The sequence below is a fragment of the Photinus pyralis genome, unplaced genomic scaffold (genome assembly GCF_008802855.1).
Source record: "Photinus pyralis isolate 1611_PpyrPB1 unplaced genomic scaffold, Ppyr1.3 Ppyr1.4_LG1, whole genome shotgun sequence".
Lineage (NCBI taxonomy): Eukaryota > Metazoa > Arthropoda > Insecta > Coleoptera > Lampyridae > Photinus > Photinus pyralis.
The window spans coordinates 40,996,658-41,053,503 of NW_022170249.1; the positions used below are offsets into that span (position 1 = coordinate 40,996,658).

Here is a 56,846-nt window from a genome sequence, read left to right on the forward strand (position 1 = left end):
TTCTTATGATGTAGGTATCATTGGTTGTATTGATGGATGCCATGTGAAAATAATAGCTCCAAAAGACCATCCCAATTCATACGTCAATCGTAAAAAATTCCACTCCGTTTTACTACAAGGCGTTTGTAATGAAAAAAAATTATTCATCGACATATATGCAGGGGAGCCGGGGTCACTTCATGACTACAATCTATTTCTGAAGTCAGATTTGGCTGAACTTATCAGAACGCAATCAGTGACCTTTTACAATAATGGTCATTTAATAGGTGACCTTGCCTATAAATTATCAACCAATATGCTAATCGGTTTTAAAAATTTTGGTAATATAAACAGACGAGAAATAAATTTTAATAAGAAATTAAACAGTTGCAGAGTGGAAATCGAAAATGCATTTGCATTACTTAAAGGCCGCTTTAGAAGGTTGAAATTTATAGAAACCGTAAGGTTAGATTTTATTTCATTATTTATTGTCACTGCAGCAATTTTGCACAATGTATGTCTTTTAAGTAATGACCTACCTGACGATATAGTTGACCTTAATGAAGAAATTAGGGAAGTACAGAGGAATGATGTAAATGAAATGGTTGCTAATGAAGGTGTAGACAATAATGCGGAGCAAAAACGAAGAAACATTTTATTAAATTTGCCTTTAGATGAATAAAAATATTGTATGCTGTTGTACTGTTTATTCTTTTTTCACCAAATAAAATATGTTAAGTTATTTAAAAAAAAAAACTAAAATTAACCCTTACTATAAAAAAATGAAAAACGTACAATTCAAAACATTTGGTTACATTTTAATTTTCTTTATCACCAACACAATTGTTGCAGTGATTTGCGTCAGTACCCAATTTGTCCACAAGTTTTTCAAATATATTTAAAAATCGGTCCTGGCGTTCCAATTTTTCTTTGTGTCTTCTTTCATAAGCGTTTTCACTTACTTTCCTTTTCAACGGTTTATTCCTATTAGATACAGGAGTACTGCACCTAGATGTAGATGGAGAAGGTGTGTTGTTCCTCGTAGTTTCATGTTGTAAGTTGGTCTCTAAGAACTCTGGCGCAAATACAAAACTATGTATAAAGACATGAAGAGGTATGCACAGAATTACCTTTCAACCCTCTGGAACTACTGCAAGTGGCTACTGCATTTATTTCAGGCTTATTAAACAAAATTTCATCCATGCATGCATAAAACTTCCAATATTTTGTATCATTTCCTGATGTGTCATTGTGCTTTTTAATGCTTTTATATTGTTTTACCAACCCTTTCCACTTAGTATCGCATTGCACTCCTGTAATTGTCATTCCGACAACTTGTGATATATGACTTCCAATTTTATTCCACACAAATTTTTTTATTCCAGAATTAAATTCTTCATTGAACTTCTGGTACAGTTCAATTAAAATTCGTGTGCTATCATCTGTCCACATTCTTCGATCTTCCATAGGTAGGTCAGCCTCATTGTTCCCATTTTCTTCAAATTCTTTTACAATCTCGACAGTTTCTACTGGATATGTTACAAACTCTTGAGCAACATTTACTAACATAGATGGATCTGAAAAATGAAATTAGGCATTACGAATAACTGATAGATGAAAATTTGTTAAAGGTGGCGAAAATATTGATCAAAATATTCTTGTGTTGGTAACCTTTGTTTTGCTTATTTTAGGTTGGCTCTGCAACTTCCTGTTAATGCACTTCACTTCCATGCCAACTTTCGTGTTATGTACAAGTAGATATATTTTTCTCAGTTGTGTAATCTTTTTTATTAAACTTTTCTCTTAGTGTCATTGTTTTAATCAACAATAGGTTATGGGCCCAGTTCGTTTGTAATCGCGTAGCTAAGATATTGTGTTTTTTAAAAAAACGAGGTTAGGTTTCCGGCGTGTTACTGCACGTGTGTACAGAACAGACTCCTTTTTGCGTTTTTTTTTGTGTTCGGTGATCTGAAGAGTCGAAATGGATTTCAAGACACAGATCGAAAAACTGGAAGGCACAAGCAATTGGAGTCGGTGATGAAGACAAGTCGAGTTGTTACTTCGACATCAGGAGGTGTTGGAACTTGTGGTTGGAGATAGGATATTTCCGGAAGCACCTGCCGGAGAACAGTTATCGGAAGCAGCCAGGAAGTCGTATGAGATGGAGGTGAAGTCGTACAACAAGAGTGACGCTCTAGCTCAACTCATTTTGGTAAGCAGCATGAACGATGCCAATGTGGACTTGACGGCAACTTGTAATTCCGCAAGTGAAACCTGGAGCAAGCTTTTGTCGGTGTACGAACAGAGTTCAGGTCAGCGTGTCGATAGGCTGATGGAGAAGTTCTTCAGCTGTGAAAAGGATTCCACAGAGGATATCGCAACACATGTCGCACGTCTGCAGAGGAACTTCAGGGAAAACTGAACGATGAACTCAAGAAACTTGTGAAGACCGAACTGCCAGATTTGCTTTTGATGAGTAGAATAATGTCGACACTGCCATCCGATTATTTTGAGTTTAAAAGCGTTTGGGAATCGATACCTTTGTCTGAAAGGACGATTAACAAGTTAACGGAACGATTGCGGTTAATTGAAATGCGTCTTCCAGAAAAAAGAAGTGATTCAGCAGCTCTCATCGCAAAGGATCAAAAATCTACCGGTAAATTTGAAAAGAAAGCGGAACCGCGGAAAGTTTTCAAATGTTTCAAGTGTCACAAGGTAGGCCATCTAGCGAAAAATTGTACGAAGAAAACAGATGCCGCGGGAAAATCTAAACCGGCGGGAGAAGCATTTGTTTGTACAGATGCCGACACTGATGAGCAATGGTTGGCAGACACCGGTGCATCTGCGCACATGACTAATAACAAAGGTTACTTTCTAACCTATGAAGTTTTCGATGTTCCGCGCGATGTTCAAGTTGGGAACAATGAAGTAATTCGAGCGTACGGACAGGGCACAATTAACGTCGAAATGAAAGTGAAAAGGAGACTGGCATCGCAACCACCTGCAAGATGTTTGGTATGTACCAAAAATCGGAAGAAATTTGTTTTCTATTGGCCAAACGGTAAACAAAAGTTTTGAATTTACTGCTGATAAAAATGGGTGCACATTTAAGAAAGATGGTGTGGTACGTTTGGTAGGAAATAAGACGGTTAAAGGTCTTTATGTTTTAGCGATGCGTGTGTGCTTACCTGATAGTGTTGCAAAAGGGTTTGTCGCAACACAGACCGAGACTTTACAGCTGTGGCACGAACGTTTATGTCACCAAAATAAAAGACATGTTCAAAAGGTGTTAAAGCGAAGTGGAATTGATGTACAAGTTGCGGAGGAATTCTGTGATGGATGCGTTTTGGGCAAACATCAACGTAAAAGTTTCGGTGTGCGTGTAAATAGACCAATGACTCCCGGTGCATTAATTCATGCAGATGTTTGCGGGCCGATGCAAGAAGAATCGCTCGGAGGTGCTAAATACTTCATTTGCTTTAAAGACGATTATACGAAATTTCGTCGTGTGTTTTTTATTAAAACAAAAGCGGAAGTGGTGAACTGTTTAAAAGTAGTAATAAACGAAACGAAAACTATTGGACATACGATAAAAGAGTTTTTAAGTGATGGCGAAAAGGAATTTGATAACTCGAACGTGAAGGACGTCCTACAGTTGAACGGAATTAACTTTCGTGTAATAATGCCTTACACACATGAACAGAATGGGGTTTCGGAACGCGAAAATAGGACACTCGTGGAGTGCGCCCGGTCGATGATCTACGCAAAGAACCTGCCGATAAAACTGTGGGCGGAAGCTGTGAACACGGTGGCATACATTTTAAATCGAACCGCTCCCACACCCGTTGAGAACAAGACGCCGGCTGAATTATGGTTTGGTAAAGACGGTATCAATCTAAACCATTTCAAAATTTTTGGTACAGAATGTTTTGTACATGTACCGAAAGAAAAGCGGCAAAAGTGGGATAAAAAGAGCATCTCTGGGAAATTTGTAGGGTACTGCGGAGAAAAGGACGGGTACCGAATCTGGATAGAGGCAGAGAAGAAGGTTATTCGAAGCCGAGATGTCATCTTCAAGGAAGAACAACTTTTACAGAAGAAAGTAAAGCTGTCGTTAGAAAATATTCCAGATGAGTACGAAGAAATTCCGGTAGTTCCTGTAAAAGGTGAAAGTCAAACCGTAGACGCTATTGAAGTGAAAATCACTGGTCCGGAGGAAGTTGTGTCTACAACTACGGAGGAAGTCTTACCCACTACTTCGGAGGAAGCTGTCAGAAATCACGTTGCCCCTACGACATCACAAGAAAATATCAGAGGCATGGGACGACGTGAAATTAAAAGGCCAGCACATCTACGTGATTATGTGTACTTAGCCGAACATAACGTACCAAACTCCTACACCGCAGCAATGAAGACAAGTGAGTCGGAGCAATGGCTAGAGGCTATGAATGAAGAACTAGCTTCGCTGCGACAAAACGACACGTGGGATCTTGTAGATTTGCCACGACATCAATGGGTGTTTAAAATTAAATACCAACCCGATGGTTCCATTGATAGGTACAAGGCGAGACTGGTTGCGAGAGGGTTTACGCAGAAAGCCGGAGTCGATTATGGCGAAACGTTTAGTCCAGTGGTTCGTTTCGACACTGTACGAACGATGCTTAGTATTGCGTCGGCCGAAAAGATGCAGTTGAAGCAATTCGACGTTAAAACTGCATTCTTGTATGGAAATCTACAGGAGGAGATTTACATGAAGCAGCCTGATGGTTTTGACGATGGTAGTGGTCGTGTGTGTAGACTGAATCGCAGTCTATATGGACTAAAGCAATCCCCCAGGTGTTGGAATGCGCGCTTTGTAGATTTTTTGTGTAATTTGCAATTTGTGCAAAGTGTGGCGGACCCATGTTTGTTCATAAAAAGGACAACCCGGTCGAAACTATTTGTTGCCCTTTATGTGGACGATGGACTCATTGTCGGAACAAGTGACAAGGATATAAACTGTTTTATTTATGAACTTAAAAGACAATTTGAAATTACACTTTGTTCAGCAAATTATTTTGTAGGTGTACAGATCAAAAAACTTAACTGTGGTTCTTATTTTCTAGAGCAGAAGGTCTACACCAACAAAATTCTGCAGCGGTTCAATATGAATGAATCAAATGCTGTTACAACCCCATCCGAGGCAGCGATCATGGAGGATGACACACCAGGAGAAGCGGTTCCATATCGTGAGGCTGTAGGCAGCTTGATGTACCTTGCTGTAGCGACAAGACCGGACATAAGTTATGCGGTGAGCCTGGCATCGGAATCGTTAGAAAACCCGAAAGCTGCACATTGGAAAGCAGTGAAAAGGATTTTCCGTTATCTAAAAGGAACGATCGATTATGGGATCATGTACCGAGTCACTAGCGAAAATCACGGGTTTCAGGCTTATAGTGATGCCGATTATGCGGGAGACTGCAAGACGAGGCGATCTCGGACCGGAGTTGTTTGTACCAACCAGGATGGTGCAATTTCCTGGTGTAGCAGAAAGCAACCCTGTGTGGTATTGTCTACTAAGGAGGCGGAATACATTGCAGCGAGCGAGGCCGTCAAGGAAATAATATGGCTGAAAAGGCTGTTTTTGGAATTAGGTGGGGAAAATTTTATTCCAACCCTTTTCGTTGACGACCTTAGTGCTATTAAACTTGTAAAGAACCCGGAATTTCACAAAAGGTCAAAGCATATAGACATTAAATTTCATTTCATTCGTGAAAAGTTTAGTGCAGGTGAAATGAACATTGAACACATAAGTGGAGTTGACCAAGTAGCAGATTTGTTCACCAAGTCGTTGTCTCGAGTAAAATACGAAAAGCTGAGATGCCTACTTGGTGTGTGTTTTCAATAACAATACAATATTTTGGGAGGAAGTGTTGAAAATACAAAATATTCTTGTGTTGGTAACCTTTGTTTTGCTTATTTTAGGTTGGCTCTGCAACTTCCTGTTAATGCACTTCACTTCCATGCCAACTTTCGTGTTATGTACAAGTAGATATATTTTTCTCAGTTGTGTAATCTTTTTTATTAAACTTTTCTCTTAGTGTCATTGTTTTAATCAACAATGGTGGTTAATCAACATGGTCACTCCCTAATTGTCTAATTACCTTTGTAAATGCTCGTTAAAAATTCCTTATCCGGAAGTTGAAGCGTAATCTCTTCCCCATTATTAATTTTCAGTTTAATATCTCCCATTTTTAAATGAAGAGGTGTAATGAAAAAATAAACAAAAAGTAACCTAACCTTAAACTTTGATTACGTTTCCATACACCGCTAAATATGCAGAAAGCGTTCGTTTACTCGCAGACGAATCTGAAATATCTAAACGGATCCCGTTCCACTCCGCGAGCTCGAAACCGAACGCACCAACAGTATCGTATCACGAGCATTAACATAGATGGGCACGTAAATAAACGACAACAATTGTTTGAGTCGATGTATAATAAAGGCGAATTTGGCGACGAACGTGGTTTATCACTTTATAAACACGGTTAAAGCTGTGACGTCATCAACAACTGTCCTCGCCAAAATGAATTTTTCCATGTTTGATGTTTGTTGTTTGAACTTTGAAGTTTAAAATTTTGTGGTTATGTTTATTGTTTATGTTCTTATTTAAGACCCGTCTTACACGAGCAATAAATATGTCCCTATTTCTGAATTTAATTGTGTTGGAAAGAATATGGTGCGTGTAATACACCGATTATAACCATAAAAAAAATTTTGTCCATAAAAATAGAACGTGTTCTATTTTTGTGTGCATAATATGCGCAAACAGCATGCGCAATCTGTGATCCTAGGATATTGTTTGTCACTTATAATTGCACAAGAGGTTTGTATTTTACCGAGTAAATTTGGGTTGTTTAGGTAATGAAAATCTGTTGCCTAGCAATTAGACGAGAAAAACTGTCAACTAATAAAAATGCGACACCGCAGGTGGAGCATTTTTAGGTTGACAGTTTTTCGAGTCCAATTGCTAAAAGGAAACAGATTTGAATTGCCACAACCCAAATTTATGTAACAGTTTAGTTTATTCATATTCAAATTTCAAAATTACCGCTTGCTAGGTTAGGCAGGATATAGGTGAGATGGCGTCACTTGTACGCGGGCTTCTTTCCTCGCGCAGAATCGCGTTAATTTTTCACTTCATTTCCGTTTTAAAGCCAACGAGGTTGTACTTGTTGTAGAGCGTGGCATTGTGAATTCTTCTTAACCCAGTGGGTAATATTTGCCATCATTCATGTGAAATCTCTGGCAATTTTACCTTTTCATTGGCGTTGTCGAGTAGAGTAACTCAGAAGCCGTTTTCTCCGTTGTGAGGCTATATCTGGTGGAAGTTCATCGCCCTACCTACATGTAAGTGAAATGGCGTTGACTTTCTTTTACGTTATGTTATCTAAAATTCTTTCAGATTCACAATTTGAGGTTGGATAATTTCCCTATTTCATTGATTTAAGTATTTTTCATTACCCTCCTGACGATTTCAGGTATGTTATTAAAAATCTCGTTAGGGAGTGTTACATCTTCATTACTTTTAGGGGGTCCATGTAGTAGATGAATTCTTGTACCGGTCAATCCATGTAGTAGGTCAATCCTTGTACAGACGAATCCTTGTATGTAAATGAATTTGCATCTTGCGAATATTCCGGAGTACGAACACCTGTTGATTGCCGGCAGCTATCCGGTGTACCACCGAGTAGATCAGCGCTAACACCTAAACGATACCGGGAGCGACCAGCTGATTGTGGAATTTTCGGAAGATACGATCTTTTACACAACCTTTCTTTTTTTAATTGCTTCAATACCGTTAATCTAGTGTAACCTTCCGACGATTTATGATTGGAGCTTTGTATTTTGTTCGCATCTAGTGTTTGAGGTCGTGGCTCTCTTCAAGAGCAACGCACCTGTATTTAACGTATGGGTAAACGAGCCGGCTACGAGTAAGCTATTTTTGGCCCTTCCGGCTCATATAATCGTTCCGAGCGTTGTAGCTTGGGGTTTGTTTTTGTGTTACAGAACTGGAACTTCGAAGGAGAGCTCTTTTTCGGAGAAGACAGCGTATGTGTTATTCAAGGTAAGATTTTTAATTTACTTGTACCCAGTGTTGCCTATATGAGTTGTTATTCGGGTTAACTTAATTCAATCTTTGAATCCATTGAAGTCTTAACTACATTTTTGCTCGATCATTGTTGTAGGGGTCTGGTAACGTAATTATTAGGGAAGTGTTCATGAATTTATTTGGGGATTATTTTTGTCATTTAAAGTATTTGTTATTGTCGTATTGAAGATACATTTTATTTGCCGATCCTGCACCGTTTTTGCCAGGATTAATAAATCAGAATTGCTCGTAGTGAATTTATTATTTGGCTCTCTTGTGTTTTCCCAATTTCTATACAGGAGAGGTCAGAATTTGTGCAAAATTGGGTGGCGCTCAACTAATCATTTCTAGTGACTACCAAAGATCAAAAACTTATGTTATATGCCCAAACGAACAAACCGCTGTGGAAGATTCTCATCTCGAGCCCTTCTTTTAATTAAGAATCTGAGCTAGCTGGCCGTTTATGCGGCGGGGTTTGAGTTTTACAGCGCCGAACTAACCTCACGTTATATTTATTCGGTTTAAATACAAACCTCGAGTGTAATTCGGCAGGACAATTTAACGAACAAGAAATTCACCAAACTAATCAATTATTGACAGACGTCAAACTAGTCATATGGGTAAGGATAATGCGATTATTGGTTCGAAAATGAATAAGTGAAAAAACCACTAGTGCATTTGTCGCTGGAAAAGTTGCAGGTAACTTTTGCCGCTGTCAAAGTGACAATTACACTGCGGCTTATGTGATTTTTTATACATGAGTTGAATTGTCAAAGTAATTGAAAATTGAAATTCATTAAAAAGAAAATAGAGTATTTGTTTGTCTTCAGGTCTGTAGTCAATTAATCGAAGTATCTACCTAGTTGTAATTTGAATATAATTTTAAAGTATGGAATTTGACGAATACACATTGTATAGTATTGCATCAGTGGCAATTTATACAAATATGCTAGCCCTAAAGTTCAATACACGTCGCAGGCGAAGAGTTTGGTCAAAAAATGGCATGAAAGAAGGAATATGGGAATGGGGATATTACATATGTTAAATGACGAGCTACTACAAGAAGACTCTGCAGCATATAAAAACTTTTTACGGCTAACTAACCACCAATTTGAAAAACTGTTGCGATTGGTAGAACCACATATCAGTCGCCAAGATACTGTTATGAGGCAATGTGTTTCAGCGAGAAGCAGGTAAAGAAAATGCTGATTGAAAGTGGTATATATTTTAGACATGTTATTCAGGCTTGAACTTACGCTTCGCTTTCTTGCAACCGGAGAGTCTTACCGTTCGTTGATGTATTCTAGTAGGATACATGAATCAACCATTTCTCTATTCATTCCTGAAGTTTGTGAAGTCATATTTAATGTTTTAAAAGATGAGTTTTTAATGGTAAAGTTTTATTTTATCAATTCTCTATATATATCTCTTCTACATTACAGACTCCATCTACTCCCGAAAGTTGGCAATCAATTGCTGATCAGTTTATGGAACTATGGCAATTTCCTCAATGTGTAGGGGCGCTTGACGGACGTCATATTACATTTAGACCTCCAAAATCGGCTGGATCATTTTACCACAATTACAAAGGGGATCATTCACTAGTATTATTGGCATTGGCCGATGCGTGCTGCAAATTTACATACATTAACATTGGTGTTAATGGTAGAATAAGTGATGGTGGAGTGTTTCGTGATTGTACTCTGTCAAAAGCAATTCAAAATAATTCGTTAAATTTTCCACAATCTCGACCATTACCAGGATCCAGTAACAATGTTCCATATGTGATAGTTGCAGACGACGCATTTCCACTGTCCACAAGAATATTAAAACCTTATCCACAACGAGGTTTATCTCACGACAAGAAGATATTTAACTATCGGTTATCAAGGGCACGACGTATCATTGAACATGCATTTGGTATTCTTGCCAACAGATTTAGAGTATTGTTAAATCCGATATGTCTGTCACCAAATAAAGTAGAAAAAATTACTTTAGCTTGTGTGGCACTACATAACTATTTATGTACAAATAGTGGACAATTTTATACTGATTTTGACGAAGCATCAATTATCACATTGGATACATGGAAACCACAGGGAACAAATCGAACTTCCAGATCAGCATTATCTGTGAGGGATGAATACAAAAATTACTTTTGTTCTCCTACTGGCAGTGTAGAGTGGCAGGATGCAGCAGTTTTAAGACACAATTGTTAATCATACAATTTGAATAAGTGTATATATATGTATATAGGATCACTCAGATTTTATTTGAAATTCTTGGAAATTATATGTACAATATCGCTTTCTATTTTATCTAACAAATCGTCATTCTTGATGCGGCGTAATTTTGGTTCAATGTACTTAAGAAAGACATCAATCCTATCCGCCTTGATAGTGCTAACATCAGGCTTCTTGCGTGCAACTGCATTAGCAATTTCATTTATCGCTCTGCTGGCATCTGCTAAATAGTCGATTTCATTCCCCTTTTTTCTCTTTAGTTGAGATTGTGGTCGGCTGGTTTGTGGCGTCTGTTCAATTACATGCACATTTGAGGCGCCTCCATTGACAGGTTCCTAAAGTACATTTATTTACCGAAACATTATACTTATTGACAAATATAAGGAAATACCTCTTCAGTTTGTGAATCGTCTGGTTCGTCTTCATAAACAACCTCTAATTGTGAAATGTCCGTAAATTCCAACGATTCAATATTACTGTCTGATGAAAGAGAAGGTGAAAGAGGCTTGGGGATGCTATCATAAATGGCTGTCTTTGCAATTGAATGCTCCAAAACAAACAGCATTAAATCATAATACCAAATGGTAGGTATATACACCTTAAAACATACATTTTTAGAACTATACGATTTGTTGCAATGTAGATTTGCATTTACCTGGTCTGTACCGCTTCCACTTTTCATGGAGTTTTCGTGTTTACGATATTCCACTAAGAAATTTTGTCGAAGAGCTGCAAACTTATTTTTTACATCTGCAATCGTTACACCTGCTTTCACTGCCTCCAACTTTGAACAGATGTCTGTTAAGGCAGCATTTCTCGCATGCTTGTTTTTGTATTGTGGGGATTTAACCACATACAAGTAAGGGTGATTTTTGTACACTTCAATGAGCATGGTGACCTGCTCTCTTGACCACGACATTTATTAAAAGATTGTTATTTGCTACAATCACAAGAAATTGCTTATTGCACAAAACCGTTAATATAGTGACAGAGAATAGTGAAAACTGAATGTGATATATTATTTTTGGTTATGTAGTATGTACATTGCTGCCATTCAAAAAAATCCCTAGATTTCCAACAGCTGAATACAGAATTTCCCTATATTTTTTATCATAATTATATCCATAGTTTGACAAACGTGTAAAGGGCGGTATAGTTCTCGTAAACATAATTTTAAGAACACAAATATACTTCAAATTTTTATCACAATTGTGGCCATAATTATGACTCGTGTAAGACGGGTCTAATGCAATGAATCAGGAACAGAAATTACTTGTATTAGCAAGTCATTTACTTTTTGATGATGACAATAGCATCATTTTACAGTTATTGCATAACACAATTAATAATTATGGCATATGGGAAAATATTGTTATGTGTCAGTAGACTAAGGGAAACGCACATCCGACCAGATGGTTATTATGAAGATTGGCTACCTCATTATCTAGAAACAGATTTTTTTAGAATGTTTCGTATGTCACATACCACATTTGAGCAGCTGTTAAAGAAAGTATCTGTAAAAGTTCAAAAAAAGCATTTTCATGGAGGACATATACCAGTCCCACAAGGAAAGTGCTTATTAATCACGTTATGGTACCTAGGGAAAGCAGAAACATTTGTTTTTATTGCTGACAAATTTAATGTAAGCGAATCCACTGCGTTACATATTACTGAAACTTACATAACGGCTGTGGCAAGTTTAGCATCGGAATATATTACATGGCCTAATGCTGCAGAAGCTGTTGTTACAGAGCAACAATTTAGAGCAATGGCTGGATATCCTGGTAAGGTGATTTAGGTATATCTCTATAACTACTTACTTATCGACCTTTATGTTCAATTGATAGGAGTTATTGGAGCAATAGATGGATCCCATATCCCTTGTAAAGTGCCAGAAAAACATCAACTGAGCTATTTAAATAGGAAACATTCCCATTCCATAATACTTCAGGGAATCTGCAATGCAAATTGTATGTTTACCAATATTTTTGTTGGATTTCCTGGATCGGCTCATGATTCTAGAGTAAATAATTTTGCGTGGAAATTATACCTATAAAAACCTGATATTTTATAGGTATTTCAAAATAGCAGTTTCTACAAAAATTTAGAAGAGCTCGGGCCAAATACTTATTTTTATAACAAGAATCATTTACTTGGAGATTCTGCATATTTCTTGAGGGACTGGTTAATTACTCCTTACATGTATGTTACGGTAATTTTTGTAAGAACTGATTTATTAGTCCTAACGTTTCAGTGATAATGGTCGGCTAACCAGAGCAGAATCAAATCATAACACAATTCATAGTCGTACAAGAGTAGTAATTGAAAATACATTTGGGAGACTAAAAGGAAGGTGGAGGATCCTTCAATATGTCAACGTATATAGTGTTAAAAAAGTAGTTCTAATAACTACAGCATGCTGTGTGTTACATAATTTTACATACTTGTCTAAAGATCACATATGGCCTGAAACCCATGTTGAGGACGATACATTTTATGCTAACAGTAGACCTGAAAAAAGTTCATTACAAAGCAGTATGAAACGTAATTCCATAAAAGATTTATTAATGAGTAATGTCTAACACGAATACTTAACTAGCACCACCATTTTGTCTTTTCATGTAAAATTTTGACGTTTTGTGTTCTGCTGACCTAGCGCCAGCTAGCGCCACTTTGAGTTCAGCTAGCGCCATTATAGATTTTGCAGAAAAGCCCTTGACTTTCGGGGGGTGCTATGTTAACGCCAGCACCACCATTGCGTCCGATCATTTCCAAAAGCAAGCGCTGTGTTCGTCAGACCTAGCGCCAGCTAGCGTCACAAATTTTAGAGCTAGCGCCACCCCCCAATAGTGCAGGGGGCAATTTTTCCTAGCACCACCATTTTGTTTTTTCGGGTAAAATTTTGACGTTTTGTGTTTTGCTGACCTAGCGCCAGCTAGCGCCACAAATTTTAGAGCTGTCATCACCCTCCAATAGTGTGGGGGGAGGGGGCACCACCATTTTGTCTTTTTGGGTAAAAATTTGATGTTTTCTGTTCTGTAGACCTAGCGCTCAAGTTAACCTAGCGCAATTATAAATTTTGCAAAAAGCCTTTAACTTTTGGGGGTGGTTTATTAGCCTCTAACACCACCATTGTGTTCGATGACTACCAAAAGCAAGCGCTGCGCTGTGTTCTTTAAACGTAGCGCAGAGCTGGCGCCCAATCCCCAACATTGTGGGGGTCCTTTTTTTATAATACCACCGGTTTGTTTTTTCGTGTACAATTTTGCTATTTTATGTTTTGCTGACATCTCCCAGATAGAGTCAAAATCTTAAGAGTAGGCGCCACACCCAAGTAGTCTGGGACAGTTTTTCCTAGCTTTATGACTTGGCACCACTGAAATATTTTGGATTAATTTTCTAGTAAAACGAGTGGTGTGGTAGCTGAATCTGCGGCAAGTATTAAAATAAGGATATACAGTTCAATTATTATAGAACAGAACCATATTTTTATACCTTTCGCAGTAGAGACATTGGGACCTTGGTGTAGAGAAGCTCGAAAATTTTGTGGAATACCTGGGAAAACGCATTACCAATATTACTGGGGAACCCAGAGCTACCACTTACGACAAATTCAAGTATTGCCATACAACGTGCAGGTAACGCGGCCAGTCAGTGTAATGGGGACCACGATCCCCATGGAAGAAAATTATCGTTTATTAACGAGCTCCTAGCGAGTTTATAATTTTGGGGTGTCTATCCGTCTGTCCGTCCGTTAGCACGATATCTCGATAACGAATGGAGCGATTACGATAAAATTTTGTAGGTGGATTCTTTACGAGATTCTTTATCAAGTTTGTAGATCGGAGTTCGTGAACTGGCAATGTAACCCAAAAAAATAAGGAAGGCCCTTTTGACATCTCCGTGAGTTATGAACCGAATTGCATGAAATTCAATATACGTATAGCTTTAGCCATATAAAACGCAATTCCAAAAATTGAGCCTAATCGATCAACATTCACAATGGTCTTTTCGCATTTCGACCATTTATAAACCGAATTGCAAACTTTTTTATTTTTTATTTATGAAGGATTTAAATGAAATTTGATACATAACCACTTGGAATAAAAGCAAATATAACGCTAGTTTCAAAATTTGATTTTGCGCATGCGCAGTGCCAACTTTCTTATTTATGGAGGGATTTAAATGAAATTTGACACATAGCCACTTTGAATAAAAGTAAATGTTGGAAAATTAGTAGTTGTGATAAGTTTTTCTTAAATATTTAAAAAACTATACTATTTAGCGCGAAATAAAATAAATAATCTACAGTAAATTGCGAACAAAAATGGCCTCATATATAATCTTGCTAAATTGAACCATTCCAGAGTTACGGAGGGTGTAACAGTAGAAATTTTTCATCTTTTTTTTTAGATTCTTTTGGAAAAAATATGAGATTATCACTAAGGAAACTATTTTTTTTGTTAAAACCGGTTAAAACAAATTGCGCTTTAGTGACCGGTGGTATGTTACTGATAAGTCCTTGAAGGAACGATAACCTTACCACCTTCTCAAGGGGGGCCATTTTTTCAAGAGACTTCCACTATGAGGGACAGTAATTCCTGGGGAGTTGCAGGATGTGTCGTTATTGCTCTCAGGTGTTCGACAATCTTGCATTCCCACTTCATCGGGTTCTTCTTCTCATGCAGCCACTGCTGCACCTGATGGTAAGTTCTAAATGAATGTTCTACCTGGTAGCTGCTGAAGTGGGGAGAAGCGCAGCCAACTTGAACAGTGAATGTATAGGATGCTTTGAAATAGCTTGCAAGTAACACTGGTAACGAAAACAAGCCAGATCTGCAGTGTTCTTTACTTCAAACATGATTTCATTTTTACAGAAAATCGAAAAAATACGAAAAATGCCTACTGTTACACCCTCCGTAACTCTGGAATCGTTGACTTGACCAAGATTATACACAAGACCATTTTTATTCACAATTTAATGTAGATTATTTTGGATATGGTACTTTTCTCGCCAAGCCCCATAGTTTTCTAAATATTTAAGAAAAACACCAAAAACTACTAATTTACCAACTGGTGTAAGTTTTTACCAAACAATATGTGGACTGTATAGAACAATTTGCAGTTAATGGGAAACTTTTACTTTTGACGTTTAGGTTAAGCCGTTTTGTCGACTAATTGCACCGTACTATATTATGAATTTTTAATTTTAAAATTTCCATATTAGGTACTGTTTCTTGTGAAATTTTTCTGTTTTGTGCTCTACTCACTAAACAATTCTTTTTGTAAGTCACAGTATTAATTTCACTACCACAGTATTGCGAGCTAAATCGTTTAGAACACAGCGCAGTGGAAAATTTGAAAATTTCAACGAACGTACCTACCTACTCATAACCTATATAAAGTCGTTAAATCAATCAGCATATTTGTTAATTCTGCTAAAAAACAAAGAAGCAGTTTTTCAATACTTATGTGTAATTTCCGTAGCTAACTAATTTTTATGGTGCAAATGAGGCATATGTATTTTATATGATTAATACACTCCATTAATATACGACCAATCAGCTAGGTGATTGTTTCAAATTCTAACCAATCAGATGATTTTTTATCTGATTAAATGCTAGGTAGCTCTTTACAGCGATAAAAATGCGTGTAGGAATACGTAAAATTTGTAGTGGTTGTAAAATTTACTGTCTTTTATTAATCTCCCTAAAATACACTCGACCTTGATCAGGATAACTTTATTTTTAATTCACTCAAATTTGGTTGCCTCCTGGAAAAAACTCTCGATCAAAAGCATAATATTAATAAAATCGCTCCAGCAAAAACTGTCGCGATTTTATCACACTTTTGGTTTCGAGTTTTTTCCGTTGCAACAAAACTTTCGTGTAAAAATAAAATTATGCGATTAAAAATCAAGCTCTTGTGTATTTACTCTCGATAAATTATATACCTATGTACGTCACGTCGACTACTATCTAAAGGTGTTTTTTTAACAATGCAGATTTACCAACATTCACACAATTGACGCGCCTGTAAACCCTTGATGTGACAAATAATTTACTCTTGCGCATTCATAAAGGATTTAAGTAAGTTTGTACCTGCATACCTCACCGTCAGTTTACTTCGAAATGAAGGGTTACAATCTTGCTACTTTATATACAAATTTTAGTATTTTTATTGGAACTTTTTACTTTAAACAGAACGATCAATCCAAAAAGTAAAGGATTTCAAATTGAAATAATTTGATTATTATTTCCGACCCTAAGAGGGACAGATTTGCACATTCGGGTTTAAAAAAGGTAAAGAGTTTGACCATCCCAGATGCGGTGTCTGTCCGTTAGCACAATAGTTCGATAACGAATGGACCGATTACGATGAAATGTTGTAGTTGGATTCTTTATCAAATTTGTAGATCGAAGTTCGTGAATTGGTAATGTATCCCAAAAAATAAGTAAGGCCCTTTTGACATCTGCGTGAGTTTTGAACCGAATTGCATAAAATTCAATATTCGTATAGCTTAAGCTATATAACACGCAATTCCAAAAATTGAGCCTAATCTATCAACATTCACAGTGCCCTTTTCGCATCGACGTGTAAATAAATATAGAAAACGAGCTCCTGGGTATGGCTACAGCATGTACAAAACCAAATTTTGAACTTGGTGTTAGTTTTGCTTTTATTTAAAGTGTATATGTATGAAATTTCATTTAATTGCTTCCATAAATAAGAAAATTGGCACCACACATCATGCACAAAACCAAATTTTGAAACTGGCGTTAAATTTGCTTTTATTCCAAGTGGCTATGTATCAAATTTCTTTTAAATGCTTCCATAAATAAGAAAGTTTTCAATCCAGTTTGTAAATGGTCGAGATGCGAAAAGAGCACTGTGAATGTTGATCGATTAGGCTCAACTTTTGGAATTGCGTTTTATATGGCTAAAGCTATACACATATTGAATTTCATACAATTCGGTTCATAACTCACAGAGATGTCAAAAGTGCTTACTTTATTTTTTGGTCTACATTGCCAATTCACGAACTCCGATCTACAAATTTGATAAAGAATCCATCTACAGAATTTCATCGTAAACGGTCAATTCGTTATCGTTATCAAGATATCGTGCTAACGGACAGACGGACAGACACCACAAAATTATAAACTCGCTAGGATTTATAATTGCGCTAAGTTAACTTGAGCGCTAGGTCTACAGAACAGAAAACATCAAATTTTTACCCGAAAAGACAAAATGGTGGTGCTCCCTCCCCTCACACTATTGGAGGGTGATGGCAGCTCTATAATTTGTGGCGCTAGCTGGCGCTAGGTCAGCAGAACACAAAACGTCAAAATTTTACCCGAAAAAACAAAATGGTGGTGCTAGGAAAAAATGCCCCCCGCATTATTGGGGGGTGGCGCTAGCTCTAAAATTGTGGCGCTAGCTCTGACGAACACAGCGCTTGCTTTTGGAAATGATCGGACGCAATGGGGGTGCTAGCGTTAATATAGCACCCCCCGAAAGTCAAAGGCTTTTTTGTAAAATCTATAATGGCACGAGCTGAACTCAAAGTGGCGCTAGGTCAGCAGAACACAAAACGTCAAAATTTTACATGAAAAGACAAAATGGTGGTGCTAGGAAAAATTGCTCCCCTTACTATTGGGGGGTGGCGCTAGCTCTAAAATTTGTGGCGCTAGCTGGCGCTAGGTCTGACGAACACAGCGCTTGCTTTTGGAAATGATCGGACGCAATGGGGGTGCTAGCGTTAATATAGCACCCCCCGAAAATCAAGGGCTTTTCTGCAAAATCCATAATGGCGCTAGCTGACCTCAAAGTGGCGCTAGCTGGCGCTAGCCATAGAGATTCTAGCGCAATCTGTCTTTAGTCAAAAATTTGAAATGGTGGTGCTAAGTTAACGGAGCCCAGGGTTTTTGCTATAAGAATCTTGCATAATTTTTGCGTGAAGTAACAATGAATTCGCAAATTTGTCATCTAAAGAAAACAAAAATCATTTATACATAGGTATAAAGGTACCTAAAACAATTGTAACTTACCTTCACGTGCTCGCTGAGCATCTTCCTCGCTCAGAAATAAAGTATATGCTATTCCACTTTCGGGATCAAGAATTTGAAGTCTTTTGGTACTTCCCATACTTCCGGCTTGCCAAAAATATTTAAAAATTTACGTTCACACACAAATTGTATACCACGAGCTATGTTGACAGCTAACCTCAAATCTGAAAAATGTAAACAAAAGCGTCAAGCCGAAGCAGTATAGCTTCTCCTTGAGGGGGCAGGGGAAGGAAACATTGGACGAGCTCAAGGCGTAAACGCTAACTTGAAAGGAACGCTTGGTTGACAGTTACGCAGCGCCTGCGGGCAGCTAAGTGGGTGAAAGGAAAGCGCCTATTGTTGTTCCTTGTGCTTAAATTTCATTGAGGTTAGGTATGCAAAAGTAAACAAACAAAGACATGGATAAAGAAACTTTCTGTATGATTAATGAGATATTATTTGATGAAAATTATTTTGAAAACGGTATTTTTAATGTATTTGAACATAAAAACAATACCTACATCATGGAATTGTATTTATGCTTTGTTATTAGAGAAAAGCATATTAGGCCAGATGGTTATTTTGAAAACTGGTTGCCTCAGTATGTGGAAACCGATTTCTTTAGGATGTTTAGAATGACAAGACAGACATTTCATAAACTTTTAAATGTCATTCCACATACGCGTAAAATCTACCATGGGGGATATGCTCCTGTGTCGAAAGAGAAGTGCCTTTTGATAACATTATGGTATCTTGCCAAGGGGGAAACTTTAAGATCGATTGGTGATAGGTTTAACTTGAGTGATTCCACCGTTTTCAACGTTACAAATGACTATATTCAATCAATAGCAGATTTAGGTGATAAATATATTGTTTGGCCTACAGAAAATGAGAGTGTAGCTGTACAACAAGAATTTAAAAATTTATGCGGCTATCCAGGCAAGTGGATGTAATGTCTAAATAAATTTTCTTATAAGGAAATTAATTTTATAGGAGTAATTGGTGCGATTGATGGAAGTCATATTTGTTGCAAAGTACCAGAAGAACATCAGTCCAGTTATATAAATAGAAAACAACAACATTCTATTGTACTGCAAGGAATTTGCACGAGTAATTACATTTTCACAAATGTTTTTATTGGGTACCCTGGTTCGGTTCATGATTCAAGAGCAAGTAGATTCTGCCTCAGTGTTGATTGTGAATCATACGGTTTTAAATTATAGGTGTTACAAAATTCTGGTATTTATCATGATATGATGGAAAATGGGATAAATAAATATTTTTACAAGAAGTATCATTTGTTAGGAGACTCTGCTTATTTCTTGAGAGATTGGCTTATTACCCCTTATACGTATGTTTATACAAATACATAATGTGTAATTATAATACTTTTCTTGTAGTGATAATGGAAGGCTTACGTTAATACAGAAAAAGCACAATAAACGTCACAGCATGACGAGAGTTGTGATTGAAAATGCATTTGCACGATTAAAAGGGAGGTGGCGTATATTACACTATGTAAATGTATGCAGCATAAAAAAAAGTTGTCTTAATAGTAAAGGCCTGCTGTGTACTCCACAACTTTACGTATTTGCTAAATGATGTATGGCCAGAAGTTGAAAATCCTGCAAGTGATACTGATATGGCTACTGGAAGAGAAAGCAGAAATGCCGAATATGCAGCAGGTGTTACAAAGCGAAATCAAATTACAGAATCGTTATAAAAACATGTACATTCAGATTATATAATGTATCATAAATTTAATGATTATAAACTGCTACAAGGATATTAAGTACCTCTGATTGAAAATAAACTAAGTGCACTACTATAAAAGCAAACTAGACTTATTAATATGTATACACTAGTCAGAGTCTGAAGATTGTGAACGTTTCCTTTTTGAATTTGCCTTTTTAAATATTTGTAAAAAGTCCTTCTTATACTTATTTATTCTGTTCAATCAATAAGTTTTCAATTCTTTGAAAATGTTGATCATTTTGCTCCAACTGTTGCTTTTGAAATTCCTGTATCGATTTTAAGATTTTATCTGTGTTCGTACTTGGTGTTATTTTCTTTTTTGTCTTTAGCCGATTTATTGGTGTTGAAGCTCCCGATGTCGCTGTTTCAGAGCCTTCATTGAATTCTTCAGATATTACATCATCTACCTCAGAAGTAGTTCCAGGTGTGCCAATATCAACACTTCTTCCTAAGAATATACTATTTATTTCTATCATTACTTTTGGAAAGTTACTTACCCGGTATCGAGTCTTCTACACAAATTGGATTAATGTTGTGTTTATCTTGAAAAACTTTTTCTAATAATTCATAGCATACAGGTAAAACTTTTCCTTCGGTACCAGTACGTTTACTTGCCTGTTGTAACTAGGCATGGGAATTTTTTTCGATATATCGATAGGTATCGATAGGTATCGATAGTTATCGATATATCGAATAACAATAGGTAGAGCTAAAAAAATCGATATATCGATAGATCGATAACTATCGATACTTATCGATATATCGATACCTATCGATATGTCGATAACTATTGATATATCGATATGTCGATAACTATCGATATATCGATATGTCGATAACTATCGATATATCGATATGTCGATAACTATCGATATATTGATATGTCGATAACTATCGATATATCGATATGTCGATAACTATCGATATATCGATATGTCGATAACTATTGATATATCGATATGTCGATAACTACTGATATATCGATATGTCGATAACTGTACGATTAAATTATGTTATTGTTGAGATTTCAACGAGCGCTACTATTTTTATTAATAAAATCCATTTTCGGGTTTACTCTCGTGTAAATTTACTATTTTTAGTCGCTCGACGTTTCGGAAACTTAACTTTGCTCCCTTTCTCAAGAGAAGCGCTACGTCACATCATCATCCATGCCAAATAAACGCAGTAATAAAATCTTTAGAAAATAGACCTTTTCGTCTTACTGACGATTGCTCAAAAAAAAAAGCACTTCAAAAACCTGAACAAAATGTTGCATCAAAATGGCTACTCTTTAGGTAAAATAAAGAAGACAATCAAAGGGTGCAATCATGGTCTATGTATCGGTATCTGACTGATGGTTACAGAGGACCAGTCACAAAAAAACAGAGAAAGCTAAGAACACTTCAAATTTAGATATACAGTTTCAATTGATTGACATTTACGAAATCTAATAAAAAACTCTTGATAAAGGTAGCAAAGAAACGTCGAGTAACGAGTAACTATTACACGAGAATAAACCGGAAAATGGATTTTATTAATAAAACTCGATAAGATAACTATCCCTGTCGATAACTATCGATACGTCGAATATTTCTCTCAAATGAGACGTGCAATTATCGCTTAATTACAGCGGTAATTGCATTGTAGAAAGCTAAAGAGCCCTGCGATAATTGCACAGTTAATAATGGTAACTCCAATAAAGTTACAAGAACTGCATTCGGTTATTTTCATATTTTGTTAAAAGAGCCCTCTTGTCTTGTCGGGCTCTTTCGCCAAAATATAAAAGTAAACTCATGCAGTTTTTAGACACGCTTTCAAAAAAATTATTGGTAATATTATATCGATACCTATATATTAAAAACTATCGCCATAACGAGAACTATCGATATACCGATACTTATCGATATAGCGGTAGTTATCGATCTTTCGATAGTTATCGGTGTATCTATAACCATCGATATTTCGATAATTATCAGCATATCGATAAGTAAAATATATCGATACTTATATCGATAGGTGAAAACAGTTATCGCCCATCCCTAGCGATAACTATCGACATATCGATATATCGATACCTATCGATAGTAATCATATATCGATAACTATCGATATATCGATAACTATCGAAATATCGATAACTATCGATAACTATCGATAACTATCGATATATCGATAACTATCGATAACTATCGAAATATCGATAACTATCGAAATAGCGATAACTATCGATATATCGATAACTATCGATAACTATCGATATATCGATAACTATCGATATATCGATAACTATCGATAACTATCGATATTTCGATAATTATCGGCATATCGATAAGTAAAATATATCGATAGGTAAGTACCCGATACTTATCGATAGGTGAAAACAGTTATCGCCCATCCCTAGTTGTAACTGTATGTAGGTTTTTTGTAAATTATAATATTTTTGACGGCACCGCTCTGCACCATCTTTACCTTCTCCAACATCGAATCCTCTCTTCTTCAATTCTTCTGCCAAGAGTTGCCAAATTTTAAATTTTACGGTTTTTTTATCTGCAAACATTGATTCATATTTATCTAGGCTTCGAAGTTCTAGGAATGTCATCGTTGCTTCGATGTCCGTTTGTGTTGGATTTCTAGCTGATTTCCAAATAGTAGCTGTACTTGTTTGTGGCACTAGATTTTCAATACTTGAACAATCTGCTTCTGCTACAGGTTCTTCGGCAGGTAAATGGAGCCGTAAATATGTATCTTCTTCAACATGTAATAACTGGCCTTCCTTCAACTCATAATGGGCACCAGTATTGGGAGGAAGCTTGTATCTGTCACCATCTACAAACATAAAAGTATAATTACGAAAACTGTCAGTTTGCCACTGTTGTTTACTACCTGCAGTTTGTAAAACGTAGCATTCATCTTCAACATCCACAACACTAACGTCAATTATTGTTCTGAGCCGCTTTCGGATGCTGTGTTTAAAGCTCCAAGAGCGTTCCACCCCGAGTTACACGCAAATGTGTTACACACGAACGCTTGAGGTTAACGTTCGTGTGAATACAACCTTAGATTTTTTTAAAACTAATCAAACAATTCTTCTGTACGTTTTTTGTCAAACATGAATAAACTTTTTGATAAAGAAATAATGGTGAGTGGGATCTGGGATGCGTTTTTATTATATGCCAAATTCGATTTTGGTTATTGTAGGAATGGCTTTTATGGAGCCCTACTACTCTTTCCAGCGGTAGCAGTAGTAGTAGCAGTAGTGATGATGAACAAGAAGCTGAACCCAAAAAGAAAATTGCAAAATTGGACCAATTTGTTGAAAAAACTGTGGTAACCTACACCGATTATATGTTCAAACAACTTATTAGATTGAGGCGTTCCACAGCTTATCAATTAATTGGTGAGAGTTTGAACGTAACACTAATTCTAGATAGTTAATCCCTTATTATTTTTTTTTTACTTTAGGTCGATTCAGAGCAAGTAAATATGCTCCACGTTCAACGAATAATATGGGAACATCAGCGGAAAAATGTGTATTAATTTGTTTATGGTACATGGCAAACACTGAATCTTTTCGACAGATTTCGGACCGCTTTGATGTGGCTCTTAGTACGGCCCATATCATATTAGTCAATGTTATTCATTATTTAGTTAGTCTTCGAACTGAATTTATTAAATGGCCCAATAATGAAGAAAAAAGACTCATTAGTCAAGAATTTTGTAAAAAAACAAGGTTTTAAAAACGTAATGGGATGCATAGACGGAAGTCACATAAGGATACAAAGACCAGAAAGAGACGAAGACGCTTATGTTAATCGTAAAGGTTACCATAGTGTTTTAGTGCAGGGGATATGTGATCATAGAAAATTATTTTTGGATGTGTTTTGCGGAGAGCCGGGGTCTATGCATGATGCACGCCTATTACGTAAGTCATCAATATATAGGAAAATGGAAAATGCACAGTATTTTGGTAATTATTACTTGCTTGGAGATTCGGCTTATCCATCGTTACCATGGTTAGTTCCTCCATACCGTGACAATGGACACCTAACCGAAAATCAAAAAAATTTTAATTTCAAATTGTCGTCCACAAGGATGGTCATCGAGCATACCTTTGGATTATTAAAGGGCCGATTCAGAAGACTCGGGCACTTTGAAAATTTGAACATATCTTTAATTTCAAAATGTGTAATGGGTGCGTGTGTATTGCACAATATGTGCATTCTCGAAAGTGATTTAATGGATGTAGCTCATGAACAGATACAGCCAGATCATGACGAGGGGATAGATTCTGTAGAAGTACAACATGAAATAAATGATAAAAGAATGTATGTTTTTAGACAATTGCTTGAATAGGTACATCACATTTTAATAATTCCAATAAAACCCATACAAAATGATTCTGTACATTATTTTTCTAAATATGCCTTCAGCAAAGCTACTTTCTGTTCTTCTATTGCTAATTTTTGCCTCTCTATTTCCATCCTTTCCGCATGGTTTTTATTCTTGTCTGCCAGTTTTTGTTTTTTATATTCCAAATGCATATTCCTCTTTCTTTTCTTTGGAGGATCATTTTCTTTTGTTTCTTGTTCTTCATTTCCCAGCTGCGGATCATGTATATTCTCTGTTTCTTCCACTGCACTGTCATTTGCTTCAATGGAGTGTTCACATCTGTTCGTAGGCTTCGTACCGAATATCTCATCCATTTCTTCAAAAAACTGGAAACGAGTAGGTCCACGACCTGTTTTTGTTTTGTGATCTTTCGCAGAATGGTAACTGCGAACTAGTGACTTCCACTTGACTTGGCATTGTGTCGCAGTACAATGAAATCCATCACTGAGAAGATCGTTTGCACAATTTTCATACACATGCTTCTTTTTTTTTGGATGATTTAAATCATCGAGATGAGTTACCATCGATCTAATGAGAGCCTAGTGTTTCGTTGTACTGCCATACATGCGGTTCATTAGCTGTAGAAGTTGAAGCAGTTGCGGGTGTGTCATCCACATTTGAGGACTCTCCTAATACATTTCTACTTTCGTCCTGTGCTTCAAAATCCGCTTGTTGTTCTAAGGCGATTGCTTTGTCCAACAATGATGTTGCAAAATAAATATCTTAAATCAAACATTTTATTTAGGCAAAAAGAATTTATTTCCTAGGTACCGCTTTGGGCTCTCCTATACTCATCTTCAGTAACTATGATTTTATAAACTAAGTTCGTTTGAGGATCGACAATTTCCAGTTCCATTACAAAAAATATTAAAAAACCAACCGATGATTGCACAGTCAAAAATAATCATAAACGTTTAGGTTATGTTCAATTTTGACGCATTTGCGCAACGCGGAGTAACAAACCCCAGAAAAATGAATGGTGCTTGAGAGGCAGGGGACGAGGAAAGATTGGCAGCTAAAGAGCATCAAGCTCTGTAACATTCGAACACTTCGAGAGTTGCCGTGGAGCACTATGAGCAGCTCTGGTGCACTTACGCTGTTACACCCGAAAGCGGCTCATATTCTCCATGGCAAATTGAAAAACACAAAAGCTGTTTTTTAGCGAGCGATTGGTTTGAAACAGTAATTCGAACCGATTTCACTGTGACGTCATTGGTTTAAGTGATCGCTAAAATGGATGTTTTTAAACCATTTTAAATGTAAACATAACCTATATTTCCACACATAAGTGAAATGATCAAAATCAACTTTTACATTACATTACTGAATTCGAGACCGAATCAATGATGTTGCTATTAAGGGTAATACAACATTCAAACGATAATAATGACCATTCATTTATTTCTGCATTATTAATGCTACAAAATGAACAGCATTTGAGAATTAAAGGATTTTACGAGGGACTGGATGTGTATTTGGATTCGGATTTTTTTAATTTATTCCGTATGAGTAAAATCGCATTTAACAACCTTTTTGAAAAAGTAAATTGTATGGAGTTAAACAAGCCCTACACTGGAGGAGAACATCAAATTCCTGCTCGGAAACAGCTCTTGTTAACAATTTGGTGGTTAGGCAAGGGAGAGACCTTAATTTCTGTGGCAGACAGATTTGATGTCAGTTTGAGCACAGTATATCATTGCACAAATTTTTTACTTTCAAAGTTACTATCTTTACAATCAAGATATATTACATGGCCTGATCTTGCAGAAGTGTCGAGAGTTGAACTAGATTTTCGTGAGCGATGTGGATTTCCAGGTAAATTCCTTAGAAAATATGCTCTGTCATAATAAAATAATGTTACAGGAGTTGTTGGAGCGATAGATGTTTGCAATATATGTTTTAAACCGCCCGTGGAACACCAAGAAAGCTACATAGATCGCAAAATGCAGCACTCTATTAAACTTCAAGCGATTTTAACATCACAAAAAACATTTACAAACATCATGGTTGGTTTCCCTGGTTCTGCTCATGATAGCAGGGTGTTTATTTGTAGAATGTGAAGAACAGGGAAATCACCGCAAATATTTTTATAACAACTACCACCTGGTTGGAGACTCTGCTTATCCCTTGTATAGTTGGCTGATGACACCATACAGAGATCGTGGACATTTAAATCACATTCAAAGACGTTACAATAATTTACATAGCATCACAAGAATTGTAGTTGAGCACTCCTTTGGAATTTTAAAATCAAGGTGGAGAATATTGAAATATGTTAATGTCAACAGTGTTGAGAAGGCAATGAAAATTATTGGTGCTTGTTGTGTATTACACAACTTTTGCTATATTAATAGCGACTATTGGGATGTGTATGAACTGTCATAATATTATGTTATGACATGGCGCAGTCGGTGCTATTATAAAGCAAATAATTAGAACAAGTAGTAAAGTTGGACAGTTTAATAATTTTTTAGTAAAAGAAGATAGCGATGCAGTCGTTAAATCAGCCGAAGCCTATGAGTATGGAAGGCGATTTGTCAAAGAATTGGAAAAAGTTTGTAAGTGGATACAAACTTTTCATAACGGCAACCGGCAGTTTGAATAAAGAAAAAGGTGTACGAGCGGCAATTCTCCTGCATTGCGTCGGCGAGGAAGCTCGTGAAGTTTTTGAATCTTTTGATCTCACCGAGGAAGAAGTAAAAGACCCTGATGCGATTATCAAGAAGTTCGAGGGATATTTTGTTCCTGAAGTCAACCAAAGTATGGAACGGCATCGTTTTAACACCAGAAGTCAAGCAAAAAATGAGAACATCGAGGCGTATTTAGCAGATCTACGGAAAATCGCAAGTAACTGTAACTTTGGTAATCTCAAGAATGAGTTGATAAAAGATCGAATCGTGTGTGGCGTGCACGATAAGCGAGTTAAAGACAGGCTATTGCGGGAACAGGATCTAACGTTAGAAAAAGCAGTGGCGATTTGTAAAGCAGCCGAGGTGACGGAGTCGATGTTAAAGGGTCTATCTGAAGATAAGCTGGAAGTTAGTGCGGTAAAGAAGAAAGGGGCATCATCATCTGGACACTGGGGAAAAAACGTAAAATATAAATGTAATAATTTTGTTGTAGACAGAGATAAGCGGCAACATGAACAAAAGAGACAGACAGGTACCAAAAGCAGGCGCGCGTGTTACAAATGTGATAAAATCCACGAATATGGAAAATGTCCGGCATATGGGCAGCAATGTAGAAAATGTTATCGATTAAATCACTTCGCAAAGGTGTGTAATTTTAAGGCCAAGGTTAATTTTATATCAACAGAACCAGAACCAGGCTGTAGCTATGATATCAGTGTTGTACAAATAGCTGAAATAAAAAACAAAGGCCGGGATTGGTTTGTTGATATAAAATTATCTAATAACAACGCATTATTGCAATGCAAAGTAGATAGTGGGGCACAAGTCAATGTAATACCTTATCATCTTTATAAACAATTGCGTATATTTGATCACGCAAATTTAATTAAATCAAAGGTTAATTTATTCAGTTACGGGGGTGAACTTTTAAAAACACTGGGATACTGCACACTGCAAATTATTCACAGAGGAAATAAATTTGATTTAAAATTTTATGTTATAGATACTGATAACAAAGCAGTTCCATTATTAAGTAAAAATGCAATAGAACTTTTAGATTTGGTAAAATTAGATACGGAAGTGTATGCAGTAAGTGAAAAGATTCTGACTAGCAATTGTCAGGTTCAAATTGAGGATTACGTTGATGTGTTTGAAGGAATAGGTGAAATAAAAATGCCGCCCTGTGATTTCAAATTAAAAAGCAACTATGAAGCCAAAATAATACCCTGCAGGCGAATACCATTTCAATTGAGGGACACATTACAGTGTACGCTCCAAACAATGCTAAATGACAAAATCATAGAAACAGTTACTGAGCCGTCTGAATTTGTAAATCCCATAGTAATAGTCAAAAAACCAGATAACACTATAAGAATTTGTTTAGATCCCCAAAACTTAAATAAATCTTTGCTGCGTGAACACTTTGCGTTACCAACTGTAGATGAATTAACTAGTACCATGGCAAACTCAAAAATTTTTAGCACTTTAGATGCAAATAAAGGTTTTTGGCAGATAAAATTAACAGAAAGGGCCTCAAAATTAACGACGTTTGCAACACCGTTTGGGCGTTTTAAATTTTTAAGGTTACCATTTGGCGTATCGTGTGCTCCAGAAATTTTTCATAGAACGTTCACTGAAATTTTTGGGAACATAAATGGTGTAAAAATTTATATAGACGACATAATTATTCACGCAAAATCGATAGAAGAGCATGATCAAATTTTAAAATTAGTTTTTGAAAGAGCCAGAGCGTTAGGGGTGAAATTTAATAAAAACAAATGTAAGTTTAGAATTAAAGAAGTAAAATTCTTAGGTCATGTATTAACAGAAAATGGTGTGCAAATTGATAAGGGGAAAGTGGAAGCAATTAAACAAATTCCTAAACCGAACAATGCTAAAGACCTTAGTAGGTTTTTAGGCATGATCACATATGTGAGTAGATTTATTCCAAATTTATCATCACGTACTTCACAATTACGTCAATTGTTAAGGAAAGGGGTAGTTTGGGATTGGCAACCGGAGCATGATTTAGAATTTATAAATTTAAAAAATTCGTTAATGGAAAACCCGGTACTAAAATTTTTTGATTACAAAAAACCCGTAGTTTTGTCTGTAGACAGTAGTAAAGATGGATTAGGCGCAGTTATCCTGCAAGATCAAACGCCAGTAGCTTATGCTTCCAAGTCTTTAACTGAAACGCAACAATCGTACGCTCAAATTGAAAAGGAGGCATTGGCGATTGTGTACGGCTGTCAAAGATTTCACCAATATTTATACGGTAGAAAATTTATAGTCGAAAGTGATCATAAGCCTTTAGAAATGATTTTCAGTAAACCATTGGATAAGTGTCCATTAAGATTACAAAGATTGCGATTAACTTTACAAAGCTATGACTTCGAAGTTAAGTATAAACGAGGTTCACAATTGTATATAGCAGGCGCTTTATCACGTGCTAGTCACAAAGAGGATAATTTTAAAATTTTAGAATCGGAAGTCGAAGCTCATGTACATTTAATTGAATTTGCAGGAATGTCACCAGAAAAGTTTAATCAACTAGTAAATGAAACCATGAAAGACCCTGAACTAATCACTTTAAAAACTGTAATAAATGAGGGTTGGCCTAAAAGCAAGGATGAAGTGAAAGATTTGATTAAACCTTACTGGGATGTTAGGGAAAGTTTGGTTGTAATAAATAATGCTGTTTTTAAGGGAAATCAATATGTAGTACCAAAATCAATGAGGGCAGAAATCATAGCAAAATTACATTATTCTCATTTAGGGATTGAAAAAACTAGATTACGGGCGAGGGAATTAGTATACTGGCCAAATGTCAATAAGGAAATTAAAGATGTTATTCAAAATTGTCATGCATGTTTAGCGTATGGTAGATCTAATCCACAAGAAGAAATGATCACAAAAGAAATGGCTGTAAGACCATGGCAGATTGTAGCAGCTGATTTTTTTTATTTAAATGATAATCAGTACTTATTATTAGTAGATGAATATTCGAAATACCCTGAAGTAGTTCACATGCGTAATGATACCAGTAGCGTTAAAGTAGTGAAAGAATTCAAGGCAATTTTTTCGAGACATGGGATACCAAATCTTTTGTATACAGACGGAGGTCCACAATTCGTTAGTAATAACTTTCAACAATTTGTAAGAGAGTGGGGTATTATACATAAAACTAGCTCCCCAAGGTATCCTAAATCAAATGGATTCATAGAAAGACACGTGCAAACTATTAAGCAAATTCTTAAAAAGTGTTACTTAGATAAGAAAGACGCATATTTAGCACTGTTGGAATACAGAAATACTCCCATCAGCAATGAAATTCCTTCACCTGCAGAGTTGTTGTTGGGTAGAAAAATTAAGGGTTGTTTACCAGTTCCGGATTTTCAATTACATCCTCAATTTCAACCAAATCAAATACTTCAAACAAAAACGCTAAACAAACAGAATTATAAATATTATTATGATAGAAAATCACATCAATTGCCAAATCTAAAAATAGGACAAACAGTAATGGTTCAAAATTTTCTGAAAAAAAAATGGGAACCTGGAATTATAAAAAATTTTGATAAAAGACCTCGTAGTTACGTTGTAGAAATGTTTAAGCAAGGCAACCAGTTAATTAGAAACAGAAAATTTTTGAAACCCATTACTAATGAAAATTTATTTAATAATGACTATAAATTTCAAAATTTGTTCGAAAAAAATATTCAGGAGCAACTACCGAAGGAAAAAGTTAACGAAAATGTCAGAACATTCTCAAATCGTAATTTGCAGCATACAGATCCAAGTAGAGAGGCAGTGAGATATGACGGAAACAATACCTATGTAACGAAGTATGGTAGAAGTGTAAAGAAACCTAATTATTATAAACCTTAATTTAAGACAATATCTATGTACTAATGATGTGATAATTTTGTTTGAATTTTTTTCGAATTACTAGTCAAGTAAGGCATGGAATGTTATTGTTTAATTTGTTATGAGCTATATTGTCAGTATTTTTAGTTGGGGGTGGATAGTAATTAGATTAATGTGTGTTATAAATTGTTAAACGGGGAGATGTCATAATATTATGTTATTGGAATACCACTAGATGGCGTTAATGTAAATACGTTGGAATAAAGATCATTGTTGAGTTGATAGTCATGGTGACATGAACCACTAGTCAATCATGCTAATGAGGCAAACAACGGCAGACCTAATCTCAACGCTGGGCGGAAACGAGATGAAATAGCACTTACTTTATAACTAAACATTTATTTATGCCTTGATTTTGTGTAGATAAGAGAAAGTATTATGTATTCTGAAAAATAATAAGTATTATAAAATGAATAATGAACTAATCTGAGTCTGAACTGTGTACATGTTTTTTTTTCTTATTTTTTTGTGAGTTGATTAAAGCCAATATTTGCTCATGTCTCATTTCATTTTGCCTCTGAATCAGAGATATCATTTGTGTAAACTCCTCTTTTCTCTGTTCTAAATTTTCTTTGTGAATTTGTTTCAGTACTTCCACTACTGCAGAACCCTTATTCTGCCGGACACTACTTTTAATTTGTGTGGATTGGTTTGGAGTTGATGGTGTTGAATATCTTGTACATGTTTCAGCGGGAGAACTTCTCCCTGCTTCGGCTGGAGAACTCCCTACTTCGGCTGGAGAACTTCTCCCTACTTTGGCACAAGAACTTGTGCTTGCTTCAGCCGAAGAACTACTTGCTTCTGCTGTTGACGCAATCGAATCAATTATCATTACTGGGTTTGTTTTATGTTTATCCCCAAATATCTCAAACAGTTCATCATAATAAAGGGGATTTTTAATTTTCCCTTCACCCGTTCGCTTTCTTCTATCATTCGTTTTGACAAATGAAGCTTGTAAATTTGCAATTTTTTGTCTGCACTTTTCTGCACCTATTTCCCCATCTCCTACGTAAAACCCCATTTCAATCATGGTTTTTGCAATTTTGCCCCAAAGGATTTTTTTACTTTTTCTTTTGTCGGCAAATTCTGCATCGACTTCTTTACGCAGAGATAATAATGTCAATGTAGCCTCGTTATCAATCGTATTTTGGTTCTTTGAAGATTTCCACAACACACTTTTGTTTAAGTTGTCCGCTGTCGGCGGCGGAGATGAAGATGACAGTTGCTGTCTTACAGTTTCTAAGTATCGTTTTGCGTAATTTTCTAAACAAAATAAAAGGTTAAACACATACATTATACTAATTTACTTACCATTTTGTAACTCAATCGCAGTTTCTCGATCCACACACACAATCACATCGTCTAACTGTACTTGTACCAAAGTTTCATTAGTATCATCTACAGTACTCATTGTTTTCCTCTAACACAACCTTCACAAACCTCTTTCAGTAGTGAACATAACCTTTAAAAACACAACTTTCCGGTTTAAAACACCTCCACGGATAGTTTTAAACCAGAGCAAACTTTTTTAAACCAATTGCAATAATGACGTCATTGTTTCAACGCTAAAATGGATTGGTTTAAACCACCTATAATTTTTTCAAACCAATCGCTCGCTAAAAAACAGCTAAAATAAACAGTTTCATAACCTAACAAATTTTCACCAACTACAGCCGCACTGCTTGAACACAGCTTTAAGGCTGGGTCCCCATGTAGAGGAAAAGCGGAATCACGTATTCCGCCACTTTTTAGCAGAACGTCCTAATGGGAGAGCTTTTTAAGCGGAACATTTACTATTACATAACCTATAACTTAACCCTTTAAGGACTGACGAATTTCTTACGTGCTCAACCCCCAGACGGCGAAATATAGCGTGGCGTGTGGCCAGCTGACGGGTATATCCGACACTTATCTTTTTCATTCAGGATCAATTATTCTGCGTAAAAATTACAATAAATAAGCAATATAACACCACAATAATCATTTAGATTAATTTTTATTGCACAACCAATTCAAAACTTTGACATTGTATGATATGTAGCGAAACATGGCACCACACACAAACCAACATCGCAATCTTTGCACATGTATCTGGACTCCTTCCTTTTTTTCGGTGCAAGTTTCGTCTGCGAACATACTATACATCTCCTCAAGGGGTTTTTGCTTTTTGGTGTGTCTGGCACCAAAACTGGAAAATGCCTCCCTGTAAGCCTCGCCACATCCAATCCACGAACATGCTGTGGAGCGACAATGGGGGTCGCAGAATATCTGTAGCAAAAGTAAAACATAATCAATATTACTTGCTATTATAAAACAAGAAACTTACTTCTCGAGAATCTGTCGAATAAGGTTCAGTTGGAATTTAGCCAGAGGAACCTTTTCTGGATTTATAAGTGAATACATCGCATGGGAATTCAGCATACAAATGTCCATGACATGATAAAATAGCTTTTTGTACCACTTATTGCTTTTACGCATGCATTCTATGCTACTTATCATCATGTCAGACCGGTCAACAGCTCCCATTTTCCCATTATAGTCCACCACACATAATGGCTTCTTGACTGGTTCTCCAGTGACCTTGTCCACTTTGTCAAGATTGACCATTTTATTTTCGTGCATAGTGGTTATCATGGAGACATCTCTTCGATCTTTCCACTTCATCACCAGAATTTTGTCACTGCATCTCCAATCAATATCTCCTTTCTTCAGTTTTGAGTTGAGGACAGGCATGTGTTTCCTGTTTGCTCGAACAGTGCCACTTGAGTTAGTTTCATTTTCATGAAGATAAGTAGAGAGTATCGGACTACTATAATAATTGTCTGTGAAGAGCGAATGTCCTTTGTGTAAGTACGGATCCATCAAAGCGGCGACCACTGACCCAGAAGAACCAAGTCCCTTCACGTCTCTTACCTGAATGTTGGTTTGCTGTCCAATATAAACCACGAAGTCCTGAACTATCCCCGTTTCACAATCACACAGAACATAAAGTTTGATGCCAAAGCGATGTCGTTTGGTCTTTATATATTGTTTGAAACTAAGTCGTCCTTTGAATAGAACCATACTCTCGTCAATGACAAGGTCTTGGAACGGATGGAAGAGATCTGCAAGTCTCTTTTTGATCATTTGTAGCAGCGTCTCTATTTTGTATAGACGGTTGTTAGTTGGCGCATTTTCATTGTCTGCGAAATGCAGACATCTCTTGATTTGTAAATACCTATCCCTGGGCATTTGCTTACCAAATATTGGAGAATTTAGCAACGGATCTTTTGACCAATATTCCTTCATATCAAGTTTTTTATTCCGTGACATTAGCATTGTCAAAGCCAAAAAAATAGACAGCTCAGGCAAGTCTATATCCTTCCATTTTTTCTCATCTTGCTGTCGTGCATACCGGTTGGTTTCAGTAATTATCAGATCAGTTACATCCTCGGTAATAAGATTGAAAAAATAATCAATCTCTTTAGAAGCTTGATTGAGGACGTCTCCCTGTATTCCGCTGTAACTGCTGTTGAATGTATGTAATATAGGTTGGAAATTATTTTTTGTCCATGTAATGTTGATGTCACTGTGATCCGTTTCATTACCACCTGGATTACCTTCTTGGGAATCATCGTCATCTCTAATATCATTAGGTATTTCATTGGCTTCATCCACGATGTCTTCATCTATGATATTTTCCTCGTCAGCTGATTCTTCCGATTCACTTTCCAATTCATATTCACTACCACTGTCCGCAAACGGTTCTTCGAGTTCATTGTCACTGTTTTCATCAATCAGAAGCTGCAGAAGGTGAGCAGCTTCTTTAGGATCTAATCCACAATAATTATTCAACTGTACTTTGCTTCTTTTAGGCCTGGAAGGGCCGGCAATTCCGTCTTCTGCCATCATAACATAACCTATACGCCAGTACTACCCATGATATAGCTAGCAGACGAGTGTCGGATATATCCGACACGACGGGTTCAACCGACACTCGGCGGTACAACATCCATTTTTTGTGTCGGAATAACGCGTCAGTCGTCTGTGGAGCCCAACACTTTTTCTACAGTGTCGGATATAGACGGCACCAGTGCAGAGGCAATGTAGAACCTGGTGTCGGCTATATCCGACTACAGTCTGTCAGACAAATTTACTATTGCCGTATAAAGCCGTCGGCCGTCCTTAAAAGGTTAAGATATTTTTACGTTTTTAAGATTCCATAAACCTTAAAAATATGTCATACGTAAGTAATTTTGATAGCAATTCACTTTTAACGCTCATAGCAGCACTCGTAGTAAAACAAAAAAAAAGTTCAGTGAGGTACAGAAATGACACAGGTCGCAGAAAGTTATTGCATCTATACAGACTATATATTCAAATGCTCGAAAATGAAAAAGTGGTAAGAAGATTTTGGGTAAGGGACATCTTTGCGAGCCAACAACGACATTTGCAAGGAGCCAGCAATAATTTAGCCAAGGAATTGTACAGCCATGATTGTGAAGTTTTTCAATTTTTTTCGCATGTCGCAAGAAACTTTTGATGAACTGTTATGTTTAGTAGGGCCTAAAATACAAAAACAAGGCTATATTAGGGAATCTATAGATCCAACTACTCGATTACAGATTACGTTGCGATATTTATCTTCAGGAGACAGCATGGTCTCGTTACATTATATGTTTCGAGTAGGCAAAAATACAGTATCTCAGATTATAGCAGAGACGTGCCAGATTATATGGGATACCTACGTTGAAAGAAATTGTGTTTATAAAACCTACTGAAGAAAATTGGAGAAGAATTGCGAAAGAGTATGAAGAGAAATGGAATTTCAAAAACTGCATAGGGGCAATTGATGGCAAACACATAGGGCGTGTTTGTTAACTACTCCGTTCGCTCGAGCAAAATTTGCTCGAACAATTAATCATCAACCCAACCAGTAAGACAATTTAAAAACGATCATTCGAGTACTGTTTATAAAATTGTTGTTACCTAACCTAAAAAATAAAAATTTCGATAATGACAGACAATATGCAAATTGTGTCATTATTTGTAGCGCAAGGAGCAAAACTTTATAATTCAAAAAAGCAAGAAAGGATAATAAGCGTAATATTACAATATCTTGTGTTAACCCAGAAAAAAAAACTATACAAACGCGAAAGAGTTGTGGGGTATGTTGATTTAGTACAACGATATCTAGAGGATGATTTTAAGTCCCATTTTCGAATGTCCCGTACTACACTAGACTTATTACTGCACGCAATTGGCCAAGATTTGTTTAACTCCAAGAGCAGTACAGGAAGACCTCAAGAAAGTGTTACTGTACAATGTTTAGTTTGTATTTGGGTCTTAAGTAATCAAGAATCATACAGGTTGGTTACATTAGGTAAATAGTGATAAGCAATGTACCTATGGCTTTTTTTTAGATCAATTGCAGACAGATTCAACATTTCCAAAAGTAGTGTGTTTATGTATACACACAGAGTATGTGGCGCTTTAAATAGATTAGCTCGTACATTAGTTAAGTGGCCTGAAGGAAAAGAAGCACTTAATGTAATGGAAGGTTTTAAGGTAGGTAGGTAATGACGACGTTTAATTCAGTTTATTAATTTTCATACAATTAGAAAAAGAAATCGTTTCCGGGTGTACTTGGTGCCATAGATGGCTGCCACATTGATATAAAAGCCCCGAAGGAAAGTAGTGTTATGTACGTCAATCGAAAAGGAAGACCCTCCATAATACTACAAGCAGTCTGTGATCATAACTGTAGTTTTACGGATTGCTTCATAGGGTTCCCGGGTTCAGTTCATGACGCCAGGGTTTTCTCTAAGTCTGGCATGCAAGAACGTTGTAATAACGATCAGTTCTTTCCTAATGATTCACACATTCTTGGCGATTCAGCTTATCCTTTATCACAGCATGTTTTAGTACCATATAAGGACAACGGACATTTAACACGAAAACAAACCAAGTTTAATGTTATACATGCTTCCACAAGAGTTACCATTGAAAGGGCATTCGGATTACTCAAAGGACGGTGGCGAAGGTTGAACTACCTAGAACTGCATTGTTCAGCACATATTCCTAGCACAATTATGGCTGCGTGTGTTTTGCATAATTTTTGTATAAAAAATAAGGATGAGATATCTTTTGATGTACACCCAGGTGGTAATAATGCTCAAGATATCACTTCAGATGCGACAACAACAAAAGGAGGTGTGGTTAAACGTTGTCAAATTGCAGAAACTCTGTGGCATATTTAAATGTATAGATTTATTAAGTAGAACCGTAGCTATAAGAACATAAAACTTATCCAAAGTATTGTATTTTTTCACAAAAAATAAATTTTTACTCTAAAAACACAAAAAAGATTAAATGTGAAAACTATTTTCTCAGGTTTGTTACAAGCTGCTCAAGAAGATCATTAAATCTTCCCTTCTCTACTATTTCCTCCTCGTGTTGTTTTTGACTGTTCTCAATTGCCTTTAAAAGCAAATCTTTCACATCAGTGTGTTTTGTCTTTTTCACGGGTGGTCTTTCTGGAGTACTTGCACCACTATCGCTTTCAACACTTTCATTACCATCCTCGGAAGGTTTATTATCGGAGGTAGGTGAAATTGCACGTTTGTTTATATTCCCATTATGTATGGTTATTGGTGGCTCAATGGACGGGTCTTTTTTTAATAAATGATCCATTGCTTCAAAGTACGTCCAATTACTTCGGTCTCGACCACTTCGATTATTATTGTCCTTCACACTTTTATAGGTTCGGACCAAACTTTTCCATTTATTCTGAAGTTGGTCCCAGGAAAAATTATGTCCAAATGCATTCATTGCCATAGCAATTCTAAAAACATGTACGTATGAGTTTAATAATACATTAAAGTTTACTTATTACTTTTGCCATATATGTTTTTTCATGGAGTTTTTCTTGCCCAGCACCTCTTTATATTCTTCATACTGCTGTATGAGTAGTAGTACAGCGGCCTGCGTCCATGCACCACTTTGGGGCTCATCTGGTATACCACTTTGGGAGTCGCTGAGGATATCTTGTGTCACATCTTCAGTGTTTTGTGAATCATGTGCTAAGTGTAATGATTAAAGTATAGATACATCATCATATTAAAATATACTTTACCTCCTTCAAGGTACAGGACATTCGAGTCATCTATTGATACATTTACACTATTTTGAAAGCATTGATGATTTAACATTTTAAACCAGCTAGCTTCTTCTAAGTTGTCTGTTGTTAATTTACAATGGAAGCATGTGTAACCACCGCTCATCTTCACTTTTTCACCAAAATAACTTTTAATACTTTGTATTTTACGAGGGGTTGATCACTCCAAAAACATAGGTTCCACCTGTGCAATATTGCACACATTGCACGATTATTGCACACATTGCACCACTATTGCGCGTATTACACAATTATAATTGACTGCTTAAGCGTAACTATGTATTGTGGTGCTATTACAATATTGCAGACATTTCACGTAATCCGGGTACCTACATTACGTGTTTTATCTTCCTTTAAGTTGCATGTCTTAGGACCATTTTCATAATTACGCTAAAGTCTCCTTTAGCTAAAGTCGACTTTAAGGCAAATTAATGTTCTTTCTGAAGATAAACATATTCATAACTATATTCAACTACTCCCTAACTAATGTCCCTGTGGACCTTAAAAATTAAAATATGGTTAAAGTTCTCGTTAAAAGCTATCAAGCAATGTTTTAAAGCACCATGGCATGGCCGCAAAAACGAAATTTAAACAAGAAAACCACCTTTTCGTAATATTTACGAATATACATATATACATTTATTTTGTCGATTTTAGCAAACACTATATTTTGACAAATCCTCAGAAAACGTGTGCCGCATTCGAGTGTCAATACACGGTTCACTTAATTTTAAAACAATGTCTTGGTTTGAAACATCCGCCACATCGTCAGTTGCAGGGAACGTAAAAAAATTTCCGTGTCTTCTAAAAAATTTCACTTCATATACTTCCTCATTACGATTATCGGAATCATTTAGTCGTTTACTTAACACTAAGCCAATGTAATGTTTGTGGCTTTTCTTTGTTGCAAACTGAACTAAAACATAGTTTCCAATTGAAAGTGTAGGCTCGATTGTATCCGTCTCAGGCGATGTTATAAAAATCAAATTTTTCTAGACCTAATGCTTATATAAAATTTTGGAGGGAGTTGTAATGCCCCCCCCCCCTCTCATGAGTGCGTCCCTGATTTTTTTAAACATCTGATGTAATTATTTTCATTGTTTTGTTGCCTCGAATAGATTTTGTTTTGTTTTTTTTAATTCATCACAGCCTACTTAATTAAAATATAAAAATCGTTGATATAACTGGTATCTTATTTTCAATCTTATGTTATGATGGCTCGTTGAAAAGAGAATTAAAAAATCTATCAAGTAATCTAAAAATCCCATATGGCGCCTATTTAACTTTAGGAAGTTGTTAAATGTTCCTCAAAAGTAGCCATCTTGAATTTTTTTTTACCTCAATTCTAAATTAAACGTATCAAAGACAGTAACTTTTATATAAAACTTTTTTTATATCTCTTATACTTTCGATGATATAAGACATTCAAGGAAATGACCAATTTTAGTTTTTTTGAATTTACGTCGAACCTATGCGACATTTTGAATTTCCAAAAGGAAATTTTAAATAAGCATCTAAAACTGCAAAACATCGCCCATTTAACCAATTCTCTATCCTTGTTAATAACAAAGTTACCCATGCAATCCCACCCGATCTGGGACACACTGTATACCGCGATCTATAACACTTCTCACTCAACACCGCACAGCGCAGTTATAAATATTACTCACTCGAAAGACAAAAACCATCGTTGCATTTGTTTCATACTCCGTTTTATACCGGTTAGGTTCCTAATTGTGGGCGCCGAGGCGGCTGCATATTGCGCCTACTCCGAGCAGTAAAGCTCATATTGTATTTTACGAGGTATTATTATACGTATTGCACAAATATTGCACGCATTGCACAAATATTGCACACATTGCACAAGTATTGCACAAGTATTGCACGCATTGCATAAACATTGCACACATTGCACAAATATTGCACGCATTGCACACATTGCACAAACATTGCATTACTACCCGCCCACCTATTGCACACAGTGATTAACCCCTCGGTATTTTAGGTTATGGGAGAGCTAAAATTGTAGGTTAGAATTCTATTCCCATTTCGCGCACTACCTAATGATCTGGGGCATGGAAAGTTTGATCGAGTCGCATGTTCAAACAACTTGTGCAGTTTTCAAACGCAGATTGGAACAGTTTAAAAACGCAATTTTAATGGTTCGCGCATTCGAGCTAGCGTTCGAGTAATTAACAAACACGCCCATTATAATTACGATGAATCTCCAATTATAAAACATGGTGTCAGGTGTTGTTGGTTCCAGTTAGTTGTTAAAATTGGTTCCAGATATAGATGTTATCTGTTGAAGTTGTTTATCGTACACTTTGAAGATATAACCTCAAAATGGAAGAGTTTTTCAAGGCGCAATCAAAATGTATGGAGTTGTTACAAAAACAATTCGCCGTTACTACCCGCACGCTAGCGTGTGGCTTTTGTTTCATGATCGCCGCACGGAAACGTCATAGTTGAAGTTATGACGTCACAATTAGCTTGTGGATCAGCTGATGGGTAACAACAACATTTCTTACATTACATTTGTTTATTTTTGTTTAGTGACAGAGCCATGGCTTTAGTGACGTTGTCGAATATCTTAGACCTTTGCGGATGAAATTAGTGTAGTAAAGAAAGGGGAGAATTGTTTAGAGAATGGGTATATAATTGAAGTTGAGTTTACAGGAGTCAGGACTTAAATGTAATTTGTGGGAAAGTTTGACCAAGTTTATTAATATAATGGAGCTAGGAAATTCTTTTTAGATAAATTGAGATCGTAATGGAAGCATACAGATGGAACTATAGTCATTGTGCATGAGTACAATTTAATTGCCATCACGTTGCTGCAATTTTATTGTACTTCAACAAAAACTTTATTAAAATCGACAAAATATACGAATGAAAAGGCCTCCAACTAGTAGTGGACCAGAAAAGATTGCATCTGTCTGGAAAAGATTTGTTCCCGAAACGTCAACATCGTTCTACAAATCGAAATGTGGATGCAGCGGATAAGGAATTCTTTTATACTCAACTTAAATCATTAAACAGGTGAGGATTTTGTAATCTTGAAGGTAAAAGTTTTTAAACATGTTTTTAGGTTTTCCGGCTTTTGTTGGCTATTGTCTCTGGAGCAGGTAACTCTGCATACAGAAGTAAAGTAAAGATTTTGGAACTTTCCAAGACAGTTACCTACTGGAGAAATCGATGAAAACAAATTATTACTTAAATTAATAGAATAAGTAGTTGTAGTGTTTATTTATACACATGATAATAGTTATTAAATAAATTCATAAGGTTTTATGACATTAATAATTCTTTAAGCATTCTTTGAGAGTTATATTTTCTTCTTTTAGAAAATGTATTTCTGCCGAGTCTAAAGCTGGGTACACGAACAACGTTGACGGGCCAGCTTCTGATACTTCATCAATGTTCAGTTCTGCTTCTAATGCAGAATGTGGAACTTACTCATCTTTAGAATGACACCTTCTGAAATAAATTTAATTTGCAGTTTGGATGTCTGTTCTAATAGTGAAGCATACCTTGCACGTTTTTTGGGCATTGGAACTTCCACGTTCCCTCCTTATTCCATGGAAAAATCGTTGGACCCACGGATTTATTACCACCTTTGAAATGACAGCTACAAAGACAATGTTCACGAGTTGGATCTCGATCAACCCTTCTGTTAAAATTTACACAAATTGTAAGTTAAAGTTTTAGCTGAAGCAGCTCAAGCCAAGTATATCTTTAAAATTACCTATAGTATTATTTATACATTTATGAGGAATTTACCCAAGGGAATAAGGATTTCCATATGAAAAGATAGGTTTACATTTGTAATTATGTAATATACACTTAAAACAAATATAATACAAAAATAAACACTTGCGGCTTTATGACATACCTATCATTTAAATTAATGAAATGCTACAATAAAATTTAAAAAATAATACTACTACTTTTTAGCATATTAAATATCAGTAACATTCCCGACAGAACCATGTTCTTCTGATTGGGGTCTTTGCTAATCCTACACATCGAAAATGGTACCACATCAAGCAGCTATCGCAACATATGCTTTTTAGTTGGGCAATTGCATTGTTGCAAGTGGCACAACACCATTCATGATTTTCCTTGTTGTGTTCAATAAAGTCTATTAAATTTTCAAAAGCCCCTAGTTCAAACAAATCCTTAACTAAATCCAAATTAAATGATGGATCGAAAATGACATGTCTCAAACATTTAAAATCTTTCAAGTCGATGTTTTTAATTTTATATTCTCCTTCTAAGCATTGTTTTATGGCATCGTCATTTGAAACTATTTCTCTGAGAATTTGAGTTTTTTGCATGGTTTCTGATTTCAACGTAAATTTTGTTGGAATCTTAATGGTCCTTCTTTTTTTCAAGCCAATAACAGTTTGTTCTGACCCTTTAGTCCTACCTCGTTTTTTAATCTTACTGGGCATAATGATAGTAGACAAATCATCAACTAAAATAATAGAAAGTAATGTAAGTGATTAATAATTTGTAAGTGAACCAACCTTGAGTTTCCGTAAAAACAGCTTCACTGTAATCAGTTCCGGCACTGGCACTGGCAACAGTATGTTCATTCTCTAATGTAGGAATTTCATTTAAATCATTAACATTAACTACAACAATAAAATAAGGGATTAATTTTAAAATCTTAAGCTAGCATTACACTTGTCAATTAATTCACGAAGTTTTCTTTGTCAATTTCTTCGCGCCGGGGTTTGGTTTTACACCTGTGAAGAATTTCGTGAAGTTGTTGGACATGACTGTCACTGGATCAGGCGTGCCATCCAGCTTTTTATTAAACGTTTCCCCAAAATAAACTTGCAAGCAGTAGACGTTGCTCTCCCTCCTTAGACCATATAGTACATGAACTGCTAATTGTAACTAAAATATGGTCAAGGACATCGCCTGGGTATATGAGTTTCAGGGTAAACGAGTCTGTCCGAAGTTGTCCGCTTAGACACGATTTGAGACTGTCAACCTATAAATTTACAAACGTCAATTAATTAATCGCCTAGATATGCCAAAAAAAATCAAACCTATTGCTATTTGTGGACGTATAGAAGATAATCAAGAGGATTTAAAGCTCCCGTACTACGCGATTACTATAAAAGCTACTCTTTACGCGATCTGAATGGTGTTCACACGACTTTAGTTTACCCTGAGATTCACATACCCACGACTACAGTGCCCTCTATCCGTGACCAGCCATTTTGTATTGAAAGCATAGGGCTAATAGCAGTCCATGTACTATATGGTCTAAGTCTCCCTCTCATTACCAAAATTTTAAGTTGGTTGGTAGCACTGAACTTCACAGTTAAAATTGACAAAAAATAGAACACGTTCTCATTTTGTGAAGAAATTCACGAAGTTCTTCGTGAAGTTTTTTGCGTGCAAGTCGGTGTATTACATTTGGTAATTTCTTCGTGAAGTGACTTCGTGAATTAATCCATGAATAAATTGACAAGTGTAGTAGTAGCTTGAGATAGAGTAATAATAAGACATTTCGTATTCTCACATGAGTCACAGGCAGAAATGTCAGTACTTTGATCCATCTCACAGATTCTTACTCTTTCTTCATATACATACGAATCTAGAAATGTTGATATTGAATTAAAGTAATTACCTAATTATTAAATTGTGCATACTTTGAGTAACTGTGGCATTATTAGAAGCACCACAATTTTCTGCACCTTGCGTGATCATGGAAATATTCAAATTTCTCCCAATAGTAGAAGTTTCTGGGATTTCATTCATCACAATTTCGTCAAGTAATAATTCCGAGTGCTCACTTTCATCTTCATTGATGCTTACTTTATTAATCGTTACCTAAAATAAGTCAATGTAGATCACAAAAGAATGCATGCCTATAAAAAAAGACAATATACCTCATAGCCTTGCCTCCACAAAAGTTCAATTTTTTTTAAACAGTCAAGTTTATATTCAAACTGTGAATTTGAAGAAAGACAAGCTATACTAACAATAGCATTGGCAATCAAATTTGCTCTTTTTCGTTTCTCGGTTGGGTTCAGAATTTTCGCAGTTTTCACATTTGTAACTGAATATGAAGGCACATTCTCTATATGCGAGTCATTTAACACTCTATGACTTTTTAGATAAAACTGTTTTCTCCATCTTTCCGCACAAGCTTCTTCACAAAATAAATCCATTTTCAGATAGTTTCTTAAAGATAATATATGTCTACATGGTAAAAACATTGATAAGAAGTCGGAGCATTCACAGGTAGCAGTATGTACTGATATCATAATGTCTTTAACTTTAACCTTGTATTGTTCATCATCTTCAGTTATAGCTACTTTCTTACTGAGATTAATTTGCTTTAGAACATATCCATATGCATAAGGTGTTAGAAAATCCAAATATTTTTTTTCACAGCTGTCTTCATCAAATTGTGTAATAATTTTTGCAACTTTACTATTTCGCTCTTCACAATGAGATCTTAACCAATTTAAAAAATGTTTAAGAAATAAACATAAAGAGCTATTTCGTGGCACAACGTCTTTAATTTTTTGATTTAATGACTCCAATCTATTGTTGGTACGATTTCTTAAATTACCATGTACCATGCTGTAACAAGTCCATTCGCATCTAATGTTGTGCCAGTTCTTGTTAAAATACTCAACTACACTTGGCGGGCAAGTGTCACAGAACACAATGTATAGTTCATCGTATTCATTTTCTGAATGACTATAAACTAACTTATTTAAAAGTTCTAAACATGTGTCACGTTCTGATGATGAAATGTCATATTTCGAAGTTGTCACAGTTCTTTTAAAAGTTTTTAGAACGTGAAACAAACATATATACACTGGAACACCACAAAATATTTCTTTTAAGACATCCCTCTGTAACAAATCTTTGTCTGTCATAAAGCATTTTATTTTACTCGACGCGATTTCATTGTGTTTTTTAAATTGAGTTAAAAACCATTTGAAACTGTCATAATCTTCATTAACTATCAAACACACACCAACAACTTCTGATAACCCATTTGAATCCTCAACAATCATTAACATAAGGGTAAGTCCATTATTTAATAATAATAATAATAAATGCCTTTATTGAGTCAATTGAGTAAATATAATAAATGGAAAAGTTTCAGAGGCGAAGTTCAGCTCACAGAATGCGCTGCTCTTCCACTTAACCTCTGTTGAGAGACAAATCCGGCGTAATTACATGATCATAATGTTCTTAAAATTAGGCATACCGATAGGTAGTGAACTGCTACTGCTGTAAATTGTTATTCATGAATCATGAGGTTATTGTCTTTCTAAATACCTGGAGATTATAGCTTTACGGAATTTCTGAGTAGTGAATGATTTTAGATTCGTTGGTAGATGATTCCACAGGGTCGCTATGTTATAGGAGAAGGATCGCTTGTACATCGTAGTGCGGTGTGCTGGCACGGAAATTGTGCCCCTGTGCCGTAGGTTTAAGTGATGCACATCCGACCTGAAGCTTATTTTTTCCCATAGATATGAAGGGGTCTTGGTGGTTAAAACCTTATAGTAACAAATCAGAGCGTGAACTTCTCTCCTATTTCTCATATTAAGCCATTTTGCTTCGCCTAGCTTCTCCGAGATGTGATGTATTGAACGTGGTACACAGTATATAAATCTCAAACAGGCGTTCTGCAGCCTTTGCACCCTTTTTACCTCCACACTGTCAAGACATGGACCGTAGACTACATCGCAATAATTCAGATGTGAGAGCACTAAGCTATCACATAGCATCCTTTTGACTTTCGTGTCTAATACATCTCTATTTTGGTAGAGTAGTTTTAATTTACCGAAACCTAATCTGATGCATTTACTTATATGAGATTTAAATCGTAACTTGTAGTCTAGTGTCAGCCCCAAGTTTTTTTCCTCGGTACTGCAGCTAATTTTTGTGTTTCCTAAAGAGATATTGACATTACTAATTAAGCTGTCGTAAACGTGACCACTGCTGAAAAGAATTGCTTTTGATTTTTCCGGATTTAGCTTCAGTGAGTGGGCTGTAGAGAGTTTTAGTAGTAAGTCCAAATCCCGGTTGATTTCATTGCACGCTCCCACTACGTCTGTAGGACTAAAGGGTAAGTATAATTGCGTATCATCCGCGTATAAATGTGAATTTACATATTTTAATCTGTTTTGGAAATTGGAGACATAAATTGAGAAAAGAGTCGGGCTTAGAATGGATCCTTGCGGAACTCCCGATTTAATTTTCTGATAGCGTGATTTTTTATTGTTGTAAACAACTCGTTGCTGCCTATTCTGCAGAAAGTTTTTAAAAAAAGTGGTGGCCTTACTTGAATCCCATAACTGTGTATAATTTTTAATAAGGTTTTATGGTGTATTGTATCGAAGGCTTTCGAGTAGTCTAGTAGTATCAATAAAACAGCCTGTCTATTATCAATTGCTGAGATGATATCATCTGTTATTTTAAGGAGACCAGTTGCGTAACTGTACCCGGCACGGAAACCTGATTGATTACAGGGTATTAAGCGGTTCAAATTCAAAAAGTTGGTGAGCTGAGTATTGATAGCTTTCTCTAGGACTTTTGAGAGGACCGGAAGAATTGATATAGGACGGAGATCTCTAAGTTCAAGCGGCGTGGGTATTTTATTCAGGGGAATCACGTGCGCAATCTTCCAGCACCTTGGGAATACCGAGTTTAATATACAATAATTTATTAAGTGGGTTATTATCCTCAGAAGATGAGGGAGACATAAATTAAGCATGTATAGGGTGATCCCATCTGATCCGGCTGCATTAGACTTGATGGTTTTCAGCAGTTTAAGTATGTCTGATTCCTCAACAGTCTCAAATTCTAATTGTTGCATTGGCTGCGTGCGCCTTTGGCATAGTTGTGCAATTTCCGTGTCGTTGATGTTCGCGTATGGACCGGACTGAGTAAAATGATCATTAATTTTATTTACATCGGTTAGGTATTCTGGCAATTTTGAGGGGGACTTGTCCATATATAGAACATTGCTTTTCCAGGGCTTTCCACAGAACAGTCGGATTATTACTTGTTGCTAACTGATTGATATAGCTCTTTTTCTGCTTTTTACACGCCTGCGTTACTTGATTCCTCAACCGTTGTACTGCTGCCTGTTTAAATCGGTTTTGTTATTTTTAAAAATTGCAAGCGCTTTGTCTCTCATACTCATGAGAAATTTAATGTTATCGTTCAGCCACGGCGCAGGACGTTTACTTACGCGGGAAGTTGTAACTGGAGCGTGCTTGTTGAATAACGTGATTAGGTTTGTGTTAAAAAACGATAGCTTAGCGTCAATATCTTGAAGATCAAGAATGTCGATCCATGGTATAGACTGCAGATCGTGTTTAAAATTACTGTAGTTAAAATTTCGAAAACTCCTGTAGGTTTTTGTCTTTTGATTAGGTTTTTGCGCCAAGCAAGACTTTATTTTACAGAAAATCATCTCGTGATCTGAGAAGGTACGAGCAGCAAATATACCCGAATCTAATATCTCTATGGAACTACTAGAGAGGATTAAGTCTATTACAGAGTTACCGCGGGTACAATCTGTGATATGTTGAGCCAGATCTAAGTTTTGACACATATTAATTAGTTCTAGTGTGGCTCGTTCATTTTTACTATAGTCTATGTTAAGGTCACCAAGAGCGATTATAGACGGGCACGAAGAGCTTATATCCAACCAGGTGTCTTGAAATATACTTAAGAAATTTTCATAATTTTGCCGCACAGGGTTGTACACTGATCCTATTGCAAGCGACTTACCCCTGTGGTTAATGTTTACCCAAACTTGTTCGATGGTGTCATCAGTTTGTATTTCATTGAAAAACAATTCATCATTGATGTAAATACCCACTCCTCCTCCTTGAGCAGTAGTTCTGTCCCTACGAACAAATTTGTAGTTTTGAAGGTTGATATTATCAGTACTAATGTGAGGTTTTAACCAGGTTTCTGTTATACATATGACATGGGGAGTATTTATGGTTGTGAATTCCTGTAATTTAGAGATTTTAGAAGACAATGACCGTATATTTATGTGCGTAATTAGCAGCTCATGCATAACTGTAGATGCAGGATGATTCATGATAAGTAATATGGAAAGAAAATTCTTATACTTATGTAGGTACACAGCAAAAAAACAAAAAAGAGACCACTAAAGTGCAATGTAGCGTAGTACTTCCCTTAACAAATGTTATGGAATGAATCGCCGTTAACCTGACCGCTGAACAAATGGATACAGAATTTGTTATAAGTGAATGAATTTATTAGATATGAATACTACGATTAAACAGTGAACATGTATCTAAATTTATGTTTACATATAGTTTGATTATAAGAGTGTGCGTGTATCTAATATTGTGTGATTGGCGATATCTATTACATTGACCTTAAGAGCTTGCTGCCATCTTCGCCTTGGAATTCCTGGTATTATACGATTTACGATTTAATAATTTGTATGTGCCATCTAGGAAAACTATGTCAGGAAATGCAAACATTGACTGTCTCATATTTTCTGTGCAAAAGAACAAGGCTTTAAAGTTGTTATTGTAACCGGCTGGTTACTTTCCAACTCTCTTTACCGTTTCTTCTTAAAATCCTTTATTTGGGGGTGGTTCTTCTTATAAACATTAAGGGTTGTTAGGCGCCGGCTAGCTTCAGTCGATAATTCTTCTGGCCTCAAGGAGAGGGGAAAGGATAAATGAATAAAAATCAATAATCTTTATTAAAACCTGTTGGGTTCTTTTTGTCTTAGAAATCGCCTTTTATCTGTAAGTAACACATATTAAGAGAAATGAGGGTGAGGCGGTACACACTCCTGTGAAAATAAAGTTAACTCATTCATACACAAAAAGTCACTGCATATAAAGGAAAATATGTATTTATTATGTGAATTAAATCAAAGTATTTACTCTCAAAACCGCCGAGTACAGAAAGAAAATTAATTCGTACTTCATAAATTCTTATCCACTTTAGTCGAAAGTCAACACAAAACTGCTGTAAATGCGTGTAGTAACGCTTTCAGGTTCGAGTCGTTTAAATGAATGCAAATAGTGCTGATAAGCACTGAATTGAACGCAACACTAGTAGGTAATTTAAATCGTCTTCACAAACATACCAATTTATAATAGCGTAATAATAAAAATACTACAACGAAATAATGAATCGACAACGAGGCAAACTACGACGAAATAATAAATCGACAACGAGGCGAACTACGACGAAATAAATGTCTACAAATACCTCTAGTTCATTAGTTCATAAGTGCACCAGGACTTGGAGGTCACTTTGTCGCACGATCGATGTGGAAGTCGAATGAATTCAGACCGCCCACTGCAGGTTGCTGTTCGCTTTTGAGCTGGACCAATCACAGGCAGGCTGGTTTATCTCGATCTCAGTTTGGTACTCTCCAGCTGGATTGCGCACGTACCGACAACGGAATCCTTGTCTTCTGTAATTTCGTAAATTTCCAATTTTCTTCGGCGCGCTGGGAAGAAACGTTTTCGCCTTTTTCTCTGGCTCGATGGAGATTATTTCACTCGGTTCTTTTGCTTGCTTTTCTTATAAAAGTCGCCTTAACGCTTTATTAAGCTTCGCGCTTATAATTTGCGGGCGCGACTGACATAGATGTTGCTCCGAAAAAAGGCGGCGGGCAACTCCTCTCTGCATTCATCAGATTTCTATCAGTATTCCTGGCCTTTGGTCCTCTATACTTCCAGCGCGGTGGTGTGACGTGGAGTTGGTGGATTACAGGGAGCACTTAGGCCGCTTGTGCCTCCGTATCCCTGCAACGTCGTATGCCCAGGCATCTTGAATGTCCGGGTTTGGGTGATCTTGTGTGGTTCTCATGAACCTGGCAGCGGCGTCCCTCATGTACTCGCGTACCGTGGCGATGTTAAATTCCCTGTGGAGTTGTTCGTTCCTCACGAACCAGGGAGCGTTGACGGCAAGGCGCAGGAATCGGTTTTGGACCACCTGGAGCGGTTGCAGGAAGGATGCCAACAGGTGGACCATAGGCAGGGACACGCCTCCTCTGAGGAGTTTGTAGAGGAGGCCCCGGTGCCATACCGAGTCGAAGGCCTTGGAGATGTCGAGGAAGAGACCTCCGGTGTGTTCCTTCCTGGTGAAGCCCTCGGTGATGTGCTCCACGACTCTTAGAGCCTGCTGAGTCGTACTATGTCTCGCGCGGAAGCCAAATTGGTGCGAAGGGAGCAGGTTAAGGGCCTCCACTTCACGTTCCAGTCGCGCCAGGACGATTCTCTCCAAGGTCTTCCCGAGAGCGCAGAGAAGGCTGATGGGGCGGTAGCTCGCCGGGATGTTTTCCGGCTTCCCGGGTTTGAGGACCTGGATAACGTCCGCGCATTTCCAGGCGGTCGGGAAATGCCTGAGTCGGAGGGTGGCGTTGTAGATGGCTACTAAATGGGCGACTCCCTTCTTGGGTAGTAGAATCAGTGCTCGATTTGGAATTCCGTCTGGGCCGGGAGCCTTTCGGATTTTAAGATGTGTTAGAAAATTGCGCACTTCCCCCGCGGTGGTATGCGGGATCCGGTCTGGAGGAGGGACCGCAAGCTGGCGCCTAACATGGGAGTGGACACGCTGTATGTGGGCTTCATCCAGGTGCTCGTAGACCGGGGAGCACTGTGCCTCGAGGGAGTCAGCAAGGGCTTCGGCTTTGTCCGCATCGGTGTAGGCAACGCCAAACGGCCCGTGTAACGGGGGCAACCTGGGTCGCTTTTTCCTCAGGTACCTCGACATCGTCCAGAGAGAACCGTCGTCCGGGTTAAGCGACTCGACCTTCTGACGCCATTGCTCGTTTCGATGGTTCCAAATCGAGGTTTTGACCTCCCGCTCGAGTCGGTTTAGTTCCGCCTTGTCCGCTGGGTCACGTGAGCGCTGGTATTCGCGTCTGGCTCGGTTCTTGTCCCGAATCAGCTCTTTGATGATGTCGGTGAGTGCGAGCGGGTCCCAATCGTCTTTCGCCCTGGTGGTCGTGGAGGCGGCGATGGCACGGTTGATGGTCGTCGTGATCAGCGCCACTGCCTCGTCGAGCTGGTCCGTGGTGTTAATGATGGGGACAGGGGGTAGAGCTGTGGCTATCGTATCTCTATAAGCGCGCCAGTTGGTAAGTCGCAGTAGGTGTTGAGCTGGGGGGACGGCCCCGCCGAGGCGGATAGTGATGGGGTTGTGGTCTGAGCTTAGCTCTGCCGCCGTCGAAATGTGGTGGTGGAGCGCGACGTTCTTGAAGAGGGCGATGTCCAAGACGTCCGGTCTGTGGTCGCCTGGGGGGAAGTGGGTTGGCTCAACGGGGCCTTCGACCAGTATCGCCCTTCTGGACGCAAAATCGTACAGCCGCCTACCATACGGGTTGGTGGTGCGACTGTTCCAGGACGGGTGTTTCGCGTTGAGGTCCCCGGCCACGATCGTGGGCGTTGCGATGTCGAATATGAGATCGAGTTCTTGCTCGTCAAAGGGTTCTTGGGGGGCCTTGTAGACGGAAACGAGCTTAAGGGCACCCGCTGAGCGCGTATTCACTATCACGGCGTTCGTTTCGACGTGGAGCAGAGGGGGCGACTGGATCTCGTGGTGTTCGAGGTCGTTTTTCACAAAGATCGCCGTGCCGCCCCCTTGGCCAGTTTGCCGGTCCGAGCGGTGGATCGTGTATCCGGGGATTCTGGTCGTGATGCCGGCGTTTAAGTGTGTTTCGCTGATCAGAGCCACATCAACGGCTTCACGGAACAGGAGCTCCTGCAACTCGTCACGCTTGTATCTGAGGCCGTTGGCGTTCCATGCCAGGATATGGAGGGACAGCGGGAGACGTTTTTGTCTATCCATGGGCGGGTTTTGTCAGCACATTGGTTTCGGCCCTGAGCGCCTTGATTATGCGCATGACAAGTGTGAAATCGTGGTCGAATGATGGCGAGTCGGCCGGGGGAGAAGAGGCCGCCTGGGCGTAACTGCGGTTCTCATCTACACGTCTGGCAGGTGGATGGCCAGTAGTGGCGGTGCTTTTTGTCGGCTGACGGGCGGGTGGGTTGCGCGGGTACATAGCGCATCCCCGGAAGTTGGCTGTGTGCTGCTCCCCACAGTTGCAGCACAGCGGAGGGTGTTCTCCCTTGCGTTTGGTGCAGGAAGCAGTCAGGTGGTCACCAGCACATTTGACGCATCGGGGGGAGGCGTGGCATCCGCTGGCGGCGTGGCCGAACCTTTGGCAGCGGTGGCATTGGGCGGTATCTCTCCGCTTGTGTGGTGCCTCCACAGTGACGCGAAGGTGCCCAATGTGGGTGAGGTGGTACAGGTCCGAGGAGAGGGGCGACTTCTCTACCTGTACCAGTACCATCGAGGTTGGTTTCCGTTCACGTCCGGAGAACATGCGGGTGATTTTCAGCACCTTGTGTCCTAGTGCTGAGAGGTTTGTATGTAGTTCCTCCAGCATGTCGTCGCCGGACGGGATTCCACGCAGGACTACCCGGGTGGGTTTGTTGGCCTCGAGTTGGTATGTGTTGAATTCAACACCCACATTGTCGAGGGCCGACGTTGCTCGTCGGTAGTCGTCGGCGGAGGAGAGCGATACTGATACTCCCGCTTTCGTGATTCGAGCTGTCCTAGGCGTTACGCCGACCGTTCCTATGGTTTGGATGGCAGCACGGTACTCCGACTGCTTATGGAGGACCAGCGGGGGGATCCTCTCCTTTTTGAGGGGCGGGTTTTGCTCGGCCTCGGTGGAGTCAAGTCGCAGCCTCTTGTAGCTCTGGTTTGCTGCTTCCAGGTGGGTTCCCTCCTTGGACGCGGGTGGTGGTGGCTCGCGTGCAGGAAGGGAAGTCTCCATGGCAACGGGGGCATCGGGTGGGCTTAGCTTCCGGTTAGTTGCAGCGGAAATATGGTTGGTCTTTCCCTTTTTTTTCTTAGCGGGCGGGGCGTCTTGGGTGGGTGTCGAGGTGGTTTGCGCGGACAGCTGCTTGACCAGAGAGTCGACTTGCTTTATAAGGTCTTCAATTTTCTTGCCCTGTTCGACGAGCTGGCGGGATTGTTTGGCTAGCAGCTGCGTCTGAATGGCAAGCTGTTGTCTCAGTTGGTGATTTTCTGCCGCCAGGGCTTGCAATTGGGGCGACGGGGAGCTTGGGTTGCCTTGAATGCTGGCACGCAAGTTTGCCATAATTTGGTTTACCTCTTCGTTTCGTTTTAGGATTATGCGCACATGCACTAAACCGGTTGGCACTATTAACTAACTAATTACTAGGAACGAACTATAACTGACTAACTCACTAACGTGTTTTTAGAACCCACAAAACTGGGTTATCACGAGCACAAAGCGGCACATTTACTACGCTCGACGGTGCGAACGTAACGGTGTGAACTCGTGACTGTGAAAATGATCCACTGGAGTGACTGGTGAAAACTACTCCTGACTCACTACTGACTGGCTGACTGGTGAAAACTGCCTGCACTCACTCACTCAACTACTGGCTGCTGATGGTGTGAAAACTGCTGCACTGACGCTACTGCTGCTACTCAACTCCTCTCTGGTGCTTGAAATCCCCGTATTTATACTTTCTCACTTTGTATCCACTGACCTCAATTCGCTTTATCGCGCAAACTCGCACATGTATAAATAGTTTGAACGCCCGTGACATAAGCTTTTGATACTTTGGCAGCGGTAGAGAATAGACGGATTTGAATCGCTCTACTAGCTCTCAAATAATTGCTTACAATGACTCGGACTTTGACCTTAGCGTTAATACTCGTTATTTCTATGCAGTTTTGTACCCTAATTTACCTATTTACATACGATGAATGCAATTCTATCTACGTCGCGATATTTACTTATATTTAATTCTCTTTCTGCGTCATAGCGGCTATCTTTGAAATGCACATTCAGCTACAATAACTTAAAATAAACAATTCTCCTTTAAATGCATTCCCATTCAGTCACATCATTCATACTTGGGTCATGATTACATTTACACTGGATACTTGAATTACGTAAAAATAAGTTTAAATAACCTCTACAGAAATACTGTTACATTATCTTCATCTTGCAATATATCCACATCAGCTTCTAAAAATTAGGAATTATAATTAATAGTTATTTATTATGCAAGACGATAAAGGGATGTTTTGACCATTGAGTGGAACATGTTAGGTAATTCACGAGTGGCTGCGCCACGAGTGAATTATGTTTCACGAGATGGTCAGTTTCCCTTTATCGTCGTGTATAATACAAAACTTTATTTTATAGCAGCCACATAAATCACTATAAAGCTTCTGAAAATTATGAATTTGATTGGGATGTCAAAAATAGCAAGCTTAGGTTCTCCCGTCATTGACTAATAAAAATGACGGATGTCATTAGAATGTACAATGATTTGTTTTACTTCTACCCTTGCGGTTAAAGTGATTCTTTATCCACTCTCACGGTTAAAGTGAAAGTTAGCCTACTCATTTAAACCCATTAAAATGTCAGTTTAACGTCTGCTATAAAATAAAATCACTTTTAAAGAATCTTATAAATCTGCTTACTATAATCCTCTTCTAGTAATTGTATAGCACTCTTGAGATCCCCACTATCCTGTTTCAATTTCCATTTAATATTGTTTAAATCTTGAAGAGTCACTTTTTTCCCATTCTCAAGCATTATTTTATTTTGAAGCAGTTTTGTATTTCCACCCACTTCAAAATATTTTTCTATTTCTTCAGTTTCATGCATATTTAACTTCCTCACATGTTGCAGATGGTCATATACTTTCTGTAACATATAAATAAATATTCAGTACCACAATAAATGTAAGCAACCACAATAGATTATTATTACAACACACATGTAACTTTGGTACCTAATGTTAATTTAGAAAGTAAACCGCCCCATAGTTAAAATCTTGCCATGAATGGACATGTACCTCATATAGGTCCAACTAGTTGTTCATATAATTTGGGATGTACTGTACTCAACCATATTGAACACTGTACAAGTGTACACCATTACAGTGAATGATAAAATGCTTTTTTCTACAACCTCCCTGAAAATGAGGTCATAACATATAATTTCGAGGCATGATATACCTAGTACCCATTACCTACACCTGAGTGTAATGAGAAAAAATTTGGATAGATCATGTAAGTTTGAAAGTGATAATTATCTACAAACTGTCAACAAACATCGTTTTGGGATTTGCCTTATTTAATTTAAATTTAAGGATTAGGTCGTAGAAAAAGTAGGGTACGTAATTCCCTTGTAATTTACGTATTACAGTTCCGAGGAATTGCCACTTTAAGTACTCACCTGTAATACACAGTGTTACAATCTATGACGTACTGTACTACAATTACATTACACTTACCTTACCTGCATCAACCAACCGTTACACAATGTACTTACCTCTGACAATTCATGCCCTTCATGAACGGTCAAAGCTTCCTTAATCACAAGAAGTTGGCCACATTTCGAAGCACGTAATTTAATAGCAGCAGGGCATTGCTTACGTATTGTGCTGTTGCGTATTGTATTACATAAAAAAGAAAAATTTAAATTAGCATTTGGAATGCCATATAACTATTATCCATATAGTATAACAAGTATCTATTGCCTTGTTTAAAAATTGTAATGGTTGAGATCTTACCTAGATTTGCGAATTCCTTTTCCTTCAGCTTTGAAACCCTTCCGATGGATGCACGCAAAGTGAACTTCGTAATATTTTAACTGCTCACCGATTGGATGGGTTACATATGCAGATTTGATTGTTCGGCTGCTCTTAATGGTAAATTTTTGCAATGTAGCCTTTTCAAAATCGACCAAAACTTTCCTAAATTCATCAAAACTTGTAAAAGTTTGTCCCACAAAGAAATTCCTCTCCATTTCGAGTATGGTGTATACTTTGTTTCAAGGGTGCTGAACCTTTCGTCACACTATCTGACGTCATAGCAAAATTAAGGCAGGTCGTAAATTAGTAGTTGGTTTACATATTGTCACATTGACGTTTCAACTTATTTATTAAGGTGTCACTATCGTTCATCATTATTAGACCGCCCAAGTTGACAATCACTTGTAGGTTTTATACCTAATGGTTAAATGGTCATGTATTTTATGAAGAGGAAGTCCGTTGGTATGAATTAAACCTTTTCCACCGTTTGTAATCACCTCATGTAACCGATTCTTTGCACCGACAATCCAAATGGATACTGCCAGAGCATCCGAAACTCTTTGAGATGAAGTGTATGATGGTTACAGAAAAGGGTCTAGGACACTACGCCGAATGCCCACATCGCCGACCCGATTTTTGGATGGTCCATATCGCCGACTAGGGACACTACGCCGATGGACACTACGCCGACAATGCCCACATCGCCGACAAGTGTACAAGGGACACAACGCCGACCATGCCCACTTCGCCGACGGACACTACGCCGACCGTGCCCACATCGCCGACAAGTGTATAAGGGACACTACGCCGACCATGTCCACATCGCCGACAAGTGTGCAAGGGACACTAGACCGAACGTGCCCACAACGCCGACTATTCGCAAAAAAAATTACTAGGGACACTACGCCGACAGCGACCACATCGT

General features: G+C 37.7%; 8 protein-coding genes and 1 long non-coding RNA gene across 11 annotated transcripts; 4 read left to right on the forward strand and 5 right to left on the reverse strand.

Moving 5' to 3' along the window:
- Nucleotides 1–752: 752 nt before the first annotated feature.
- LOC116160152 lies at nucleotides 753–1,927 on the reverse strand. The gene is made up of 2 exons (XM_031473290.1): nucleotides 1,110–1,927; nucleotides 753–1,054 (listed from the first exon to the last, which is right to left on the reverse strand). The coding sequence occupies exons 1-2, from the start codon at nucleotides 1,546–1,548 to the stop codon at nucleotides 798–800; spliced, it is 696 nt and encodes a 231-aa protein (XP_031329150.1). The 5' UTR covers nucleotides 1,549–1,927; the 3' UTR covers nucleotides 753–797.
- A 7,295-nt stretch (nucleotides 1,928–9,222) lies between these two features.
- LOC116162079 lies at nucleotides 9,223–10,912 on the forward strand. Its single transcript, XM_031475645.1, has 3 exons — nucleotides 9,223–9,303; nucleotides 9,355–9,502; nucleotides 9,553–10,912. The coding sequence occupies exons 1-3, from the start codon at nucleotides 9,275–9,277 to the stop codon at nucleotides 10,327–10,329; spliced, it is 954 nt and encodes a 317-aa protein (XP_031331505.1). The 5' UTR covers nucleotides 9,223–9,274; the 3' UTR covers nucleotides 10,330–10,912.
- Nucleotides 10,362–11,346, reverse strand: LOC116162167. 3 transcript variants are annotated; one of them, XM_031475903.1, is made up of 3 exons: nucleotides 11,009–11,346; nucleotides 10,745–10,900; nucleotides 10,362–10,688 (listed from the first exon to the last, which is right to left on the reverse strand). In XM_031475903.1, the coding sequence occupies exons 1-3, from the start codon at nucleotides 11,270–11,272 to the stop codon at nucleotides 10,380–10,382; spliced, it is 729 nt and encodes a 242-aa protein (XP_031331763.1). In that variant the 5' UTR covers nucleotides 11,273–11,346; the 3' UTR covers nucleotides 10,362–10,379. The 3 variants fall into 3 exon arrangements, with proteins under 3 accessions (XP_031331763.1, XP_031331689.1, XP_031331613.1); XM_031475829.1 differs by having other exon boundaries at nucleotides 10,745–10,951; nucleotides 11,009–11,341; XM_031475753.1 differs by having other exon boundaries at nucleotides 10,745–11,337.
- A 7,793-nt stretch (nucleotides 11,347–19,139) lies between these two features.
- Nucleotides 19,140–20,204, forward strand: LOC116160176. The gene is made up of 3 exons (XR_004143154.1): nucleotides 19,140–19,574; nucleotides 19,625–19,752; nucleotides 19,802–20,204. It is a non-coding gene; the product is annotated as an uncharacterized LOC116160176 (long non-coding RNA).
- A 5,882-nt stretch (nucleotides 20,205–26,086) lies between these two features.
- LOC116167102 (putative nuclease HARBI1) lies at nucleotides 26,087–26,840 on the forward strand. The gene is made up of 3 exons (XM_031482344.1): nucleotides 26,087–26,360; nucleotides 26,409–26,551; nucleotides 26,599–26,840. Exons 1-3 carry the CDS (start codon nucleotides 26,096–26,098, stop codon nucleotides 26,686–26,688), a joined length of 498 nt encoding a protein of 165 aa, XP_031338204.1. The 5' UTR covers nucleotides 26,087–26,095; the 3' UTR covers nucleotides 26,689–26,840.
- A 6,244-nt stretch (nucleotides 26,841–33,084) lies between these two features.
- Nucleotides 33,085–35,278, reverse strand: LOC116160296 (piggyBac transposable element-derived protein 4-like). Its single transcript, XM_031473473.1, has 2 exons — nucleotides 33,432–35,278; nucleotides 33,085–33,373 (listed from the first exon to the last, which is right to left on the reverse strand). Exons 1-2 carry the CDS (start codon nucleotides 34,994–34,996, stop codon nucleotides 33,118–33,120), a joined length of 1,821 nt encoding a protein of 606 aa, XP_031329333.1. The 5' UTR covers nucleotides 34,997–35,278; the 3' UTR covers nucleotides 33,085–33,117.
- Nucleotides 35,279–36,570: 1,292 nt separating this feature from the next.
- Nucleotides 36,571–37,451, forward strand: LOC116159693 (putative nuclease HARBI1). The gene is made up of 2 exons (XM_031472725.1): nucleotides 36,571–36,652; nucleotides 36,706–37,451. Exons 1-2 carry the CDS (start codon nucleotides 36,638–36,640, stop codon nucleotides 37,342–37,344), a joined length of 654 nt encoding a protein of 217 aa, XP_031328585.1. The 5' UTR covers nucleotides 36,571–36,637; the 3' UTR covers nucleotides 37,345–37,451.
- LOC116159691 lies at nucleotides 37,345–38,398 on the reverse strand. The gene is made up of 3 exons (XM_031472724.1): nucleotides 38,220–38,398; nucleotides 37,980–38,166; nucleotides 37,345–37,928 (listed from the first exon to the last, which is right to left on the reverse strand). The coding sequence occupies exons 1-3, from the start codon at nucleotides 38,365–38,367 to the stop codon at nucleotides 37,466–37,468; spliced, it is 798 nt and encodes a 265-aa protein (XP_031328584.1). The 5' UTR covers nucleotides 38,368–38,398; the 3' UTR covers nucleotides 37,345–37,465.
- A 3,831-nt stretch (nucleotides 38,399–42,229) lies between these two features.
- On the reverse strand, nucleotides 42,230–45,522 carry LOC116161318. The gene is made up of 4 exons (XM_031474635.1): nucleotides 43,934–45,522; nucleotides 43,804–43,878; nucleotides 42,794–42,901; nucleotides 42,230–42,741 (listed from the first exon to the last, which is right to left on the reverse strand). The coding sequence occupies exons 1-4, from the start codon at nucleotides 44,040–44,042 to the stop codon at nucleotides 42,230–42,232; spliced, it is 804 nt and encodes a 267-aa protein (XP_031330495.1). The 5' UTR covers nucleotides 44,043–45,522.
- Between the last annotated feature and the right edge of the window lie 11,324 nt (nucleotides 45,523–56,846).

Coding starts and splice junctions, on each gene's coding strand:
- LOC116162079 (XM_031475645.1), top strand. CDS start 9,275: ATGAGGCAATGTGTTTCAGCGAGAAGCAG. Junction 9,304..9,354: donor TGTGTTTCAGCGAGAAGCAG/GTAAAGAAAATG, acceptor CATGTTATTCAG/GCTTGAACTTACGCTTCGCT. Junction 9,503..9,552: donor TAAAAGATGAGTTTTTAATG/GTAAAGTTTTAT, acceptor TCTACATTACAG/ACTCCATCTACTCCCGAAAG.
- LOC116159691 (XM_031472724.1), bottom strand. CDS start 38,367: ATGAGCGGTGGTTACACATGCTTCCATTGTAAATTAACAACAGACAAC. Junction 38,167..38,219: donor TGTCCTGTACCTTGAAGGAG/GTAAAGTATATT, acceptor CATTACACTTAG/CACATGATTCACAAAACACT. Junction 37,929..37,979: donor AAAAAACATATATGGCAAAA/GTAATAAGTAAA, acceptor ACATGTTTTTAG/AATTGCTATGGCAATGAATG.
- LOC116162167 (XM_031475753.1), bottom strand. CDS start 11,272: ATGTCGTGGTCAAGAGAGCAGGTCACCATGCTCATTGAAGTGTACAAA. Junction 10,689..10,744: donor ACGATTCACAAACTGAAGAG/GTATTTCCTTAT, acceptor AATGTACTTTAG/GAACCTGTCAATGGAGGCGC.
- LOC116160296 (XM_031473473.1), bottom strand. CDS start 34,996: ATGATGGCAGAAGACGGAATTGCCGGCCCTTCCAGGCCTAAAAGAAGC. Junction 33,374..33,431: donor ATTCGACAGATTCTCGAGAA/GTAAGTTTCTTG, acceptor CTTTTGCTACAG/ATATTCTGCGACCCCCATTG.
- LOC116161318 (XM_031474635.1), bottom strand. CDS start 44,042: ATGAATGAAATCCCAGAAACTTCTACTATTGGGAGAAATTTGAATATT. Junction 42,902..43,803: donor CATTTCTGCCTGTGACTCAT/GTGAGAATACGA, acceptor TTATTGTTGTAG/TTAATGTTAATGATTTAAAT. Junction 42,742..42,793: donor TGTTTTTACGGAAACTCAAG/GTTGGTTCACTT, acceptor CTATTATTTTAG/TTGATGATTTGTCTACTATC.
- LOC116160152 (XM_031473290.1), bottom strand. CDS start 1,548: ATGTTAGTAAATGTTGCTCAAGAGTTTGTAACATATCCAGTAGAAACT. Junction 1,055..1,109: donor TAGTTCCAGAGGGTTGAAAG/GTAATTCTGTGC, acceptor TATTTGCGCCAG/AGTTCTTAGAGACCAACTTA.
- LOC116167102 (XM_031482344.1), top strand. CDS start 26,096: ATGGAGTTAAACAAGCCCTACACTGGAGGAGAACATCAAATTCCTGCT. Junction 26,361..26,408: donor TGAGCGATGTGGATTTCCAG/GTAAATTCCTTA, acceptor ATAATGTTACAG/GAGTTGTTGGAGCGATAGAT. Junction 26,552..26,598: donor AAACATTTACAAACATCATG/GTTGGTTTCCCT, acceptor GTTTATTTGTAG/AATGTGAAGAACAGGGAAAT.